This window comes from Hyperolius riggenbachi, chromosome 8 (genome assembly GCF_040937935.1).
Source record: "Hyperolius riggenbachi isolate aHypRig1 chromosome 8, aHypRig1.pri, whole genome shotgun sequence".
In the NCBI taxonomy this organism is placed as follows: Eukaryota; Metazoa; Chordata; class Amphibia; order Anura; family Hyperoliidae; genus Hyperolius; species Hyperolius riggenbachi.
Genome location: NC_090653.1, coordinates 38159927 through 38232015, shown reverse-complemented (window position 1 = coordinate 38232015; position 72089 = coordinate 38159927). Strand labels below are relative to the sequence as shown.

The window sequence follows — 72089 nt, the reverse complement described above, 5'->3', positions numbered from 1 at the left end:
TAATTAGTTAGTTCTACTTACTGTTACTACTTACTCTTACTGTACTAGGAGTCTAGGACACTCAGTCACTGTCCATAGGCTACTAGCTCCTGCGTGCGGTCACTCACTGTCTGAGTGTACACACACCACCCACACTCCATTTCCTTCTGATCGCTGATTGATTATTGTAATTAGTTAGTTCTACTTACTGTTACTACTTACTCTTACTGTACTAGGAGTCTAGGACACTCAGTCACTGTCCATAGGCTACTAGCTCCTGCGTGCGGTCACTCACTGTCTGAGTGTACACACACCACCCACACTCCATTTCCTTCTGATCGCTGATTGATTATTGTAATTAGTTAGTTCTACTTACTGTTACTACTTACTCTTACTGTACTAGGAGTCTAGGACACTCAGTCACTGTGTTCATAGGCTACTAGCTCCTGCGTGCGTGCACTCACTGTCTGAGTGTACACACACCCACACTCCATTTCCTTCTGATCGCTGATTGATTATTGTAATTAGTTAGTTCTACTTACTGTTACTACTTACTCTTACTGTACTAGGAGTCTAGGACACTCAGTCACTGTGTTCATAGGCTACTAGCTCCTGCGTGCGTGCACTCACTGTCTGAGTGTACACACACCCACACTCCATTTCCTTCTGATCGCTGATTGATTATTGTAATTAGTTAGTTCTACTTACTGTTACTACTTACTCTTACTGTACTAGGAGTCTAGGACACTCAGTCACTGTGTTCATAGGCTACTAGCTCCTGCGTGCGTGCACTCACTGTCTGAGTGTACACACACTAAATTTACTTGTGATTACTACTGATTATTGTAACTGCTAGTTGTACTTCCTGACTGTTACTACTTACTTACTGTACTAGGGGACACTCACTCAGTCACCTCACCAACCAACCCACTCCATTAAAGTACCCCACTTTTCACCCGCCCTTTTAAAAAACTTTTGTCTATACGCCCAAAACATTGAAGATGTCTGGAAGTGGCAGCCAGCGCGGTTTGGGCAAGGGGAAGGGCAGCAAGGGAATCAGGAGGAGAGGGAGCAGCATTGTGGCAAGCCGCGGCCGCGGGCGCGCCACCATGCACAGTTCCGCAGCAGCAGCAGCAGCGTCAGTGGCTAACATTCCTCCCATAGCCACTGGCCGTGGACGCCTTGGGCGCCGCCCAGCAGGAGCATCTGCAACTCACGCTGCAGAGACACAGCAGCAGCAGCGTGTAGCACCTGCTCCCATTTTCCTCCAGCCGGGTCGGAAACGTCCCATTGAGGAAAAGGATGCAGACACTGTGGTGCAACTCATGACGGAGGATGAGCAGCCCGCCATCAGCTCTGCATCCGAGGCCTCCACCCTCACCACCACCACCACCACCACCACCACCCCTGTTCGCAGCAGCCGCCCAGCAGGGCCTGGGGAGGAGGCCAGTTCACCATCAGTCGCCGACCTGTCACTCAGCAGTCTTTTTACCCCAGGCACCATCAGGGTATTGTCTGCTGTTGTTGGCGATTTTGAGGAGGAGATGCTGATGGGCACTTTGGGGGAGGAGGGATTGGACAGCAAGACTGTGGCGACAGTCAAGCGTCCCATCCATGCATCAGGAGAGGAGTTTGGGGGGTCATCATCCCAGCAGGACATGTTTCAGGAGGGGCATGATGATGATGACCCGGTGACAGACAGAGACTGGGTGCCACCACCTCCAGGGGATGTCGTCCTCAGCAGCTCTGAGGAGGAGGAGGAGGATGCGCTTGTGGGCCTTGCAAGGAAGCGCATCATTGCAAGCATTGGCAGCGTCCCACACCCTGCTGGTGTCTCAGGCTCAGCAGCAGCAGCAGCAGCATCAGCCAGTACCACCACCAGCCGCACCCAAGCCCCCCCCCCAACCACCACAGGGAGACAGGCAGCAGCGCTTCCATGCCGTAGGGGGATGTTTCTGTCACCAATCTGGCGCTTTTTCACCATGCCCACTGTGTACAGCAAGTACGCCACTTGCAACCACTGTCAGCGGAAGTTGAGCAGAGGTGCAGACCCCTTAAAGTTCAGCACCAGCTCGCTCATCAACCACCTTGCGGCTAAACATTTCCACCAGCATGAGGAGTTCCAGAGGCTGAAGGCATCTGGTGCTGGCAGTGGCACCACACCCATCACTGCACAGCCTTCAGCAGCAGCAGCAGCAACAGCAGCCACCCGCCCTCCTGCTCCTCCAGCAGCACCAGCAGGAGTGCGGAAACGCACTGCTCCTCCCCCCTCTGCAACTCCTGCCGCCGACACTGAGGCCTGTTCTGGCAGCCAGTCCTCAGTGGCCTCCTCTGCTGTGTCTGCTGATTCCCGTGTCAGCAAAAGGCCACGCCAGAGCCTTTTGAGCGAGTCCTTCCAGGGGGTGGTTAGGGCTCTGCCTCCCAGCAGCCGTCGCTGAACGGCTTGCTGGCACGGGCCATGTGCTCCCAACTCCTGCCGTACACGCTCGTGCAGGAGGGGAGCGACATTCGTGCGCTGCTTGCTTGCGCAGCCCCAGACTGGCAGCTCCCCACCAGACACTTTTTCTCCCGCAAGGCCATTCCTGCACTGCACCGCTTTGTGATGGCCAATGTGGAGCGAGGGCTGGAGCACGCGGTTGGTGAAAGGGTCCACGTCACCATGGACTCCTGGAGCAGCCGCTTCGGGACAGGCCGCTACCTGTCCTTCACTGTCCACTGGGTCAGCTTGGTGGAAGGGGGTGAGGATGGGAGAGCAGCAGCGGGCACAGCAGCAGCAGCAACACAGTGGGTGGTGCCACCCCGCAGGCTCAGGGGAACTGCAGCAGGTTCCTCCGATCCTCTGCCATCCTCCGGCACACCTGGCCAAACCCCCCGCCTCAGCAGCAGCGTGAAGGCCCGCCACTGCCAAGCGCTGCTGCACTTGGTCAGCCTTGGGAAGACCAAGCTGACGGCAACCCATGTGTTGGCCAAACTCCAGGAGCAGGAGAGGATTTGGCTGACCCCCAGAGGCCTCAGAGTCGGAGAGGTGGTGGCCGACAATGGGGCCAATCTGGTTGCCGCAATAGACAGGGGAAACCTGACCCACATCCCCTGTCTTGCCCACGTGCTGAACCTGGTGGTGCAGAAGTTCCTGCGCACCTACCAGGGGATGGGCGAACTGCTGGAAACGGCAAGGAATGTTGTGCGTCACTTCCGGCGCTCGGCTGCAGCCTGTGCGAGCCTGGAAGACGTGCAAAAGGAGCTGGATCTGCCACGCCATCGGCTGATCCTTGACGTTCCGACTCGCTGGAACTCCACCCTGGCGATGTTGGAGCGTCTGGTTGAACAGAGGCGCGCTGTCAAACAGTACCTTGCCCTGGCCACTGTTTCCGCAGCTCTGAGAAGGGACAAGACCAGCAACTTCCTGTCCATCGTCCCCGATGATGACTGGAGGCACATGCAGCAGGTGTGCTTAGTGCTGGCTCCCTTCCTGCAGGCCACAAACATGGTGAGCAGGGACCATGCTATGGTCTGCGAGTGGGTGCCCCTGGTTTCTCTGCTGAACAGGGCCCTCGATGCTTTGCTGGAACAGGGAGCGGCAGCCTTGGACCAGCAGGAGCGGCAACCAGCTGCGCAGTCCACCTCTGAGGGGGAGGAGGAGGAGGACTTGGTGGAGGTCCCTGACCTGGCTGCTGATGAGGGGGATCAGCACAGCGCAGCTGAGTTGGTGCGGGGGTGGAGAGAGGATGAGGCGGCAGAGGAGGAGGATGAGGACAGCACTGACGTCGATGTGCCAGCAGACGTGGCCCGCCTCTTCCCAATGGCAGCGCACATGCTGACGTGCCTGCGCAGGGACCCCAGGGTGATCCAGATGAAGCAGAGGGAGGACATCTGGATCAGCATGATGTTGGACCCACGCCTCAAGGGGAAGTTGAGCCAGTTCCTGCCGCCTGCAGGAGGAGACCCAGCGCAACAAATAAGGAGCTTGCAGCAGGCCCTTGTTGAGCGCTTGGAGGAAGCCTTCCCCCAGCCTTCCACCCCCACTGTCCAGCAGCCAGCACAGAGGCAGCAGCAGGTGCCTGCATCCAGCAGCAGCAAGCGCCCCACAGACCTGCTGTCTCTCAGCCACGAGCTCTACAGGACTGTAGAGGCTCCGGCAGCAGTGACTAGAGAGGAGATGCATGCAGCAGCATCCTCCTCCGGTCACAGCCAGCGCCTGACCCGCATGGTGGCTGACTACATGGGGTCGTACAGCGGGCTTGACAGCGATGCCCCTGTTGATCCCATGGAGTATTGGGTCAAGCGCATGGAGATCTGGAGCGAGCTGGCGCAGTACGCCCTGGAAGTGCTGTCCTGCCCCCCTTCCAGCGTGCTGTCCGAGCGCTGCTTCAGTGCAGCTGGTGGCGTGGTCACCGAGAAACGCTCACGTCTGTCTCACAAGTCTGTGGACAGACTGACGTTTCTCAAGATGAACCAGGCGTGGGTGGAAGGCGAGTTCCTGGCCCCTGTTGTCGGCGAGAGGGGGACATGAACTGGCTGCCGGAACCATCGTTAATGTGCCTTACCACCCTTTACCACCTCCTGGCTCCTGCTCACTAAGCCAGCCTGGTTCACTTTGACTATTACGTCGCCTGCAGCCACACATTTTACACCTACAGTGGGCTGCTGTGTACTGCCCTTCTGCTGTCTGTCTGTGTTTCCCACTGCCAGCGTACACAGAATTACCTTCTTCTGCTGCCACTCTGCCACCAGCTATTACGTCAAACAATAGCTATATATCTGTGTAATTTCTTTTACAAACAAAACCAAAATACCATTAAAAAAAAAAAGGTTTAATTTTTCTGAGGTGCCCGGGTTGAAAACTGTGTTGTCCCAGTTGTGTATTGGACACAATGTGGGCTGCACGACCGCTGTCTGGGACCTCCTGTTGTGTTTATTTACAGCCCTGGTATCACCGCTAGGTACCAGGGCTATTATGTCACGCTGCCTACCTGCTGCCACACTCACACTGCTCCTCCATACCTCCTCCTGCTGCTGCTGCTGCTGTCTGTCTGTGTTTCCCACTGCCAGGGTACACAGATGATTTACCTTCTGCTGCCACTCTGCCACCAGCTATTACGTCAAACAATAGCTGCTCGCCTACTCCTCCATTCCTCCTCCTCCTGCTGCTGTCTGTCTGTGTTTCCCACTGCCAGGGTACACAGATGATTTACCTTCTGCTGCCACTCTGCCACCAGCTATTACGTCAAACAATAGCTATATTGGTTGCAAAACCAAAAACCAAACAAACCATAAAAAAAAAAAAAAGGTTTAATTTTTCTGAGGTGCCCGGGTTGAAAACTGTGTTGTCCCAGTTGTGTATTGGACACAATGTGGGCTGCACGACCGCTGTCTGGGACCTCCTGTTGTGTTTATTTACAGCCCTGGTATCACCGCTAGGTACCAGGGCTATTATGTCACGCTGCCTACCTGCTGCCACACTCACACTGCTCCTCCATACCTCCTCCTGCTGCTGCTGCTGCTGTCGGTCTGTGTTTCCCACTGCCAGGGTACACAGATGATTTACCTTCTGCTGCCACTCTGCCACCAGCTATTACGTCAAACAATAGCTGCTCGCCTACTCCTCCATTCCTCCTCCTGCTGCTGCTGTCTGTCTGTGTTTCCCACTGCCAGGGTACACAGATGATTTACCTTCTGCTGCCACTCTGCCACCAGCTATTACGTCAAACAATAGCTATATTGGTTGCAAAACCAAAAACCAAACAAACCATTAAAAAAAAAAAAAAGGTTTAATTTTTCTGAGGTGCCCGGGTTGAAAACTGTGTTGTCCCAGTTGTGTATTGGACACAATGTGGGCTGCACGACCGCTGTCTGGGACCTCCTGTTGTGTTTATTTACAGCCCTGGTATCACCGCTAGGTACCAGGGCTATTATGTCACGCTGCCTACCTGCTGCCACACTCACACTGCTCCTCCATACCTCCTCCTGCTGCTGCTGCTGCTGTCTGTCTGTGTTTCCCACTGCCAGGGTACACAGATGATTTACCTTCTGCTGCCACTCTGCCACCAGCTATTACGTCAAACAATAGCTGCTCGCCTACTCCTCCATTCCTCCTCCTGCTGCTGCTGTCTGTCTGTGTTTCCCACTGCCAGGGTACACAGATGATTTACCTTCTGCTGCCACTCTGCCACCAGCTATTACGTCAAACAATAGCTATATTGGTTGCAAAACCAAAAACCAAACAAACCATTAAAAAAAAAAAAAAGGTTTAATTTTTCTGAGGTGCCCGGGTTGAAAACTGTGTTGTCCCAGTTGTGTATTGGACACAATGTGGGCTGCACGACCGCTGTCTGGGACCTCCTGTTGTGTTTATTTACAGCCCTGGTATCACCGCTAGGTACCAGGGCTATTATGTCACGGCGAGCTGCCTGCCTCATTGACTGCCTGCTGCCACACTCACACTCATTGACTGCCTCCTCCTGCTGCTGAATTTACCTCCTGCTGTCTTTGTGTTTCCACTGCCAGGGAGCACATACAATGGCGCTTCCAACATGCGTGCGCCCACCAGCTATTTGTTACGCTCAAAAATAGCTGCATTTCTTTAAAAAAAAAATTGAAAAGAGAAATACGTGAAGAAGAAGAAGACGATATTGAAAAGGAAGGAGAAGATGAAGATGAAGAAGAAGAAGAAGATGAAGAAGAAGATGAAGAAGATGATGAAGAAGATGAAGAAGATGAAGAAGATGATGAAGAAGATGAAGAAGATGAAGAAGAAGAAGAAGAAGATGATGATGATGATGAAGAAGAAGAAGAAGAAGAAGAAGAAGAAGAAGAAGAAGAAGAAGAAGAAGAAGAAGAAGAAGAAGAAGAAGAGGAAGAAGAAGAAGAAGAAGAAGAAGAAGAAGAAGAAGAAGAAGAAGAAGAAGAAGAAGAAGATGAAGATGAAGATGAAGACAATATAGAAGAAGAAGATCGAGAAGAAGAAGAAGAAAGATAAAGAAGAAGAAGAACAAGTATATACAGTAACACTACTGAACAAAATTAAGGACACAACTTCTCTTTCCACATTTTTTTTAAAGGAACATCCCCACATAATCACTTGCTGTTGTTACTTGGAAAAAAAGAGGTTTCTTGCATCATTCACCCTCAAAACAAGTGTTGGAAGCTATTTAAGGCCAATTCGAATAGTCAGCTCGAATAGTTAGCTCGAATACCGACTCGAATAGTGAGCTCGAAGTCCGAGGTCGAATCGAATAGTAAAAATTATTCGACTCGAATATTCGACTGACCTCGAATAATTTACTATTCGAATTCGACCAAACTCGAATTTTAAAAAGGGGTATTTGAGCATCACTATACACTATATGCTGCACTAGAGAAAGTAACTGAACGCATGTGGAATAGGATATGGCTGATCTAAAGGCTTATGAAATGCAGTCAGTGAAGGAGAGACAGAGAGAGACACACAAACTGATAAGTGAAGGCATTGAAGAGCTGCTGGATACACAGAGTACATATCTAGGGCTTGATTCACAAAGCGGTGCTAACTGTTAGCACGCTTGAGAAAAGCCCCTGTTCACGCCTAAACTCAGTTTAGGTGTGTTAAAAAGTGCTCGTGCGCAAAGTCCCGTATGCAAAACTTTGCGCGCAAAACGTCGCATCGTGGTACGATGAAAACGGCACACCCGATGCGTCTATAAGGTCCCATGCAACCTTATAGACGTATCGGATGTGCCGTTTTCATTGTACCACGATGCGACGTTTTGTGCGCACCGCGCCGTGCGTGCGCAAAGTTTTGCGCGTGGGACTTTGCGCGCGAGTTGATTTTCAAAACAGTGCTAACCTAGTTAGCACTCTACTTAACATGCCCAAAGTCTTTAGGCGTGCTAACTAGGTTAGCACCTCTTTGTGAATCAAGTCCCTAGTGTGTGTATGCATCCTGTAGTATGAATGTTTTTTATAAACAGGTAATTTTGTGTGCTTTTTACTATGGTTATTTATCCATTCATATATGCATTCCTATCTTTATTACAAACTTGTCTAAACTGGAAAGTGATAGAGAGTGACTTATTGCTGTAATAACATTCCTATGCAATGTTATCTGTCACAGATTACTTTCACTTTAAAGAATGCAAACTTTTACTATCAGATTGAGAACCATATTTTAAGCCTCATACACCCACCTGATTAACCGCTTTACTTCCTCAGGTTTTTTTCCCTTAAAGAGGAACTCCAGTGAAAATAATGTAATAAGAAAGTGCTTAATTTTTACAATAATTATGTATAAATGATGTATTCAGTGTTTACTAATTGTAATAGATTTCCTCTCCCTGATTTACATTCAGACATTAATTAATCACATTAGTGACATTTTTGCTGCTGGCAGGTGATGTCACTGGAAGGAGATGCTGCTTGCTTTTTTTTGCAGTTGGAAACAGCTGTTATTTTCCACAATGCAACAAGGCTCCCACAGTGTGATGTCAGTACCTCAGTGCTGTGAGGCGCTGACATCATTTGTGGGAGGGGTTTCACCACAAAATCAGCCATACAGAGCCTCTGATGATCCGTTTGAGAAAAGGTAAAGATTTATCATGGGAAAGGGGGTATCTGCTACTGATTGGAATGAAGTTCAATTCTTGGTTATGGTTTCTCTTTAATAAGCAGAGCAATTTTCACCTTTCAGAGCTGCGTCCATTTATAATAACTTTATCAGTACGTATCACACTGCAATGATCAATACATTGTTGTTGTTCTTTCGCCACCAATTAGGCTTTCTTTTGGTAGTACTTTTTACTAAGAATTATTTTATTCTAAATGCATTTTAATTGGAATAATAAGAAAACATATTGAAAAAATTCATTATTTCTCAGTTTTCAGCCATTATAGTTTTCAAATAATACATGCTACCGTTATTAAAACCCACATGTTTTATTTGCCCATTAATCCCGGTTATAGCAAAGTTGAAAATATTTCCTTAGTACAATGTATGGCGCCAATATTTTATTTGGAAATAAAGGTGCGTTTTTTTTTGCATCCATCACTAATTACTAGCCCATAATTTAAAAAGTAACAATAATATAGCCTCTCTACATACGTTTTAAAAAAGTTCAGCCCCTAAGGTAACTATTTATGTATTTTTTTGTGTGTTTTTGTTTCACAAAAAATTTATTTGTGTAACTTAAAAAAAAAAAAAAAATTGTAGGTGTTATTTTACTATTTGGCCACAAGATGTCCTCCCGAATAACTTTCCTGTGCGTACTATTTGTATGCAAACAGGAAGTAATGCATGAACATATAAGTTTCGTTTTTTGTGAATGACGCAGCCATCCGATTGATGCCGGTGATCGTTCACACGGGAACTTAGATCAATGAATGGGAACTGCAACTCGATCTCCCCTCTAACGATTGGCGGCAAGAACGCCAATTGCAACGGCAAGATACATAGTATCTACGTCCCTGCGAGGTGAAGAGGGATTTTGCAGGGACGTAGATACTCGATCCAGGGGAGGGCAAGTGGTTAAAGTCAGATGAGGCCGCCTATAATGACTGCCGCAGCCAATAATCAGGTGTGTGTAAAGATGCCCACGACACTGCTCAGCATGCCACCATGTGACATCATGCACGTGTCACTCTGCAGGGACGTATTTGTACGTTTTGCCGCCCAAGACCCACAGTCAACCCCACCCTGTCCACTGTGTCTCCCCAGTCATGAACACCCCACTTCCTATGCTCCCCCTGTCCTGTGCCTCCCCCATCCTGTGCTGTGCTCAACTGCTCTGCCCAGTGGAAGCATGGTGACCTCAGACCGGGACAATCACAATCAATGGCGTAGCTAAGGAGCTGTGGGCCCCGATGCAAGTTTTACAATGGGGCCCCCCAAGCACTTTATACATAACAATTGATACAGTACACCAAAACCTGCCAATGGTAACTACAGTGTCAGAGGTGCAAGAAGGGGATGGGGAGCAGTTTGATAATTATTACCACTATTCAAAGTATTTTTAGAAGTGATTATTATGAGAACAGGCCCAATAGAGAGTTAATATTGTACTTGAGGAAAGGCCCTTCGTGGCCCCTCTGGCCCAAGGGCCCTGATGCAGTCGCAACCTCTGCAACCCCTATTGCTATGCCCCTGATCACAATGGGGTTGATTCACTAAACCATGATAACTCAAATATCACACCTTATCAAAGTTAATACACCTTAACAGAGTAGCATAGCGAGCGCTACGAACCCGCAGGGGCTCATTCTGAGTGCCATTGCCAATTAGCAGGCATAAGTTCGTAGCGCTCGCTATGCTAATCTGATAAGGTGTGTTGACTCTGATAAGGTGTGCTATCTTTGATAAGGTGTGATATTTGAGTTATTATAGTTTAGTGAATAAAGCCCAATATGTGAAACTAGCCTTAGTTTTCATCTCGGATTTGCTTTAAAGGGATACTGTAGGGGGGTCAGGGGAAAATGAGTTGAACTTACCCGGGGCTTCTAACAGTCCCCCGCAGACATCCTGTGTTGGCGCAGCCACTCCCCACTGCTCCGCCCCGCCTCCCGTTCACTTCTGGAATTTCAGACTTTAAAGTCTGAAAACCACTGCGCCTGCGTTGCCGTGTCCTCGATCCCGCTGATGTCACCAAGAGCGCACAGCGCAGGCCCAGTATGGTCTATGTCTGCGCAGTACACTCCTGGTGACATCAGCGGGAGTGAGGACATGGCAACGCAGGCGCAGTGGTTTTCTGACTTTAAAGTCAGAAATTCCAGAAGTGAACTGGAGGTGGGGCCGGAGCATCGGTGAGTGGCTGCGCCAACACAGGATGTCTGCGGGGGACCATTAGAAGCCCCGGGTAAGTTCAACTCATTTTCCCCCGACCCCCTACAGTATCCCTTTAAGGGCCCGTGCTTTCTTACGCATTGCTGTGCTGATTTCAGATATGCATGTCAGAGCACTGACTAATGTTCACATTGTGCACTGAGCAGCATTGCATTCCACAAATGAACGGCTGTGCACAATTTTTGTCTGCAATTTAACACTGTCTCAATTAGAGTAATTGAATTTAATCAGCAATAATAAAATACATGGTCACCTAGATCGCAGTCCAATGTTAAAGTGTGCTCTGGTCCTACCTGTCTCTCAAAGGAGCTCATAATCTAATTGCTACTATAGTTATGGCCTAGCTTCCTTTCCACAGCCTAAGGCCAATTTATGCGGGAATCAATTAATTTACCAGTATATCTTTGGGATATGGGAGAAAGCTAAAGCTAAATGCCCCCAGGAGACCCAGGCGAACACTTAATGAGCATACAAACTCCAGGCAGATAGTGTTTTGGCAACAACACAATGGACCTGAATACAAATGTATTAGCACACATAAATCTACTTGGGGATTACTATCTAAAATGTAACTTTTAACCACTTGCCGACCGCCCACAGCCCATCGACGGTGGCTCGTTCTGCACTAGCAGGCCGGGAATCTCGCGCTAGATACGCGTGCATCCTCCGGCAATAGGCTCCGCCCACCCGCGACCTCAACCCGCTGGCCAATTAGCAGCGCCGGCGGGTTGTTAACCCACTGATCTGCCGCATTAAAAGCGTATAATACGCTTTGTAATGTATACAAAGCGTATTATATAGGCTGTCTCCTGCCCTCTGATCACCCACAGCACCCATCAGACCCCCCCCTGCCCACCCCCCAGACCCCTGTTTGCACCCAATCATCCCCCTAATCACCCATCAATCACTCCCTGTCACTATCTGTCAACGCTATTTTTTAGATTAGGTCCTAAACTGCCCCCTGAGGGCTCCTGATCATCCCCCCACACCCTCAGATCCTCCCCAGACCCCCCCAGACTCCCCCGTGTACTGTTTACATATAACCTCCCCTGTAATCACCCACTGATCACCTATCAATCACCCATCAATCACCCCCTGTCACCACCTGTCACTGCCACCCATCAGATCAGATCCTAACCTGCCTCTTGCGGGCGTCTGATCACCCACCCACACCATCAGATCACCCGCAGACCCACCATTAGATCACCTTCAAAGTGCATTGTTTACATCTGTTCTCCCCTCTAATCACCCATTGATTACCCATTAATCACCCCCGTCACTGCTACCCATCAGATCAGAGCCTAATCTGTCCCTTGGGCACCCAATCACCCGCTGTAATAGATAGAGGAGATACCGCCGCAGAGGCAAGCGTCATGGCGGCTATCTCCGCGTATCAGCCGGCGGCCTCTGCCGCGCAGTTACCTGCTGGTGCTCTGCCTGGTCCTTCTATTGCACATAGATTGAGGGCTACGTGCGCGCGCCAGGCGACAGGACCTTTATGCGAATAGAAGGGGAGTCAGCTGATCTGCCTAGTCAGCTGACTCCAACGGTACTTTGGATTGGCTGAGTGATAGGGGCGGCGCTGTGGGGCATCCCTGTATATATAGTACTAGTCTGTCAGTTGCCCCGTGTCTGCTGTTACGAATGCTACGTGTTAGCGCTCAGACCCTAGTCAGATCCCAAAGTGTGCTAGAACCGGCTGGAGCTGGGGATCCACACTTAGCCAGATTCTATTGATAGCTTAAAGTACTAATTGCATTGTATTATCTGTTATGACCTTCTGCTTCCTTGACCACTCTCCTGCTTGCTGATTCTGTGCCTCTGCCTATCTGATTACTGTTGCCGACTCTGCCTGAACTTAACACTGAAGCAGCCTTCTGTCTTTGTACTTTATCTGTCCGTACGTTGCCTACTCTTGTCTGACCTTCCTGTACTCACCGGTGGGCCTTGCCACTGGTGAGGAATCTGTAGTAGCTTTCACCTACTCCTTAGGTGAAGCTCAGCTGCAGCACTGTCTGTGACACTTGCTCCTCAGGTGTCCGCTAGCTGCAGTATAGTCTTAATCACCTGCTCCTCAGGTGATCTGCCTTTGCAGCACTGTCTGTAACATCTGCTCCTCAGGTGTTTGCGAGCTGCAGTATAGTCTTAATCACCTGCTCCTCAGGTGATCATCCTTTGCAGCACAGTCAGTGGTCCCTGCTCCTCAGGTGTCCACTGGTTGCAGTATAGTCTTAATCACCTGCTCCTCAGGTGATCATTCTTTGCAGCACAGTCAGTGGTCCCTGCTCCTCAGGTGTCCACTGGCTGCAGTACAGTCTGAATCCCCTGCTCCTCGGGAGATCTCCTCTTCTCATTACTGTTGCACCAAACACAATCTCACATTGGTTGTCCTGTGTCTGGCTATACTAGCATTATTGGTGATTCTGCAGATCACCACATAATCAGGTATAGCATCTGTTAATATTGGTGATACTGCAGATCATCAATAATCAGAAAATCTGTTTTGCTGACACCAATCGTTACACCCACCCACACCCTCAGAATGCCCGCAGACCCCAGCCCTGATCACTTCGCCAGTGCATTGCTTGCATCTATTCTCCCCTCTAATCACACCCTGATCACCTATCAATCACCCCGTCATCCCCTGTCACTGCTGCCCATCAGATCAGACCCTAAACTGCCCGCTGTGGGCACCCAAACACCCGCCCACACCCTCACATCACCCTCAGACCCCGCCTGAACACCTCTCCAGTGCATTATTTACATCGGTTCTCCCCTCTAATCACCCACTGATCACCCATCAATCACCCCCTGTCACCACCTGTCACTGCTACCCATCAGATCAGACCCTAATCTGCCCCTTGGGCACCCAATCACCCGCCCACACCCTCAGAACGCCCTCAGACCCCAGCCCTGATCACCTCGCCAGTGCATTGCTTGCATCTATTCCCCCGTCTAATCACACCTTGAGACACCCATCAATCACCACCTGTCACCCCCTGTCACCCCCTAGCACACCTATCCATCAGATCCCCCTCAGACCCCCTTCCGATCACCTCCCCAGTGCATTGATTGCATCTATTCTCCCCTCTAATCACCCCCTGAGACACCCATCAATCACCTCCTGTCACCCCCTAGCACTCCTATCCTTCAGATCAGGCCCTAATCTACCCCCTGCGGGCTTCTGATCACCCGGCCAAACCCTCATCCGCCCCACCGCAGTGACAGATTTTTTTTTTCTGATCACTGCTGGTCTCTAAGACTTAATTGTGGCTGAGACCAACCGTTATGCCACACAATACGCAACCGCCAATCCAAGAAGCTACCATGCCCAGCCTTTTCGGTGGAAACCACTTCAAGTTTCTGAACGTAACATTTTTTGGGGCCTTCTCCTTAACATGGGTCTAGTAAAAAAGAATGTATTGCGGTCTTATTGGTCAACGCACCCAATACATCACATACCCATGTTCTCTGCTGCCATGTCCAGGTCACGATTTGAGAACATCCTGCGCTTCCTGCACTTCAGTGCCAATACAACCTGCTTATGACCGGTTCCACAAAATTCGGCCCCTCATAGACCACCTGTCATCAAAATTTGCAGATGCATATACCCTGAACAGTCATTTTGAGGCATTTGGTTTCCAGACTACTTCTCACGGTTTTGGGCCCCTAAAATGCCAGGGCAGTATAGGAACCCCACCAAGTGACCCATTTTAGAAAGAAGACACCCCAAGGTATTCCGTTAGGTGCATGATGAGTTCTTAGAAGATTTCATTTTTTGTCACAAGTTAGTGGAAAATGACACTTTGTGAAAAAAAAAAACAATAAAAATCAATTAACGCTAACTTGTGACAAAAAAATAAAATCTTCTATGAACTCACCATACTTCTAACGGAATACCTTGGGGTGTCTTCTTTCTAAAATGGGGTCACTTGTGGGATTCCTATACTGCCCTGGCATTTTAGGGGCCCTAAATCGTGAGGAGTAGTCTAGAAACCGAATGCCTCAAAATGACCTGTGAATAAGACGTTGGGCCCCTTAGCGCACCTAGGCTGCAAAAAAGTGTTACACATGTGGTATCGCCATACTCAGGAGAAGTAGTATAATGTGTTTTGGGGTGTATTTTTACGCATACCCATGCTGGGTGGGAGAAATATCTCTGTAAATGGACAATTGTGTGTGAAAAAAAAATCAAAAAAATCTCATTTACAGAGATATTTCTCCCACCCAGCATGGGTATGTGTAAAAATACACCACAAAGCACATTATACTATTTCTCTAGAGTACGGTGATACCACATGTGTGACCCCTTTTAGCAGCCTAGGTGCGCTAAGGGGCCCAAAGTCCAATGAGCACCTTTAGGCTTTACAGGGGTGCTTACAATTTAGCACCGCCCAAAATGCCAGGACAGTAAACACACCCCACAAATCACCCCATTTTGGAAAGTAGACACCCCAAAGTATTCAGAGAGGGGCATGGTGAGTCTGTGGCAGATTTCATTTTATTTGGTCACAGGTTAGCAGAAATGGAAACTTTTTTTTTTGTTTCAAAGTGTCATTTTCCGCTAACTTGTGACAAAAATAAAATCTTCTAGGAACTCACCATGCCTCTTAGTGAATACTTTGGGATGTCTTCTTTTCAAAATGGGGTCATTTGGGGGGTATTTATACTATCCTGGCATTTTAGCGCCTCATGAAACATGACAGGTGCTCAGAAAAGTCAGAGATACTTCAAAATGGGAAAATTCACTATTGGCACCATAGTTTGTAAATGCTATAACTTTTACCCAAACCAATAAATATACACTGAATGGATTTTTTTTATCAAAGGCATGTAGCAGAATAAATTTGGACAAAAATGTATATAGAAATGTTTCTTTATTTGAAAAATGTCAGCACAGAAAGTTAAAAAAAAATCATTTTTTTTTTTTACAAAATTCATGTCTTTTTTGATGAATATAATAAAAACTAAAAATCACAGCAGCAATCAAATAGCACCAAAAGAAAGCTGTATTAGTGACAAGAAAAGTAGGTAAAATTCATTTACCGTATATACTCGGCTATAAGTCGAGAAATTTTGGACTGACTCAAAGTATAAAAGTGGGGGGGTCGCCTTATACTCGAGATAGTCCAAAATTTCCCCACTTATAGCCAGGAATGGGGAGGCACCTCTTTCTCTCCCCCTTCCTGTAATGTTAAGCAGACAGTTTATTGAAAATCCCCCTCCCTCCCACCACCATGCAAAGGAGCCTCTTGTCACTATTTCTCCCCCCTGTGTAATCGCTAAAGTGGAAGCTTCTCACTCACTAATCCATCGGAGCACAGCGCTCTTCTCCCTGTAGTCACGCTGGCTGGGCTGTGTGTGCATCAGCTCACAGCTACGAGCCCCGATGTCATGTGACTTCATGTATCACATTACATCGGGAGCTGTAGCTTATGCATACAGCCCAGTCAGCGTGACTACAGGCAGAAGAGAGCTGTGCTCGGATGAATTAGTGTGAGTTTGAAGCTTCCACTTTAGCAATTACACGGGGGAGAGATAGAGATAAGAGGCTCCTTTGCGTGGTTGTGGCTGGTGGGAGGGAGAGGGATTTTCAGTAAACTGTCTGCTTTGCAGCGCGGGATAGCTCAGTGAGTGATTGCTGGCTTCAGTGATCACACAGAGGGGGGAGAGGTAGAGAGAAGAGGCCTCTTTGCATGGTGGTGGGAGGGAGGGGGGCTTTTTAGCAAGCTGTCTGCTAACACTGCTGGGAAGGGGACACAGGGGAATAGCTATTGCCCACCAGTGACTGCACAGGCAGGGGGACACAGGGGCCTCACAGCAGGAGCCACACAGCCAGGCGGACACAGAGGCCACACAGCCTGGGGGACACAGAAGCCACACAGCCAGGGGAAACAGGGGCCACACAGCCAGGGGAAACAGGGGCCACACAGCAGAAGCCACACAGCCAGGGGAAACAGGGGCCACACAGCAGAAGCCACACAGCCAGGGGAAACAGGGGCCACACAGCCAGGGGAAACGGGCCACACAGCCAGTGGGACACAGATGACACACAACTAGAGGGGCCACACAGCCAGGGGGACAAAGGGGCCACACTGCTAGAAGGGCCACACAGCCCTTAACTTTGCTGCACCGACTTATATTTGAGTAATTAATAAATTCCTGTTTAAGAGGGTCAAATATTGGGGTCGACTTATACATGAGGTCGACTTGTATCCGAGTATATACGGTAGGTGGTAGGTTGTATGACCGAGCAATAAACCGTTAAAGCTGCAGTGGTCGGAATGGAAAAAAAGCCTCTGGTCCTTAAGGGGTGAAAAGTCTGCGGTCCTTAAAGAGACTCTGAAGCGAGAATAAATCTCGCTTCAGAGCTCATAGTTAGCAGGGGCACGTGTGCCTCTGCTAAATCGCCGCTATCGCGCCGCTAAACGGGGGTCCCTCACCTCACAAATCCCCTCCGAGCAGCCGGGGATCTCTTCCTGGTTGGGGCAGGGCTAACCGCCGCAGCCCTGCCCCACGCGCGTCTATCAGCGCGTATCTCCGCCTCTTCCCCGCCCCTCTCAGTCTTCCTTCACTGAGAGGGGCGGGGGAGAGGCGGGGATGCGCCGCTGATAGACGCGCTTTGAGGCAGGGCTGCAGCCGTTAGCCCTGCCTCTAGGAGCAGCAAAATCTACGACCAATTTGGTTGTTGATTTTGCGGGGGGGTTGGGGGTGAAGGGACCTCCGTTTAGCCGCGGGATGGGATAGCGGCGTTTTAGCAGGGGCACACATGCCCCTGCTAACTATGAGCTCTGAAGCAAGAATTATTCTCGCTTCAGTGCCTCTTTATGTGGTTAATATGATAATTAAAAGCCAAAGACTAGCACCAACAGGGAGCATTGATTGCTACCACTAGCATGGTGCAGAAACCATATGGGTCATAATATAACAGGATCAGCTAAATAAATGCTTCATCTTACCTAACAAAATGCTGAATAAATACACCGTGAACCTAAAAGAAACCCTACATGTTTTCCTTATTAATTGAGGCTTCGTCAAGAGATAGATTAGGTAATGCTGCTCATCCGGATATCCTAACTACCCAGATAATCCGAACTTTTTCCACTGTCCGATCCCGGATTCGGATTTCTTCGCAAATCCAAATAGCACTATCCGGGTAACGCGGTAACGCGGATATTTATACGCAATCCGGATATCTGGTCGGATATCCGAATCCAGATACTGTAACCATGGAGATGACGTCATTGAGCCAGAGGGCTCCCAACAGAAGCCCTAGCAACCAATCACAGAGGGGAACCCTGGCCAGCCCCTCCTGACCTCATTGAGCCAATCAGAGGGCTCCCAGCCTAAATCTTAGCACCCAGTCACAGAACGGAACCCTGGCCAGCCCCCCCTGTATATAAGGAGTGGTGCCATGATGAGAAATCTCGTCCTTGCTTGTGTGGCTGCTCACTGAGAGACATGCTCCAGTGCTGCTGCCTGGCCTAGCAAGTGCTGTATACAGTGATACACCTAAAGCTTTTCAGTGATTAACACCTTCACTACACTACTGTTCTATTGTTTATTAGGTAGCTTGCTGGATTTCATTCAGTGACAGTCAGAGTTTGTGCTGCAGCAGCTGCTATTAGGTCCTGTGTCTGTGCCTGCTATTGGCCACAGTATAGGTTGGGGAATAGGATTACTGTGTTATTGTGTAGTAAGACAGTTAGGCCCATATGCAATTAACTTTTTCTCCTGAGTTTTCTCCTAGGTGATATTTTTAAACATGTAAATAAAATGCCTTTTAAGCCAACAATAAAGCAAGACAATATTTAAAATTATTTTGATAGTCCTATTTCATTTATTTTTTGATACTTTTTTAGTTAAAAAGGGCTGGAAAGTTATTTTAAAATCGAAGATGAAAAATATTCTCCTAGGAGAAAACTCAGGTGAAAAAGTGAATTGCATATGGCCCTTAGTGTGCACTGTCTTCTCCTCTGCTGTCTGTCACTCCATGCTAATTTGCTTTAAAGTTCAACCCCGATTTTAATAAAGTACAAGTACCCCACATCATCTGGCTGAAGCAAGCTGGCACTGGCAGTGGTCAGACTCAGAGCAGCACCAGAACCCCCTCTGCCACTCCTGCCGACACTGAGGCCTGTTCAAGCAGCCAGTCCTCAGTGGCCTCCTCTGCTCCCTACACCGCTTCCCATGCAAGGAAAAACCGCCGCCAGACCCTGTTGGGTGAGTCTTTCCCTGTTGTTGGCAAGAGGGGGACATGAAATGGCTGGGGATCACTAGGTCTGCCTTACTACCCTTTACCACCACCATAGCTCCCAACTGTCCCACTTTTGGAGGGACAGTCCCTCTCTGGGAGCCCTGCCCCGCTGTCCCTCTTTCCTCCTCATTTGTCCCTCTTTCAGAACTTTGTCCCTCTTTCTCTTGTGTTTGATTGACTCTAAACTTTACTCCCATCTTTTAAATTGATATATTACTAATTTTAAAATGTTAATATGAAGGAAAATTAATCAGGATGGAAAGGACCAGTGTGGTTTGAATTATAAAACAACATATTTTTCTTATGAAATCTTTATTGTATGCGTGACTAGGGGTGTGACGGGGGCATGATCAGGGGTGTGGCATGAGTGTGGCTTAAGTGTCCCTCTTTCTCATCTGAAAAAGTTGGGAGGTATGCCACCACCACCACAACCTCCTGCTCCTCCTGATTGTTAACTATGACTAACTAAGCCGCCTGGTTCACAATTTTTTTACAGCCATGGTACCAACGCTATGTGTCACGTACGCGTGCCACGCACACTTGCCCCGTCCAGCATGCTCCTGGCACACCTTACACCTGCTGCTGCATTGCCCTGCTCCTGCTGCCTGTGCTGCTCCCACTGCCAGGCCGCCACCTATACTTAACCCAAAACACAATTGCTGCGTAATTTTTTGGAGGTGTCTGGGCTGAAAACTACCATGTCCCAGGTGTGCGGTTGGACTTTGGACACAATGTGGGCTGCACGACCGCTGTCTGGAACCTAGTCCTGATGTTAATTTACAGCCAATTTTTTTTTTCTTTTGCATTTTAAGTCCCCACATAATAAATTAGTGTTTCCCTTTAAAAAAACATGATGCTACATGCCTTGTTTACCCTAAAAAAACGTTTTGGAAGCAACTTAAAGGCCACTTAAAAGTTCGGATTCGGATATCCAATTTGGATCCGGATATCTGGGTATCCGGTATATAAACAAGGAGCTCAGCGCTACACCTAAAAGTTGCCTGTGGATCCCCAAGATCCACTTAAGGTTGGAGCTGCCCCTTCTAATCCAGTTCAAAGTCACAATACCTAGAAGGTGGCGCTTCTTACAACTTATATTAAAAGCATACTAAAACATTAATAGTCCAAATGGGAAAAAATCCACTTCTGCCAAGGAATCTTGTAGTTCACAGCCTATGATCTTGCTATCACCTTCACCAGCACCCAGGTGAACAGACACTCACCAGACATAAAGACCTCCAATTAGGTCTATCAGCGCCTTGGGACGCTTCGGCCGTCCCCCACCGCACCGATCAATTCGGATTTTGAAAAGGGGGATCCGAGCACCACTGAGATCAGGTGCAAGGTGCAAACGTGTGAGTGCAATTATACAGCACAATGAACATATACAGTTTACAACAATTCACAATGGTGGAGTCTTCAGCCAGAGCTACAGCCCTTCCATATGGAACTATGTTTCAGACTCTTTTCCTGAGCACCATGCCACATCACATCACATGGACTCAATTACGAGAAATCTAAATTTTCATTGTTATGTGTGTTGTGCTGTGATATAGTAATGTGCATCTCCAATTGTGCATCCCTGCCTCCCACTGCTTTAAATAATAATACACATGGCCGGATTTCAGACAAGGCAACAAAGGCCATGGTCTAGGGCAGCAGGAAAGCAAGGGACGGGCTGTGGGCAGCAGTAGCAGTTAGCCTGCAGAACATTCATCCTGCTACATAAAGTTTGCACATAGTGGTGGGCGGCTACCATCAGCTGGAACTGGCACTCGGGGGATGAAGGGGCAGCTAACAGGCACTTACAGTGATCTCTGAGCTGCCAGTCACTCACCAAATGTGTCGCCAAGGAGCTTACAATCTACTCCCGGCCATCACTTTACCAACTGTCTTCAGAGGAGCCTACAATCTAATCCCTGCTATGTTGGGTTGAAGTTTAGGATGCTGTCGGTCCGGGGGCAGCTGGTGATAGTGGGCCTTGGGGGGTAAGGAGTACAAATCTGGCCCTGATAATACCACAGTGTTTCTCCACTCTGTGATTAGTTATTTCACATTTTTATTTACCATATATATCATCAACATTTTCTCTGACACCGAGAAAGACAGAGTAAACAACAGCCCGTAGTATAATACATACATAAATAGTTTTTGCAAAAACACAACTTAACCAAAACATTTGGCAACACACAGGTACAAAATACATATACAGTTCATGCCTGGAATAAAAACATACAAAAATACAGGTACAAGAGCATGTGATTCAATAAATACAACAGAAATGAGATACACCAGGTGAAGGACCCCACCCTTGCTGTCTTATCATTTAGAGCATACATTTTGAACTCTGGCCGGCGGGCCAAATCTGGCCCACAGTGCCATAAAATCTGGCATGCATGCGGTTTCCCCACTTTGCATTATGTTTGGCCAGTGAGCACCTGAGTGTTAAGCCAAAGGCTAAATGCTAAAACTATTAATAGAGAGGGAAGGGCGGCGCAAGAGGGGCGACATGGGCCAATAGGAGATGCCAAGGGAGGGGCAGACCTTAGGTGGGTGGCATAGCTGGCCACATACCAATGTTATAAGCTTTGTTAGTTTATGAATCAAAGCGCAAAACTTAAAGGCATACTGTAGGGGGTTTAGGGGAAAATGAGCTGAACTTACCCGGGGCTTCTAATGGTCCCCCGCAGACATCCTGTGTTGGCGCAGCCACTCCCCGATGCTCCGGCCCCGCCTCCGGTTCACTTCTGGAATTTCTGACTTTAAAGTCAGAAAACCACTCCGCCTGCGTTGCCGTGTCCTCGATCCCGCTGATGGCACCAGGAACGTACTGCGCAGGCCCAGTATGGTCTGTGTCTGCGCAGTACACTCCTGGTGACATCAGCGGGAGCCAGGACATGGCAACGCAGGCGCAGTGGTTTTCTGACTTAAAAGTTAAAAATTACAGAAGTGAACTGGAGGCGGGGCCGGAGCATTGGTGAGTGGCTGCGCCAACACAGGATGTCTGCGGGGGACCATTAGAAGCCCCGGGTAAGTTCAGCTCATTTTCCCCCGACCCCCCTACAGTATCCCTTTAGAATAAAAAAATCTAACATTTTAATAATTTTTTCAATAAATATCAATGCTGGCCCTGGACTTGGTATAAGTTTTTATTTTCGGCCTGCTGTCTACTTGAGTTTGGCACCCCTGATCTAGAAGGTAGTGGGGTTGGGGTTATTCAGTAAGGAGACTATGGGGCTAACAGGTAAGGCAGTCAATCTCAGTCAACATCTGAATGTGAATATACAGTATTTCTGAAAGGGTACTATGACAGGTTATACCAGCCTTTCTCAACCTTTTTACCCGGGAGGAACCCTGAAAATAACTTTTCGATCTCAAGGAACCCTGCAAACAATTTTGTAATCTCGAGGAACCCCTACATTTATTTTTCTTGAGGCATGGTCTTTAAAAGTAGGCGAGGCTGTTAATTTCACTACCCCCTATTACACTACCACTCATAGTGTGCTCATTATTCTGACCCCCAATTTAGTGCTTCTTTTTACAGTACCATCTATTATAATGTTCTCTATTATACTTCCCCCACGATGGGGTAAAATGCCAAGGAACCCCTCCAGAGTCCTCAAGGAACCCTGGTTGAGAAAGCCTGGGTTATACACTTGCTTGAAGAAGTGTATTTGGAAGAGGAACTGTAGTGAAAAAAATGTAATAAAAAACATGTTTAATTTTTACAATAATAATCTATACATGATTTGGTCAGTGTTTGACCATTATAAAATCTTCCCTCTCCCTGATTTACATTCTGAAATGTATCACATGGCGACATCTTTACTGCTGTCAGGTAATGTCTGTGGAAAGAGATGATGCATTTTTTGGTGTGTTGGAAACAGCTGTTATTTCCCACAAAGCAAAAAAGGTGCCCACAGTGTGATGTCAGTACCTAGGTGCTGACATCACACTGTGGGAGGGGTTTCACCACAATATCAGCCATACAGAGCCCCCTGATGATCTGTCTGAAAAAAGGTAAACATTTCTTGTGGGCAGGGGTGTAGCAATAGGGGGTGCAGAGGTAGCGACCGCATCGGGGCCCTTGGGCCAGAGGGGCCCCGAAGGGTCCACCCTCTATCACAGTATTAGCTCTCTATTGGTCCTGTGCTGGTAATAATCACTTCTATAGATGCTTTGAATAGTAGTAATCCTTAACCCACTGTTCCCCAACCCCTTCTTGCACCTCTGACACTGGGGTTGTCCTTGGCAGGTTTTGGTGCGCCGTATCAATTGTTATGTATAGAGTGCTTGGGGGGGCCCCATGTAAAACTTGCACCAGGGCCCACAGCTTTTTAGCTACGCCACTGCTTGTGGGAAAGGGGATATCAGCTACTGACTGGGATGAAGTTCAATTCTTGGCTACAGTTCCTCTTTAAGGCTTCCAGGCTCACAGCATGGAGAACAAGTTCTGAAAGAAGGGTGAAATTTGTGGGAAGTATTGGATATGAAAGTAAGTGGAGGTGACCAACTAGAGAACAGCATAGCTCCCAACTGTCCCTCTTTCGGAGGGACAGTCCCTCTTTGGGAGCCCTGTCCCTCTTTCTTCCTCATTTGTCCCTCTTTTAGGACTTTGTCCCTCTTACTATGTAAATATATATATTTCTCTACTAAAAAATGTGTTTGAGTGACTCTAAACTTTATTCCCATCCTTTAAATTGATATATTACTAGTTTTCAAATGTTAATATGAAGGAAAATGAACCAGGATAAATAGGACCAGTGTGGTTTGAATTATAAAACAACATATTTTTCTTATGAAATCTTTATCGAATGCGTGACTAGGGGTGTGTCGGGGGAGTGATCAGGGGTGTGGCAGGGGTGTGGCTTAAATGTCCCTCTTTCTCATCTCAAAAATTTAATAGGTATGGAACAGGAGGGTTTCACTGGTAGAGAGAAGGCTGTAAGTTGGATGGTAACTGGATATTAGAGAGAAAATGTATGGAGGAGACAACCTATGGAGAGTTTTGCATGAAAAGCTTAGGAGTTTGAAAATGATCCTCAGTGTTATCGGCAGCCAGTGGAGGAATTGGAAAAGGGCAGCATCAGAGGATCAGGAGGAGAGGTGGACAAGAGTTCAGCAGGGAATGGAGAAGTGTAAGCCTGTTTTTAGGAGGCCACAAAGTGGATGTTGCAGTAGTCAAGACAGGATTGTGATGATTTGCTCAGCTGCCTGTGCAGACAGGCAGCCCTTTGACCATTGTGTAAGTTTGCATGCTGCAGGACTCTGGAAAGAAGAGTTTCTGTCAGTTTTGCAGCTTGTGCTTGCAGAGGAATTTGCATACGTTGTTATGCAAATTGCCTGGCCACATTCATTGGAGGCGTGTACTATAAGTACTATGTCTTTCCCACAATGCTTGGCTGGTCATTTCCCTTCCATGCTCAGTTCCTGATGGACACTGCTGGAGTGTCAGCCATTGCTATCTAGTATAGTTAATTCCTGGGGGTTGCTTTAGGCTCCCCTTCTAGCCCAGTCAGGTTGTATTATCTGTATTGCCTGTTCTGTCTTGTCTTGCCTGTTTGCCATTGTCCTGTCCCTATGGTGGTTGACAGGAAATGGTTCTGATCTATGTTCTTGGAGTATAGCTGGTGCAGCGGTTGCTGCCAGCTATCTCTTCTGTTCTGTTTCCTGGGATCGCGCTAGCTACTTTGTGCTAGCGCTGGGGATCCTTCTGTTCTGTTTCCTGGGATCGCGCTAGCTACTTTGTGCTAGCGCTGGGGATCCTTCTGTTCTGTTTCCTGGGATCGCGCTAGCTACTTTGTGCGAGCGCTGGGGATCCTTCTGTTCTGTCTTGTCGGTCGCGATTGCGCTGTCACCAACGGCGGTTGATAGCGAATCGTTCTGTCTTGCTGAGATCGCACTAGCCGCTAGCGTTAGCGGCTGTGGATCTTTCTGATCTGTGTTTCTGCTTGGATCACACTTGCTCTGGCGGAAGAGCGGTGGATCCTTCCTGCCTAGTTCTTGTTTTTCGTGTGTCTGTCTTGTCCGCTGCGCTTGCTACAGGCTCGGTGAGGTAACCGTTAAGCAAGCGCTCGCGTCCCCTGTTTCATGTTTGTCTGTTTATGGTTAGTTAGGCGTGCTTGTCTCTATTGTGCTTATCACGTGGAGATCGCGCATAACCGCGTGCACTGTTGCGAATGAGTGCGGTGTTCGCGGTTAGCTAGCGGTTGTTATTTTCCGTATCTCCTTATTGTATTTGCTGTGCCTTTGCTACCCTCGTATTCTATTCTGTTCTGCCTTGTGTCACGTCTCGCGATCGCACCTCTCGCGATCGCGTTCCTATTTCGTATCTGCTGTTGTGTGTGCGCGGTCGCGGAGTGGCGACTGGATTGGCGCACACACATACAACCTATCCCTTTTGCTCAATCTCATTCGCAATCGCCTCTCTTGCGATTGCGTTCTGCGCTTCGTACAATTCCTGTCTGGCACTTGTGGAGGTACAGAGGATTGGTTCCTCTGCACTCCCCAGCGCCATCTGCCGACAGGAATTTCCCTCTACAGGTGCATAGCACCTTTTGCTGGGTTCCTGCAAATTATACGCTTGTGGAGGATCTCCGCCGTGTCAGCGCACGCGTTGTGCGCTGATCACGGGGAAAGTTCCACAATCGTGACAGAATGACCAGCCCAACCCAAAACCCCAGTGTAGACGGAATTTCCGATTTGTACGATTTTGTCGAATATGGCTCTTGTACCTTTAAGAGATTTAAAAAACTTGAACCTGAATCAGCAGACGAATTTTTGTCTGAGTGTACGAAACTGTTAGCGAACCCTGAATTCCAATGCACCCCAGTGTCTACCTGGGCCCCCCAAATGGTCTACATTCTGTTGGGGGGCGAAATGTCAATGTGGGGTTATGATGTGTTAGATCATACCACCCTGAGTCAGACCCCTGGAATTCTTGGCCTTTTTAATTCACAATTGGCTGAGATTACCTCAATTACCATACCCCCTTAATGAGTTGTTGTCAGCAGCTCAATCAGCTGTTCCATCTACTCTTTCATCCATAAAGCAGCCATCCAAAGCCTCTAAGTCTAAACGTAAAAGATCTAGGAAGGCTTCCCAGCGGAAAGATCCGTTGCCCATGGCAACCACAGATAGAGAGGTTATTTCTGTCAAGTCTGAAATGGGCAAAACCATGCAGTATGATAATGATGTTTATAATGCATCTGCTGATCAGTTCCCAGGTTTTCTGCCCCAATCCAAAGCTTATGTGGATCCTGCTATAGGTAGGATCGCACACTACATTAAAGCAGTTAAAAAATCTGTTCTTGTTCCTGAACTCCACCCCTATGGAGATTATTTGGATACTGGCCTGTTTGAACCCCCATTTGCTTCCTGGGATGTTGGGGCCTTGCTGGAGGAATTCGATTTTGATTGGAAAGCCTTTTGCGATTTTTACATAGCAAAAAGCGAAGATGTCTTGAATGCTTGTCTTGACTCTATGTACCTTCTGATTGATTCCGATGAATGTGACAAGGATGATGTGGATCTGGTGATCTATGTATGGCAAACGATTTTGGATGAGTTGCACACACACCAACCAATTGATTCCAATAAAGAGACATCGTTGTCGGATGATTGTTCCTGCCTTTCTGGGGTAAAGCATGTGAGTCTTGACTTTGTGCAATCTGAAATGAATGAGTGTGCCGCTGTGGTTGATTCCTGTGCGAATCGTGAAGGATTCGCTCCTGACAGTGTGCAGTTTGAATCTGTGCGATCTGATGCCTGTTTCTCGGATGTTCCTGCAGATTGTGATCGGCATGAGTCTGCCGGTTTCCTCAAGGATGTGTGGGATCCTTTGTCATTTAGAAACAGATCTTTGAGATCTTCCGTCTGTGACCCTGCTATGGGGAAAGTTTCTCGACTGTGCAGTGTCAAAAGTAAAATTAATATGCCTAATAAAGCTTGTCCTGTTGATGTCACTATTTCTTCTGCAGATGAGTCTCTGTCTCACCCTGTTCACACCTGTAAGGGCCCGTTGCCTGGGGACAGTTGCTCCAGCGTTTCGGTCCTAGATGCCTTGCAGTCTGCTCCGCAGATCGCGGAGGTTTGCGCTATAGAAGCGTCAGTTTCACAACCTAAAGTGAATTTTGATTCGCAGGTTTTGCGTTCTGATTCCTCGGATTCGACATTGTTAGCCGAATCTAAGAGTGAGACAGCGCTTCGGTTTTGCGAATCTGATGCTGAACCCTCTTTGCCTTATTCAGAGACGCTTTCTCTGAACCTGCCCTGTACCATGAATAACAATATGATGTCCAATCACACTGACATTTGTGAGTCCCTTTCTTGCTCTGAGGGAAGTTTTGACTCTCCACCCTGTACTCTGGATGAGTCAACATTGCCTTGTACAATATCTCCTGCCCTGCCCCTAGAGGCTCGTCTAGGTATTGCTGCTATTTTTACTTGTTTTTCTGCAGTTTTGGAGTTACAAGCTAGTTTGACTGCCACACAGAATTCTGGGTACAGTGAGAATGAAGTTAGGGAGTCAGTGTGTGTTCCAGTAAATATACCTGTACATTCCCCTCATGATGATGAGATCCAGTCTCAGGTTATGGTGGAACCATTCCTGGGACATCTGCCCTGTCCACAAAATAAAGTTCCAGTTTTGCCCTGTAACATGGATAGTTCAGAATCCTTTTTAGAAAACTTGAAAAATGATGCTCCTGAGGTTGGATGTTCTGGAGGTCTCCGAGTTCCTCCCAAAGGGTGCAGAACTTGTAGGAGATGTCTCCTGCCCCCCAAGTTCTTCTGAGGGGTTACCCTCTTCCGTAGGCATTGCTGCCTTGCTGACTACCTTTGCAGCTCTGGTGGAGCTTCACTCATATGTAGTCAATGATGATATTGCAGTCACAGAAATTTCTGAATTTGAGTCCGAGTCTTCTTTTGAAAGTCCAGTGCTTGAGACCATTGCTCGTGATGATTCTCTGCCCGGTCCTGGTTTTGGTTTCCTCGTGTCGGACTCTGAGGTTGGCAGTTCCCCGACATGTCCTGAGGTTTCTCCTGTGCTGGTGTACCCCAGTGTGCTCTGTGACCCAGAAAGCCCAAGTGTGCCTCGGTTACCAGCGTACTCAGATGCTTCCTCGGTGGAGACATGCTCTGATATGGCCTGCCTGCTTGCATGCCCAGAAGTGGTCCCTGAAAGTCTTGATCTTGATGGGGGTCCTCGTAATTCTGAATCCGGAATTGTCATTGGTTCCATGGGGGTTCTTGGTAATTCTCCATGTGAGCCTGGTGATTGTTCTGCCCTCTTGGGATCTCTGTGGAGCTTCAAAAGGTTCTGGGAGATTCCAGGGGAAATTTTGCTTGGTACCCTGGATAAGATCAACGGTGGCTTTTGTGTTGTAAGGGACACTTCGAACAGGTATTGTGGCAGGTTTGGTATTTTCAGACGCTCCTTGGAAGGTGGTGGGTATTGTCTGGAGGGTGTCGATGGCTTCTTCTCTGGCTTTCACAGTCCTGATGGGTGTTATACTGAGACTGGTAGTACTGATGGGCATGTTTCGGTGGCTTCTGTTTCCGATGAGGTCGGTTTCGGGTGGACTGACTCTGGAATTGGACCTTATCGGGCTGCCCCGACCTTCATGAGTCTTCAGTTTGAGTCTGTTGCTAATAGCAGTTTTGGGGGTCGTCTGGAATTCGACCCTGGAGGGGGGGGTACTGTGATGATTTGCTCAGCTGCCTGTGCAGACAGGCAGCCCTTTGACCATTGTGTAAGTTTGCATGCTGCAGGACTCTGGAAAGAAGAGTTTCTGTCAGTTTTGCAGCTTGTGCTTGCAGAGGAATTTGCATACGTTGTTATGCAAATTGCCTGGCCACATTCATTGGAGGCGTGTACTATAAGTACTATGTCTTTCCCACAATGCTTGGCTGGTCATTTCCCTTCCATGCTCAGTTCCTGATGGACACTGCTGGAGTGTCAGCCATTGCTATCTAGTATAGTTAATTCCTGGGGGTTGCTTTAGGCTCCCCTTCTAGCCCAGTCAGGTTGTATTATCTGTATTGCCTGTTCTGTCTTGTCTTGCCTGTTTGCCATTGTCCTGTCCCTATGGTGGTTGACAGGAAATGGTTCTGATCTATGTTCTTGGAGTATAGCTGGTGCAGCGGTTGCTGCCAGCTATCTCTTCTGTTCTGTTTCCTGGGATCGCGCTAGCTACTTTGTGCTAGCGCTGGGGATCCTTCTGTTCTGTTTCCTGGAATCGCGCTAGCTACTTTGTGCTAGCGCTGGGGATCCTTCTGTTCTGTTTCCTGGGATCGCGCTAGCTACTTTGTGCGAGCGCTGGGGATCCTTCTGTTCTGTCTTGTCGGTCGCGATTGCGCTGTCACCAACGGCGGTTGATAGCGAATCGTTCTGTCTTGCTGAGATCGCACTAGCCGCTAGCGTTAGCGGCTGTGGATCTTTCTGATCTGTGTTTCTGCTTGGATCACACTTGCTCTGGCGGAAGAGCGGTGGATCCTTCCTGCCTAGTTCTTGTTTTTCGTGTGTCTGTCTTGTCCGCTGCGCTTGCTACAGGCTCGGTGAGGTAACCGTTAAGCAAGCGCTCGCGTCCCCTGTTTCATGTTTGTCTGTTTATGGTTAGTTAGGCGTGCTTGTCTCTATTGTGCTTATCACGTGGAAATCGCGCATAACCGCGTGCACTGTTGCGAATGAGTGCGGTGTTCGCGGTTAGCTAGCGGTTGTTATTTTCCGTATCTCCTTATTGTATTTGCTGTGCCTTTGCTACCCTCGTATTCTATTCTGTTCTGCCTTGTGTCACGTCTCGCGATCGCACCTCTCGCGATCGCGTTCCTATTTCGTATCTGCTGTTGTGTGTGCGCGGTCGCGGAGTGGCGACTGGATTGGCGCACACACATACAACCTATCCCTTTTGCTCAATCTCATTCGCAATCGCCTCTCTTGCGATTGCGTTCTGCGCTTCGTACAATTCCTGTCTGGCACTTGTGGAGGTACAGGGGATTGGTTCCTCTGCACTCCCCAGCGCCATCTGCCGACAGGAATTTCCCTCTACAGGTGCATAGCACCTTTTGCTGGGTTCCTGCAAATTATACGCTTGTGGAGGATCTCCGCCGTGTCAGCGCACGCGTTGTGCGCTGATCACGGGGAAAGTTCCACAATCGTGACAAGGATATGTTCAGGGCATGCACAAACATTTTAGTAGTTTCTTATGTGGGTAAGAGATTAATTCAGGATAAATGTTTGATATGGAAATAGCAGGAGGTAAATAGTAAATAATGAGTTAATACATGTCTTAAATTATATCTCAGAGTAAAATATTATCTCTAGACTGCAAGCAGTAGGAGGTAAGGATCTTTGGGCATTTTCTACATTTATGGTAACTACTACTAATTAGTTTGACAGACCCAGATGGCATGACAGTGAAAACAGCAGACAGACAAATGGGGAATCAAGATAATAGTATTGAGAGGTCATGAGCTGAGAGATAGATTTGTGTGTCATCAGGATAGAGGTGATACTGAAACGTGAAAGAGCATATCAACAGTCTCAGGCCATAAGTGCAGATGAGAAGAGAATGGTCCTAAGAACAGAACCTTGTGGTACACCAACAGGGTGTGGGGAGGAGTCAGTATTGGAAGAGGAGAAAGGGAAAGAACATTGAGACGGATAAGAGTAAATTTAAGAATTTGCTACAAAGTGGTTGGGTGTTTTCATTGCAAAGAGTTCTCCACCTGTGTGGAATGCAGTCTTGCGGAAAGTGAAGTTACGGTAACTTTTCACCAGTGCTGTGAAGGAAACTCATATTTTGATAAGAGAAATGACAACCATCCATTAGGTGTACCTGCATAGAAATTTGGCATGACCCACCTCAACCAAATGCTATACTCAAGAGTCTAAATTTATAGAAACCACATATTCTGTTAAAACGATTTCATTTGCATATAAGCAATACAGCACAATGTAGAGCAAAAAAATAATAATAAATAGAGCAATAAAATAATAAATCAACAGTATATTTTAGGCACACAAGGCTTTCTAAATATTCTAAACTGTACTTAGAGTTTTCTGATATAAGTACAGGTGCAATAAAATTTGCCCTAGGTAGTTTGATTCTGGTACTAGCTAGTAAGGATATGTATTATTAAAACGTTTCATTCTTACTTGTAAATGTATTCATATTATATAATCTCACCTGTAGCCAGTCTAATTTTTGGCTGCTATGAAAGCTAAAAGGTAGGCACCTATAGGTGGCCACAGGTACTTAAAGATGGCTTCCAAACAGTCCCCAAAACCAAAGCACTCAATCATGCGAATAGCAACTTTAGTTCCTGAGGTTGAGCTCTGGCCCGCCCCCTCCTACTTCCAGAACCCATTATTGGTCAGTGAGGCCATGCATCACTTTAATAAACCAGTAGCGAGAATCTGAAGGCAGAAGGGGGCAGGCCAAAGCCCAACTTCGGGAACTGAAGTTGCCATTTGCGTAATTGAGCACCACAGATTTTGGGGCAGTCTGGAAGATCTTGAAAGGTGCATGCAGCCATCTTTGGATACCTGTTTTTCAGTCTCCATAGCAACTTAAGAACTTTGCACTGGCCACTGGGGCACTTAAAATATGATAAACAGTATATAGTGCCCAGTAAAAAACAGACATAGGAAAAATGACACAAAAATAGAACAGGCAGGTGATAAGAAATCAAAAGGAAATGGAACTTGACTAGTCAGCAAAGACAGATGCTTTGTCCTGTGTCCTGTGCCTTTAGTCTGTAGGCTAAAAAACAAAGGAGAAACAAGAGTTAGAGGAAGGGCATATGTATAATGTATACTGTAGGATTTATTTTACCCTTCACAAGCACTCTTTAAAGAGAATCTATTTTTCGGCGTTTTAACGCCACGGCCGAAGTTGGCGTTTTGCTAGGTAAAAGAAAGTCCATAGACTTTCATTTTACCTTTCACATCTAACTCGGCGTTTTGGAGCGTTGCGTTTCAACGCTCCCAGGAGCTTTTTCAGGGCTGTTTACAGCCGAAGTTGGCTGTTGGCGTTTCAATGATAGTCAATGGAAAACGCCAACTTCAGCGTTTTCAAAGCGTTTTCAAAGCGTTTTACAGCTATCTTGTTCACTTATTTTTATAGAAGAAAAAAAAAAGGACGTTTTCATATGGGCTGTAAAACTCTTTCAAAACGCTTTGAAAACGCTTTGAAAACGCTATGTATTGGCGTTAAGCAAAAGGCTGACTTTCAGCCTTTTCTACCGCAGCCTCTAGTGTGAAAGAGCCCTTAAGCCTTTTAAGTCTAATTGTTGGGCTCAGCAAAAGTAGTGACAAATCCGCCCACCAATTGTTGCATTGTTGGCATTAAAAACAAACAGGTTATACCAAGTGACATAACACGAGATAAACATGTGTTTGCACTAATCCTACATAGAACTAGGCTGTGTTCATTTTTTCTCACTGTAAGGATTAAGAATTCAGGGCTTTGCAGTAAGCTACGTTTCACTGAAACATTGATTAGAAGCTGCCACTGTGCCAGCAGCTGTAACAGCCACCAATTAGCAGCTGCCACTGTGCCAACAGCAGTAACAGCCACTGATTAGCAGCTGCCAATGTGCCAGCAGCTGTAACAGCCACTAATTAGCAGCTGCCACTATGCCAGCAGCAGTAACAGCCACTAATTAGCAGCTGCCACTGTGCCAGGCCCAGCAGCAGTAACAGCCACTGATTAGCAGCTGCCACTGTGCCAGCAGCCGTAACAGCCACTGATTAGCAGCTGCCACTGTGCCAGCAGCCGTAACAGCCACTGATTAGCAGCTGCCACTGTGCCAGCAGCCGTAACAGCCACTGATTAGCAGCTGCCAATGTGCCAGCAGCAGCAACAGCCACTAATTAGCAGCTGCCACTGTGCCAGCAGCATTAACAGCCACTGATTAGCAGCTGCCACTGTGCCAGCAGAAGTAACAGCCACTGATTAGCAGCAGCCACTGTGCCAGCAGCAGTAACATCCACTGATTAGCAGCTGCCATTATGCCAGCAGCAGTAACATCCACTGATAAGCAGCCGCCACTATGTCAGCAGCAGTAACAGCCACTGATTAGCAGCTGCCGCTGTGCCAGCAGCAGTAACAGCCACTGATTAGTAGCTGCCAATGTAACAGCAGCAGTGACAGCCAGTAATTAGTAGCTGCCACTGTGCCAGCAGCAGTAACAGCCACTGATTAGCAGCTGCCACTGTGCCAGCAGCAGTAACAGTCACTGATTAGCAGCTGCCAGCAGCACTAACAGCCACTGATTAGCAGATGCCACTGTGCTAGCAGCAGTAACAGCCACTGATGAATGAATAGCAGCTGCCACTGTGCCAGCACACAGTATATGGGTTATTTCCCATGGAAATGTATTGACAAAATGTTACAGGCATAGTATACCTAACGACAATCAGCAAAACGTGTGTTTCAAAATGCTAGTTTTGCCCCCTAGCACTCTCAAGAATGGTGATATGGCCCTTGGCCTTAAAAGTTTGGACACCCTTGCCATAGAGCATGCATTCATATTGCCAAGAGACACTTGAAAGGCAAAAGTAAGCAAAATGACTGGAATATTTACTTTCTTCACAAAGTTTAGTCCTATTCTTTAAAGATTAGATACAGTTTTTTTCATCCTCTTTCCCCTTTGCCAGCTTCCCCGCTCCCAAACCATCGCTGGTAACCTGCTGGCTGATCAGGCTGTGGTCTCTCTACTCACCTTTTATGATGACCATGATGACCACAACAGCTACAATGGAAACTGCAATGAGTTTTGGCAACAAAGGTCTTTTTCTTTTTTCAATATATGTTTTTTCAGACCCTGTTTAAATAAAAGAAAAATTTAATTGTAACTACATAACTTTGTTTTATTTAGTGGTGTCTAACATTTTCCATAGATGCTTTAATTCACTAAACATTACCATATTTGGTAAAGCAGAAAGCAACTGATTTTACCAGACGTTTTGTAAAATGTCAATTCACTGCGGCTGTTACCACATGAAATACTGAAATAACCAACTAGTGAGGTAAAATACCAACTTGTGAGGTAAATACCTCATACACCTCAATTCACAAAGGTTAGAGCGTGCGGTAACACAAGTCAGATGTCGGGTGTTTATCTCCAGCCTGGTGCTGTTGGTAACTAAAAAACTATTCTTTTTATCTTTTACTTTTTATTTATTGTGCAGCAGTGATGGGTATTAAATGTCATAGTTCTGTTTAATGTTTGTGCTGGTAAGATGGGTTTTAAATTCCACAATTCTTTTTAGCCTATAACAAACATTGTAAGTAGCCCAACCAAGTTACGTTTGAACGATTTACAATGTTTCCTCATCACACTGAGTCTGTGGTATGCGGTGTTTAAAGGGGAACTTAAATAGAAACCAAAGATGAAGTGAAATAAAGATTTTATACATACGTGGGGCTTCCTCCAGCCCCATACGCACGGATTGCTCCCACGCCGCCGTCCTCCGCTGACATGAATGTCAGTTAAATCATGTGTGTATGATGATCTGCAGATCTCATAGACTATCATTGCAATTTGCAGGAACGGATTTTTGGCAGGAACAGATCTTTTGCAGATACTGTTCTTTTGTGTCTGTACAGCATCTGTGTGTGCAGCATCTTGCAAAGATTTTTTTCTGAGGTGGAGTTCAGCTCCATAGAATAGACTGTGTAGAGTATGGCTCTCATACTACATGAAGGGTGGTAAGATTGGTCTGTGATCTTTCATTTTCCAAAGACTATAGTCTGATGTGTGTATGAGCCTTAAGCATTACCTTGTACTCATACTGTGCTGTGTGATCTGCTTTGCATGTATTCCTGTATTGTCTTATTGCTGTATGTCACCCCTAAATATTGTCTGTAACCTAAATTAATGTCCAGCGCTGCGTAATATGTTGGCGCTTTATAAATACAATAACTAAGTAAATAAATAAAAAAATCTTCAAATATGTTTTGTGGATATATCATAAGTGAACCAGCACAACTCAAATTCATTCAAAATGATCTTGTATTATACTATTAGGTAGTTAAGATTTGATACCCTTTTCTGGGTCATAGCAGCAAGGACTCATAAGAGGTATATGAGTTAGTGAGTGTAAGGGCTCGTTTCAACTATTGCGGTGCGGAATCGCCTGGATTCCACCGCTGATAAAATAGCATGCGGATGTGATTCCCCATGCGTTTTTTGCCGCAAATTCGCATAGGAGAGGGTACATGCGATTTTAACCATGTCACTGCCTGTGTGAATTTACATCGGTACCTATTTGAATTCGCATGCAAATTCGCGGCAAAAAATGCATGGGGAAAACGCATGCGATTTCCCTATTAAATACATTGCATGCGATTCGCATGCATTCCACTCTCAGGCGAATTAGTTGGCTCTTTTGTGCGTTTTTTCACCGCTCAAAAAAATGCACATCACCAACGCAACAGTGGAAACAGGCCCATTCACTTGCATACCATGTGCGAATCCGCATGCGTTGGACGCATGCGGATTCATGATAGTGGAAGCGAGCCCTAAGTGAAATCACTACTGCCAATTTAATGGTGCCCATACATGGTACAATTTTTTCATCCAATCTTACCAATTCTATGTAATATAAGGGAACTGCCTAAATTATCCTTTCAGTATATTCACTTAATTTACCCTTATACTACATAGAAATGGTATGATTGGATGAAAAAAATTGTACCATGTATGGCCACCATTAAAGTGTACCTGAGATGAATGACATCTCAGGATCTATACTTACCTGGGACTTCCATAAACCCCCTTGAGGCCACTAAGTTCCTCGCCACCGCTCCTGTCCCCTGCAATACGACTCGAAAGCCTTGCCGAGTTGTGCTTTGTCACACATGCGTGGCCCGGCGACACTCTCCCCCGTTGCGTTTTTGTGGCTGGGAGCGTTCTGCGTTTACGCAGTACTACTGTGCAGACGCAGAACGCTCCTGAGGACGAAAGCGCAACAGGAGAGTGTGCCTGGCCAGGCCACTCCTGCACGACGAAGCGAGACTCGGCCAAGCTACCGGGCCGTACTGCGGGGGACAGGAGCCACCTGGGAAAACAACAAGGGACTGACTGACTTCAAGGGGGCATAAGGAAGCCCCAGGCAAGTATAGAACCTGAGTTGTCTTTTATCTCAGGTTCACGTTAAGCAAATGCCACTATGTTCCAATGTGACATAAACAACCTCAGCACTTTTTTACCTCCTTTACTACTTTTAAAATCCATTGATGTCAAATTCTTGATGAGGTTCTCCTCCAGGCTGCTGTGCTCCACATGGCAGGAGTAAGTGTCGCCCTCCCTTGTTGGCACCTCCACGCTGACTCTGGTCTGATATGTGCCGTCAGGATGGGGGAGGATGGGACTGGCTTTATCTGAAGGAATATGGTCCTCTCCATTCCTCACCCACCTCACATCCACAGCTCGGGGGTGAAACCCGTACGCCAGACACTGAAGTCTTGTCACCCCGTCTGGCTGCTGACGGCCCCACACCTTCACCTTAGGCCGTGCTGCGGGGGGAGGGAAGAAACAGTTATTTAATGATATAGTTTGCTTCTTCTCTTACATAAATCCGCAGTATTTAAAAGCTGAGATTCCATTTTTGTAGTGCTTAGCGCTGTTCAGGCCTATTAACATTTCTACAGTAGAAATTGGTGGTCATAACCTCCTTGGTGGTATTCCTGAGTGTAGGTCAGGGTTATTTTTAAATCACTTAGCGGTAATCCCAGGCTACACTCGTGGATACCTCTAGGAGGGCCAGTTGCTGGGATCACAGTGGATCTCTAGCATCACTCACCTCTCCGGGATCCAGCTGCAGCAGCCCACCATCTCCCGTCCTTTCGGGGCTTCAACATTATGCCGAGATCACATGATGACAGAAGGTGATCTCAGCAGAGATGCAGCGACAGGACAGGAGGAAGACTAACAGGAAGTGGCCGGATGCTGAGGAGGTGAGCAATGGTTGCGTTTTGCAGAAAAATGGCATCACAGCGCACATATTCTGAACATCAGACAGTGCAATTCTGATGTTCCAGCATGTTGCACATTATACGCGTTGTTGAAATTCTACCAGTTGAAATGCGCACAGAAATGTGTATAGTGTGAACGAGGCCTTACGGTTATTTTAAATTGCAAAAGGCAAGCACAATATGATTTTACAATGTGATTTTTCTGCAATTGCATTTTGCAATTTTCCATGAATGCTAAAGAGATTGAGCATGGAGGATGTTTGCGATCAGGCAAAATCAAATTGCAATCGGATAGCAATAGAATGAAACAAATACCGAGAAGTCTGGAGATGACCTTGCATTTTACGATTTGTAAATGATAAAAGGTAGATCAGAGAACACAGCAAATTGTGTCTAGTATACAACAGCCCTTATCGTTGGGGGAAGGTTAGAAAAGGGCATTGTTTAGGAATAGGGATGGTCAATGAGATATATTTATTTTTAAGTTGATTCAGCATTATGCAAATTTTGTATGTAGCTTTATCATGAACCAATCAAATCCTGCTGAGGTAAAATTCAATTGGTCCATTTTCAAGCTGCGTACAAAATTTGCATAATCCTGCATCAACTCAAGATTATTTGCATCTCATAGACTATCCCTAATTAGGAATAGCTGATCTATGGGGAACAGGCCCACAAACCCTGACATTTTTTATTTTTTTTAGAAAAATCACAATTTCCAAGCCAAAAGCAGAATAGTAATAGCAGCACATTACCAATATATTAACTATTGCCTGGGGCTTAAATTCGCAGGTGATTGTTCATAATGTGTGTGTGAATGGACCCTTCCTCAGTTCTTTCTTATTCACTCTCTTCATAGTTATTATTGCTTTTATTATTATTGATAATATAAAGCACTAACATATACCGTGACGCTGTACAAAGTAAAAAACAAATGAGGGGTACATAATAATACAGACAAATGGTGTACACCAATATACAAAATACAGAATCGATACAAAATTAGAGTTGGGCCGAACCTCCGATTTTAGGTTCGCGAACCGGGTTCGCGAACTTTCGCGGAACGTTCGGTTCGCGTTAAAGTTCGCGAACCGCAATAGACTTCAATGGGGATGCGAACTTTGAAAAAAAAAAATAATTATGCTGGCCACAAAAGTGATGGAAAAGATGTTTCAAGGGGTCTAACACCTGGAGGGGGGCATGGCGGAGTGGGATACACGCCAAAAGTCCCCGGGAAAAATCTGGATTTGACGCAAAGCAGCGTTTTAAGGGCAGAAATCACATTGAATGCTAAATGACAGGCCTAAAGTGCTTTAAAACATCTTGCATGTGTATACATCAATCAGGTAGTGTAATTAAGGTACTGCTTCACACTGACACACCAAACTCACCGTGTAACGCACCGCAAACAGCTGTTTGTACTAGTGACGGCCGTGCTGGACTGGTGCGCACCATGGCGAGAGTGCAGGTTTTGGTGGCTTTACAGCCCATATGGTCGGCCTGGCTGATGTAGCTGAATGACAGACCAGTGACTGTCCAGCTGATCAAATTTGGTCTGACCACAATGAAGCAACGACCTTATTATCTTTTGTGTGCCCCCCGAGACACTCATCTAGGCGCCGGTCATTGCTTCATTGTGATACGCAAGCCCCTTCACCACGGCAAGGTAATGATCACGAAGGGGAATGGGCGCATGTACATGCCTTTTCTTTTGTTGTTGCAGCTGCCCTCAGTGCAGCCAGAAAAATTAGGCAGTCATGTACACGCACCATAAAAATTATTACAGCGGCTGCTGCTAGCAGCGGCCTAAAAAAATCAGCAATCCGCCTGGAGTCCCGGACCCTGTTGGTGGTGGCGGAGAAGGTAGTCAAGCGGCCTGCAGGCAGACATGCTGTGTGGAGGGACTGGGAGCGACTTAGTCTTTTTGGGGCAGGCCAGGCAGCCAGTCACACGGCGTGCAGGCAGAGATGCTGTGTGTGCGGGGACTGACTTAGTCTTGGGGCGGGCAGCAGCCCTCCGGGATCCATGCCTCATTCATTTTGATAAAGGTGAGGTACTTAACACTTTTGTGACTTAGGCGACTTCTCTTCTCTGTGACAATGCCTCCAGCTGCACTGAAGGTCCTTTCTGAGAGGACGCTTGCGGCAGGGCAGGAGAGAAGTTGGATGGCAAATTGGGACAGCTCTGGCCACAGGTCAAGCCTGCGCACCCAGTAGTTCAAGGGTTCCTCATCGCTGTTCACAGCAGTGTCTACATCCACACTTAAGGCCAGGTAGTCGGCTACCTGCCGGTCGAGGCGTTGGTGGAGGGTGGATCCGGAAGGGCTACGGCGAGGCGTTGGACTAAAGAACGTCCGCATGTCCGACATCACCATGAGATCGCTGGAGCGTCCTGTCTTTGACTGCGTGGACACGGGAGGAGGATTAGTGGCAGTGGTACCTTGCTGGCGTTGTGCCGTCACATCACCCTTAAAGGCATTGTAAAGCATAGTTGACAGCTGGTTCTGCATGTGCTGCATCCTTTCCACCTTCCGGTGAGTTGGTAACAGGTCCGCCACTTTGTGCCTGTACCGAGGGTCTAGTAGTGTGGCCACCCAGTACAGCTCATTCCCCTTGAGGTTTTTTATACGGGGGTCCCTCAACAGGCAGGACAGCATAAAAGACGACATCTGCACAAAGTCGGATCCAGTACCCTCCATCTCCTCTTGCTCTTCCTCAGTGACGTCAGGTAAGTCAACCTCCTCCCCCCAGCCGCGAACAATACCACGGGAAGGTTGAGCAGCACAAGCCCCCTGCGACGCCTGCTGCGGTTGTTCTCCTGCCGCTGTCCCCTCCTCCTCCTCCTCCCCCAAAGAAACACCTCGTCTTCTGCACACGACCTCTCTTCTTCCTCCTCCTCCCCCCTCTGTGCTGCCGCAGGTGTTGAGGAAACAGCTGGGTCTGATGAAAATTGGTCCCATGCCTGTTCCTGCCGTAACGGTTCCTGGTCACGCTCATTTGCAGCTTCATCCGCCACTCTACGCACAGCACGCTCCAAGAAGTACGCGTAGGGAATTAAGTCGCTGATGGTGCCCTCGCTGCGGCTCACCAGGTTGGTCACCTCCTCAAACGGCCGCATGAGCCTGCATGCATTTTTCATCAGTGTCCAGTTGTCGGGCCAGAACATCCCCATCTTCCCAGACTGTTTCGTTCTACTCCAGTTGTAGAGGTACTGGGTGACGGCTTTCTTCTGTTCTAGCAGGCGGGAGAACATGAGCAGGGTCGAGTTCCAGCGAGTGGGGCTATCGCAAATGAGGCGTCTCACCGGCATGTTGTTTTTACGCTGAATTTCTGCAAATCGTGCCATGGCTGTGTAAGAGCGCCTCAAATGCCCACAGAACTTCCTGGCCTGCTTCAGGACATCCGCTAAGCCAGGGTACTTTGCCACAAATCTTTGAACCACTAGATTCATGACATGTGCCATGCAGGGTATGTGTGTCAGCTTCCCCATATGCAAAGCGGCAAGCAGATTGCTGCCGTTGTCGCACACCACGTTGCCTATCTCCAGGTGGTGCGGGGTCAGCCACTCATCCACCTGTTTCTTAAGAGCAGCCAGGAGAGCTGCTCCAGTGTGACTCTCCGCTTTGAGACAAGCCATGTCTAAGATGGCGTGACACCGTCGTACCTGGCATGCAGCATAGGCCCTGCGGAGCTGGGGCTGTGTAGCTGGAGAGGAGAACTGCCACTCAGCCAAGGAGGAGGAGGAGGACAGCGAAGAGCATGTAGCAGGAGGAGAGGAGGTGGCAGGAGGCCTGCCTGCAAGCCGTGGAGGTGTCACAATTTGGTCCGCCGCTTTCTGCTTGCCATCGTTCACCACCAGGTTCACCCAATGGGCTGTGTAGGTAATGTAGCGGCCCTGCCCGTGCTTGGCAGACCAGCCATCCGTGGTCAGGTGTACCCTTGACCCAACGCTCTTCGCAAGAGATGACACCACTTGCCTCTCAACTTCACGGTGCAGTTGGGGTATGGCCTTTCTCGAAAAATAAGTGCGGCCTGGCATCTTCCACTGCGGTGTTCCGATGGCCACAAATTTACGGAAGGCCTCAGAGTCCACCAGCCGGTATGGTAACAGCTGGCGAGCTAACAGTTCCGCCACGCCAGCTGTCAGACGCCGGGCAAGGGGGTGACTGGCCAAAAGTGGCTTCTTCCGCTCAAACATTTCCTTCACGGACACCTGACTGCTGCTGTGGGCAGAGGAGCAGGAACCGCTCAAGGGCAGAGGCGGAGTGGAGGAGGGTGCCTGTGAAGGTGGAAGGGAGAAAGCGGCAGAAGCAGATGATGCACCTGAAGGAGGAAGAGGAGGAGGAGGGTGACTTTTCTTTTGTGTGCTGCTGCTGCTTTTGCTCAGGTGGCCATCCCATTGCTGTTTGTGCCTTTTCTCCAGGTGCCTTCGTAAGGCACTTGTCCCTACGTGAGTGTTGGCCTTTCCACGGCTCAATTTTTGTTGGCAGAGCGAACAGATGGCTTTGGTCCGATCTGAGGCACACACATTAAAAAATTTCCACACCGCTGAGCCACCCTGGGATGTGGGCACTATGGGGACCTCAGCAGCTGATGCTGAAGGGCAAGTTGGCTGGCTGTACATAGGTGGCGATACATGGTGCCGGACTCTGCCACCAGCTGTTTCTGACGAAGAGCTGCCCCAGCTTCTTTCAGCAACTTCTCTCCTCCTACTACTCTCTGACTCCCCCTCTGAACTGTCCCCCTCTTCATCTCCTCTATTGGGAACATACAGAGGATCCCTATTACCGTCATCATCGTAGTCATCCTGCCCAGCTTCGCTTGCCTCAGACAAATCCAAACTTGCACCATCAGTAGGTCCTTCATCCTCCTGACACGTTACATCCATAGTGTTGCCGCGTAACTCAGACATATTAGCTGGTGAAAATTCATCTGGCTGTAACAACAATGGCTGTGCATCAGTGATTTCAACACTAAATAATTCTTGCGAAGTGTCAAATGCAGCGGAAGTGGTGCTAGTAGTAGCGCTGGTGGCTGAGCAAGATGAGGTGTTCTGTGTCGCTAAATACTCAACCACGTCCTGACAATCTTGGGAGGTGATGGGACGTGCCTTCTTCCGAGCACTGTACTGTGGGCCAGGTCCACACGAAATTACATTTACACGACCTCGCGCAGACCTGCCGGGTGGCCTTCCTCTGCCTCTGCCACTACCTCTTCCTCTTCCTCTACCTGTTTTGTCCAGATTGGGTATGCACGGAGTGGTATATCACACTGCGTGCACTCACGTAGGTAGGTGGGTTCACTTAACTGCACAGGTATGCGCACTGATGCGGTGGGTTCACTGAACAGAACAGGTATACAGTGGCGGGTTCACAGAACAGGTATGCAGTGGCAGTATCACTGAACACAATAGGTATGCAGTGGCGTGTTCACTAAACAGGTATACAGTGGCGGGTCCACTGAACAGAACAGGTATACAGTGGCGGGTTCACAGAACAGGTATACAGTGGCGGGTCCACTGAACAGAACAGGTATACAGTGGCGGGTCCACTGAACAGAACAGGTATACAGTGGCGGGTCCACTGAACAGAACAGGTATACAGTGGCGGGTCCACTGAACAGAACAGGTATACAGTGGCGGGTTCACAGAACAGGTATACAGTGGCGGGTCCACTGAACAGAACAGGTATACAGTGGCGGGTTCACAGAACAGGTATGCAGTGGCAGGATCACTGAACAGAACAGGTATGCAGCGGCGTGTTCACTAAACAGGTATACAGTGGCGGGTCCACTGAACAGAACAGGTATACAGTGGCGGGTCCACTGAACAGAACAGGTATACAGTGGCGGGTCCACTGAACAGAACAGGTATACAGTGGCGGGTCCACTGAACAGAACAGGTATACAGTGGCGGGTCCACTGAACAGAACAGGTATACAGTGGCGGGTCCACTGAACAGAACAGGTATACAGTGGCGGGTTCACAGAACAGGTATACAGTGGCGGGTCCACTGAACAGAACAGGTATACAGTGGCGGGTTCACAGAACAGGTATGCAGTGGCAGGATCACTGAACACAATAGGTATGCAGTGGCGTGTTCACTAAACAGGTATACAGTGGTGGGTCCACTGAACAGAACAGGTATACAGTGGCGGGTTCACTGAACAGGTATACAGTGGCGGGTCCACTGAACAGAACAGGTATACAGTGGCGGGTTCACAGAACAGGTATGCAGTGGCAGGTTCACTGAACACAACAGGTATGCAGTGGCAGGTTCACTGAACACAACAGGTATGCAGTGGCGGGTTCACTGAACAGGTATACAGTGGCGGGTCCACTGAACAGAACAGGTATGCAGTGGCGGGTTCACTGAACAGGTATACAGTGGCGGGTCCACTGAACAGAACAGGTATACAGTGGCGGGTTCACAGAACAGGTATGCAGTGGCAGGTTCACTGAACACAACAGGTATGCAGTGGCAGGTTCACTGAACACAACAGGTATGCAGTGGCGGGTCCACTGAACAGAACAGGTATACAGTGGCGGGTCCACTGAACAGAACAGGTATACAGTGGCGGGTCCACTGAACAGAACAGGTATACAGTGGCGGGTTCACAGAACAGGTATACAGTGGCGGGTCCACTGAACAGAACAGGTATACAGTGGCGGGTTCACAGAACAGGTATGCAGTGGCAGGATCACTGAACAGGTATGCAGTGGCAGGATCACTGAACAGGTATGGAGTGGCAGGATCACAGTACAGGTATGCAGTGGGCTGAGGGCTCACTGAACAGAACAGGTATGCAGTGGCAGGATCACTGAACAGGTATGGAGTGGCAGGATCACAGTACAGGTATGCAGTGGGCTGAGGGCTCACTGAACAGAACAGGTATGCAGTGGCAGGATCACTGAACAGGTATGCAGTGGCAGGATCACTGAACAGGTATGCAGTGGCAGGATCACAGTACAGGTATGCAGTGGGCTGAGGGCTCACTGAACAGAACAGGTATGCAGTGGCAGGATCACTGAACAGGTATGGAGTGGCAGGATCACAGTACAGGTATGCAGTGGGCTGAGGGCTCACTGAACAGAACAGGTATGCAGTGGCAGGATCACTGAACAGGTATGCAGTGGCAGGATCACTGAACAGGTATGCAGTGGCAGGATCACAGTACAGGTATGCAGTGGGCTGAGGGCTCACTGAACAGAACAGGTATGCAGCCAGGAAGAAGTTAAGCCTAACTAATCTTTCCCTATATGAGAGACTGCAGCAGCTCGCCCTACTCTCACTAATGCAGGCACACGAGTGGCCGTAATGGCCGCCGCTGCCTGCCTTATATAAGGGGGGGTGGGGCTCCAGGGGCTAGTGTAGCCTAATTGGCTACACTGGGCCTGCTGACTGTGATGTAGAGGGTCAAAGTTGACCCTCAGTGCATTATGGGGCGAACCGAACTTCTTCCGCAAAAGGTTCGCGTGCGGTACCCGCACGCGAACCACCTACGTTCGCGCGAACCACGTTCGCGCGAACCACGTTCGCCGGCGAACCGTTCGGCCCAACTCTATACAAAATACAAAAATGGTAATTCCAGTGACAAAAGTAACATGGTGAATAAAATGTATAAAGGATTCCAAGACACAAAAGGGGGAGTGAGCCAGGGGTCGAGTGGTGCGTGGACGTGGGTGGACGACGTCCACGTGCTTTTTCCAGAGGGTGGACGCTGGCATGTGTGGAGGGGAGCAGCGCAGTGGAAGGAGAGCTATGCGGACAGCGGGAAAGGGCGGACATCTCCCCCCCCCTTCCCTCACTGTCCCCTCCAGAACGAGTGTGCGGCGGCTGGCAGTGGGCGGGACTTACCTCTCCTCATTCTGGGTAAGATCTGCATGCCGCTGCTCTGGTCTAGACCAGACCACACTACTGGGACATAAACCCCTGCCTACATATACTAGGCACATATACCCCTGGCTACATATACTGGGCACATATACCCCTGGCTACATATACTGGGCACATATACCCCTGGCTACATATACCCCTGACTACATTTACTGGGCACATATACCCCTGGCTACATTTACTGGGCACATATACCCCTGGCTACATATACTGGGCACATATACCCCTGGCTACATATACCCCTGGCTACATATACTGGGCACATATACCCCTGGCTACATATACTGGGCACATATACCCCTGGCTACATATACTGGGCACATATACCCCTGGCTACATATACCCCTGACTACATTTACTGGGCACATATACCCCTGGCTACATATACCCCTGGCTACATATACTGGGCACATATACCCCTGGTTACATATACCCCTGGCTACATATACTGGGCACATATACCCCTGGCTAAATATACTGGGCACATATACCCCTGGCTACATATACTGGGCACATATACCCCTGGTTACATATACTGGGCACATATACCCCTGGCTACATATACTGGGCACATATACCCCTGGCTACATATACCCCTGGCTACATATACTGGGCACATATACCCCTGGCTACATATACTGGGCACATATACCCCTGGCTACATATACTAACTGGGCACATATACCCCTGGCTACATATACTAACTGGGCACATATACCCCTGGCTACATATACTGGGCACATATACCCCTGGCTACATATACTGGGCACATATACCCCTGGCTACATATACTGGGCACGTATATCCCTGGCTACATATACTGGGCACATATACCCCTGGCTACATATACTGGGCACATATACCCCTGGCTACATATACTGGGCACATATACCCCTGGCTACATATACTGGGCACATATACCCCTGGCTACATATACTGGGCACATATACCCCTGGCTACATATATCCCTGGCTACATATACTGGGCACATATACCCCTGGCTACATATACTGGGCACATATACCCCTGGCTACATATACTGGGCACGTATACCCCTGGCTACATATACTGGGCACATATACCCCTGGCTACATATACTGGGCACATATACCCCTGGCTACATATACTGGGGGATATATAGCCCTGCCTACAATACTGGGGACATATACACCTGCCTACATATACTGGGGCATATACCCCTGACTACATATACTGGGCACATATACCCCTAGCTACATATACTAGGCACATATACCCCTGGCTACATATACTGGGGATATATAGCCCTGCCTACATCTACTGGGGACATATACACCTGCCTACATATACTGGGGCATATACACCTGTCTACAAATACTGGGCACATATACCCCTAGCTACATATACTAGGCACATATACCCCTACCTACATATACTGGAGATATATAGCCCTGCCTACATCTACTGGGGACATATACACCTGCCTACATATACTGGGGCATATACCCCTGGCTACATATACTGGGACATATACCCCTGCCTACATATACTGGGCACATATACCCCTGCCTACATATACTGGGCACATATACCCCTGCCTACATATACTGGGCACATATACCCCTGCCTACATATTGTTATGATCATGTCTGCAGCGTTTACTGCTGGCTGCAGTGGTATTGTAACCCAAGCAGTTCTGATGTCATTACATGCATTTTCTTGCATAGTTTGGTTTGCACTTAAACTAGTTGCTGATTCCATCTGCAGTCACTCTGAAATTAATGACAGTTTAACATGCTCTTGTGTAAACAAACATTGTCTGCTGCAGTGGAGGGGCAGTCCCTTTCCTGCAGGCTGCATATCATTGTCTGCCTTTTCCTGCTATCAGCCTGTGATTAATTACCATTCACTTGTGTGGGAATCTGCAGGTCTGCTCCCATTGGATGACCTCAGTATAAAGAACTGCTTCCTGCAATGTCTCATGGGCTACCATAGTCTCAGATCCTGTCTGTTACTCTGCCCGTGCCCCACCTCGTTCCTAGTCCGTGTGGACTGCGCTGACTCCTGCGAAGGGGTCAGCGAGTCCTCCTAGTTCTGCTCTTGTTTCTAGAAGTTGTTACTTTGCTTGTCTTGTGTCATATATTGGTTCATCGCCAATATATACGCATACTTGCACGTTTATTATTTTCCTTGTATTCGTGTTACGTTGATACATCAGTGTCGCTGATATATACGTACACGAACTGTTTATATCCTGTGTTCCGTTAGTCAGTGTTCCAGCACGCTGAGCTAGTTATCCTGTTCCTGGTCCTGTTTGTGGATTGCGTTCATCTCTGCGAAGAGATAGCGAATCCTTCTGAGTCCTGTTCCCTGTATTACTCCAGTCTTAGTCAGAGTTCCTGCTTATGTCATATATCGGTTCATTGCCGATATATACATATGTTAGTCAGACGTTACAAATAGTTTCATTGATAGCTGTAATTGTAATACGCTAGGAAATCATACTTATTGTATATTTATCTGTGTTACGTTTATCTATCTTGATCCTGCTATTTTCTGACCATCCTGTCCTGTCTTTGTGAGGCACGCCATCGCCGCAACGCATTGGCTGCCTCATTCCAGTCTGTGTTATTGTGGACGCTTGCTGTCACTAAGTAGTGGCTAGTTTAGCAAGCGTTCATTCTGTTTACCGGTCCTGATCTCCTCAGTTCTGGTTTGTGCGCTCAGCGCTACTTTGCGCTGAGACGTTATAGCGAAAGCATTGTTTGTGGCTGTCAGATCTGCACCGGCTCTGTGCGCCACAATCTCCTGTTGGAGTCAGTCCTCCCCTCCACTAAACTGGGGATATCCTGATTCCTTGTGCTGGTGTGTGTACCTCCTTCACGTCAGCTTATGCATCACGAGCTGACCGTGGAGAATACACCTCCAAGCGTGACACATATACTGGGCACATATACCCCTGACTTCATATACTAGGCACATATACCCCTGACTACATATACTGGGCACATATACCTCTGGCTACATATACTGGGACATATACCCCTATCTACATATACCGGGCACATATACCCCTGGCTACATATACTGGGGACTACTATGCTCCTGACTACATATACTGGACTCATATACCCCTGCCTACATATACTGGGCAACTATACCTTTGGCTACATATACTGGGCAACTATACCTCTGGCTACATATACTGGGGACTACTATACTCATGACTACTTATACTGGGGACACCTATAGACCTGGCTACCTATGCTGGGGGTACCTATTTTGGGGGAACTGCTGTCAGATTATCTGCATTTTTGTGGAACCGCTGTTATGTATTTTGGGGAACAGCTGCCAGATTATGTGTATGTTAGGGGAACGTCTGCTGCCAGATTATGTGTATTTTGGGGAACTGCTGCCAGATTATATGTATTTTGGGTGTTCCGCTGCCAAGTTTTGCGTATTTTGGAGAACTGCTTCCAAATTATGTGTATGTTGGGGGAACTGCTGCTGCCACATTGTCTATTTTGGGGGAACCACTGCCATATTATCTGTATTTTGGAGGAACTTCTACCAGATTATGTGTCTTTTTGGTGAAATGCTGTCAGATTACATCTATTTTTGGGGGATACACTACGGCAGAGCTCAAACTTACCCGGCGGACCTTTTATATCACTGCTAAGGTCATGTATATTTTGGCCCCACTCATGACCACGCCCACGTTATGCTTGACCACGCCCATTTTTTTGCGGCGCAGGGGTTTTTAGAGTCCATTCACCTCTTTTTCCAGGACTAGACCCCTGGAGTGAGCCCTGCCCTTGCGAGCTTACAATCTAAAGGAATAGAGGTGGGGTAGTGTACAATAAACATTCCTACAGCCAGTGCGTTTCAGTAGGAGTGCAACTTGACTTTAGGATAAAGGGGAAGTGGCCTAAGGTAGAGTGTACGCTTGTTAGAACAAGTAAGTTTTGAGAGAGTGTTTAACCACTTGTGGACCAGAGGTTTATACCCCCTAGTGACCAGGGTTTTTTTTTTACAATTCAGCACTTCGCAACTTTAACAGTTTATTGCTTCGCCATAAAACTTAGCACCATAAAAAATTATCTTAAAAAAAAAAAAAATTCTTTGAGATCTCATTCACACCGAAAAAATGAAAACGCAAGCATTTTGCGTTTTTGTGCGCTGTTTTTCCCCCCTCCCGGCGCTCCACTGCGCACTGCACACACTTTTCTAAGCGCTTTTTCAGAGTGGTTTTGTAACTTCATTCCTCACGGAAGTCAGGAAGTGAACTCTTTGACCTGGAAAAGAATAAATACAATGTATTTATTCTTAAAAACACAAATGCAATCGCTGCACAAAGCGATTTGGTGAGCGTTTTGCGTTTTTGCTATACCTTCCATTATAGCAAAAATACCTCAAAAATAATATAGGCACCGCATTGCTGAGTGGATCGGATCGGAAACAAACCGCTCAGCTGTGAATTCTCTCATAGGGAACGCACAAGCATTTTGTGGGCAATTTTGAAAAAAATCGCCTGCGCTTGAAAAAAGGTAGAAAACGCCCCTAGTGTGAATGGGCCCTTATTCCCCTCAACACCCTCCCCCCCCCCCCCCCCCAAATTAGCCCTAGACTGCAATACATACACTACACTACACATACATAGGCATCAGCCTATGATAGGGATTAGATTGTTAGTCCCTCCATGGGACAGTTAAGTGACAAGGACATCTTCAGTACAGCTGGATCACAGCGCTGTATTCATATATTATCTTTTTTTTTTCTTAAAATCACCCTGCCAGCTCCGATCGCTGGCTGGCAGGCTGATTGTGGCAGCCCTTGTGTTTACTGCAGGAATGCGTGCTCGAGCAAGCGCTCGTTCCCTGCAAATCTTGCCTCTCACGAGATGACGCCTCTTGGCATCCAGGAGGAACAAGGAAGCCACTCTGTGGCCGCCGATCGTCGTTAGGCGGTCGCAGAGTGGTTAAAGGTAAAAAAGGTAACAAAGAGTGCTGGAGGTTGGAGAGTGACGGATGTGCTGTGGAAGGGCATTCCAGAGAAGGGGTGAAGCAGGGGCACCTCTAGCCATTTTGTCACTCTAGGCGAGAAAAACCTGTGGTGCTTCTAAACCCGTGGTGCCCTCCCCCTTACCAGAAAATAATTGTAATGTGGCAGTGTTTCCTCAGAAAAATACACATAAATGCGGCAGCGTTTTACCAGAAAACACAATGTGGGCAGCGTTTCACCAGAAAATACACATAGGCAAGGCTCCACTTTTATGAGGCACAAAGGGGGACAGAAGGAGGCACAGGAGGACATAGGGAGGCACAGGGGGACAGAAGAAGACTCAGGGGGACAGAAGGAGGCACAATGGGTGACAAAAGGAGGCACAATGGGTGACAAAAGGAGGCACAATGGGTGACAAAAGGAGGTACACAGAGGGGCAGTGGGAGGTACAGGGGGACAGAAGAAGGCATGAGGGCCAGAAGGAGGCACAGAAGAGGATAGAAGGAGGCATAGGGGAACTGAAGGAGGCACAAAGTGGGGCAGAAGGAGGCAGGGGTGGCACAGGGGGACTGAAGGAGGCACATGGAGACAGAAGGAGGCACAAAATGGAGGCAAGAGGCATAAAGGGAGACAGAAGGAAAAACAGGGGGTCAGACATGGCACAAGCGACTGTAAGAGGCACAAAGGGGGAAAAAAAGGATGCACAAGGCACAGAGGGACACAGTGGCAGCTGCCTGCAACTTACGCTAAGCAGATGCAGCAGAAGCAAGTAAAAGAAAACCCGTGGGGGTGGGGCTTAGTTAGGGCATGGCTTAATTTAGGGGTGGAGATTAATCCAGCAACATTGCACCCCCAGGACCAATGGCACTCCAGGCAATGGCCTGTACTGCCTATGCCTAAAGGCTCCCCTGGGGTGACGCACTTGCAAAATTTTGTATACGTGAATGTGAGGAGGTAATTCTAGAGGAGGACAAAAGAAGGTTATGTTCAGATCAGAGATTGTGATTGGGTTGGTATCTGGAAAATAGTGAAGAGTTGTAGAGATGAGAGAGGTAGGGGAGAGAGATTCTTCATTCTCCCGGGCTTCAGGTAGAAGCTTTGAGAAACTTATAGTGGGGGGTGGAAGGGGGGGGGGTTGTGTGTCTCGTCTTGATTGCTGCATACAAGCAGTGTGTTCTTACCTGGCTGTAAAAGCTCCTTCATATGGCGCAGGTAGACTTTGAACCAGTGGTTGCACTCTTGCTCCATGTATAGCTTCTGCCTCTTTGCGCTGGACTCTCGGCTGTTCCAGGACTCGGCCATCTCCTCTGCATTATCATTCAGAGCGATGAACATGGAGTGATATTTATCCAGTGCTATGATATTTTTCCCATTGGCTGCAAAAACCTCATAACTGCTAATACTGTTATCTCTGGATATCAGGCAGGAGAAGAGAACTTGCAGCGTGTACCCGTTTTGGCCATCTGGTGGAGGAAGCAGAGGTTAAAGCCAATGTAAATTTAAAAAACAAAACAGATACTTGCCTAATGCTGGGCATACACGGGTCGATCGACCCCCGCCGTGTCCCCGCAGATCGATTACCGCTCGTCCCCGCCGGCGCTCCTTATCAGCCGCTCGATTCCCCGCTATTGTCCGCCGGCGGGGATCGAGCAGGAAATCTATCCGGCAGGTCATCGGACCTGTCGGATATTATCAGCGGCTCGATTGATAAGGACTTCTAGTGCCGTGTATGCCCAGCATAAGGAGAGGGAAGGCTCTGGGTGCAATAGAGCCTTCCACTTTCTTTTATGGTCCCCTCATTCCAGCACCATCACCACCTTTTCACCACCACCAAGTCTTTTGTAGCCTGAGTGCTTCCGAAAATGGGTGGCTCCATAATGCGCATGCGTGAGCACGTGGGAGAGCGCACTAACGCAGGCGCAGAACGGAGCCACTCGTTTTTGGGAGCACTCCCGAAGACTTCCAAAGCCACCATGGTGGCACAGAGCAGTATTTGACCGATGGGTCGGAAACTGCTACCGGCAGTAATGGTGCTGGATCGAGGGGACCATGAGAGGAGCGGGAAGGCTCTATAGGACTCAGAGCCTTCCCACTCCATAGGTAAGTATGTTTTTTTTTCTGATTTACATTCACTTTTATGCTTGTAAGTAAGTAGCCTAAGGCTAAGTGTAACTTGAAGAAGAACTCTGCACACATTCTTAAAAATACATATTGTACTCTTGTATGTACCTGTAGTCCCCCCCTCCACCCCTAAAAAAAGTCACATACTTGCCTATGTTGTGGGAAGCCTCTAGATGGTCCAATAGCATCCCTGATGAGAAAAATAATTGTATCTATCCTCAGTCTCCTAAAAAATACTTTCTTATATATCCCAAAGTTTTTACTGTTTCATTGTCTCTGCTCAATGACATCTTCATTGAAGTATGTCAGAGTTCATATCTATGAAGTATTCACCCTTTTATCTCTTTCCAGCTCTCAGAAGCCATTTACTGACAGGAAGGTATATGAAGTTCTCCATGTATGTGGTCACTGTGCACCCTCTCCCTCTCTTTGATCGCCTCTGATCTGAGGTCTGAGTAATGGGGAAACACTGGGAGAGGCATGGTGGTGCAGCACGGGGGCAGGTGTGGTGGTGCAGCATAAAGGCAGCATGGGGGAGCAGCACAGCACTGTGGCGCCCATGGCAAGAGCCCTGCCTTTACCCCTCTAGATATGACACTGAGTTCCTACCATCTATATTGGCAACTCTTTATATCATTAATGGGGTCCAGAAAACCATGGGGGATTTTTTTTTATTTTTTTTTTACTGAGATTACTATCATTGTAACAACTGCAAAAATCTTGGGCCATAATTGTCCTCCAAGAGGTGCTGGTTAACAGAAACAGTACCTTAATTTACAAATGTAGTGTGAGATGAAATTTTTGTTATTTTTTTACCTTTGGTGTGGCTGAACGGTGCCATGGCCTCACGTAAGATCTCCTCCTGCCTTCTCTCATAATACTGAGCAACCTTAGTCTGGTTCTCCCAGTGCTGAGGATCGATGTGCTCCTCCATCCAGGCCAGGAGAGGTTCCACCCTCTGCCTGTCCTTATTGTACCTTACAATCGGTATGTCATCCACATGTCCTACAACCCTATAGGAAGTATCTCCATCTCCTGGAGAGGAATCTGTGGTGAAAGAATACCGAAGGGTGTGTACATCTATGGGAGGGACAAAAAAGAAAGAAGTAATGCTTACTAATGTTTCTCTCAATTCATTAAGCAGACAGACTAGGAATATGCAGTGAAAATCCACTCGCCGTGCCTTTCCTCCATTCCTTCTGACTCCTGCTTTATCCAGGCCAAACAATGAAAACATAAATTACCTTTGTGCTGGCATTTAGGAGAACGGGAGATATTTGGGCATATTTTCCTTTCATCTTCCAAGCAACAACAAACAAATGACTTATCTATTTGAGGCCTTGAGTTGCACCTACATGTGGTGACACCATAGCTTCAGTTCTCAAAAAGTCTATATAAAAAGGTATATCTTTGTTATACACACACTGGCAATGAAGAGCATATTGGTTGTATGCATCATATGTCAAATATGTTTCTGAAATGGGGGGCCTTCTTCGGTAATCCATAATCCATTCTTAGCCTTCTCAAATAAAAAATAGCATAGTTTTAACTGGACACCTGTTTGTGCTAGACGATATTTAGTATTGCCCAATAAGAGGAATAATGAAGAATTTTAGGACACAAAAATATGTCTTTTTGAAGATAATTATTTTTAGTAGGATATACCACGTTCCACAACTGAGAACCTTGACATAAAAATTCTGGCCTTGTAGACCGCCCGGTGTATCTAATGCCCCTGCAGAGTTGCCATTGGTATTTATCCAGTCACAGTTACACTTTGAAAACATGTACGGTATTTACATAAATAAGATGCCTTTGGTCATATTATCTCATTATTGTTTGCATGCATGATCATTTAGGCTATTCTCAACAACCACAGCTACAGGCAGTGAAATGGGACTTTCCAGCATTTAAATACTTTATTTCCTTGTATGGCTCCATAGCAGATGCTGATCACGCATACTGTTAAAAATGGCGCAGAGTGAAAAATGGTGCACCATTCTGCCGATCATAAAAACGCTATTTACCTTTTTAATGTAAATACATTGAAACGTTAAATAGCGTTTTATAAAACATCTATTAGCAGAACGGTGCACCATAATTACTATCGCCATATCTTGTCAAAACTGTAACAGATAAGACATGGATGGGTATTATTGTAGTGTACGTTAGGGGAGAGGTCTATTTAGGGCATGCAGATGGAATTCACCAATAGGGAGATTCCTAGAACTTGGAAGATTAGTATGTTATCCTAGGCAGGATTTATAATGGGGTGGGGGATAGATGGATTGCTAAAACATGGAGCAGGAATGTGCTACACTGGGGGGGTGGTACATTGAGTGGGATTGCTAAATTATGGAGGGGGAAGTAGTATTTTGCACTGTAGAGATTATAGCTGGGGTTGGAGTGAGACAAAATAACTTGCCTATTCTACAAGCCAAGCCAAACACTGACCGCTCCGGTGCTGAAAGTCACTGTAAAAGACAGAATATTGTACATGTGCTGGACTATACTGTTTACCTCCACCAATACCACTCTGTGTTTACCTCCGATAACATCAATAATGAAGGAACCACCAAACCTCCAGCACCATTTTCCTCTCTGTGTCACGTTGCTCCTCACATTCTCCTCATGCAGACATTGCCATATGGGGAAAATGTGGCTTACATTGCAAATATGCTGTTGAAATGGAGAAATATAATAAATATCGGACCATGATAAAACATAACCAATAAAAGATAACAATATTAAAGTGCAACTCTGGGTGTTTTTATCTTTCTATGAACTCATTGATTGGCTCATGTAGAGGTTGATTCTTGATTCTCTTTATACATCTTAAAATAATCCAGAAGTCAGTAAATAGAAAAAGTACTTACCTCCTTAGTAGGAAGCCTCTGGGTAACCAGAGGCCTCCTGTATCTTTGTACACTATACGTTCCAGCAACAGGTCCCTCTAAATATATTCAACCCAGCAGGTCCAAACAGGAGTACATGCTTGAACGAGCATGTTGGTCTGTATGGTCCATGTAGGCTCAGCAGAATGAAGGTGCTCCTGCAATGGGTTTTGCCACCCATGCACCTTCATTCTACTGGGTCTAGGTGGCCACATTTGTGCCTGCAAAGTATGGCCACACTTGTCATTGGTCGCGCTCGCTCTCTGAAGACACTAAGGGACCCAGCATGGAAACATTACAGTGTACCAAGAGATAGGTAGCCTCTGGTGTATCAAGGCGATTCGCCCCTAATGAGTTATCTTTTTTCTTTTTTAGCTTCAGGATTGTTCTGACTCCCTCTATCCGCTGTGCGTAACTGTCAGAAACAGTCTTATCAGTCTGCCGACAGCGCGTACACACGTGCTACTGTCGGCAGAACGTCTGCCCAGCGGGAGAGTCTGACGGACCTGTCGTTTGCGGAAGCATGGCGTGTGTACGTGCCTTATTTCTCCTTATCTATTTAGATCATGTTTAAAGAGTAACTGTTAGCCCCCAAATTGAATTTTAAAACACTATTGCAATGTTTTATTTATTATATAAGTGAGCCAAAACGCCAATGCACAAGTTAAAAATCAATCTAATTTTGTTACTATCTAACCTTTTCCCCCAGCTCCGGACGCAAGCCGCATATCAGATACTATAGCATGCAGAGCATGCCTATGTCTGGCCGACCCCCCTCTCCCCCCCAGGACCAGGTGCCAATATATTCTCCCCACCGCAGCTGACCGCTCTGACACGGAGACAGAGCAGCAGCACTTCCAGAGCAGCACCGCAGAGCAGCCGGCGCCGTGCATCTCTCTCACATGTGATTCTCTCACATGTGACTCGGCGGCGGCTGCTCTGCGGTGACGGTGCTGGAAGTGCTGCTGCTCTGTCTCCGTGTCAGAGCGGTCAGCTGCGGTGGGGAGAATATATTGGCACCTGGTCCTGGGGGGGAGAGGGGGTCGGCCAGACATAGGCATGCTCTGCATGCTATAGTATCTGATATGCGGCTTGCGTCCGGAGCTGGGGGAAAAGGTTAGATAGTAACAAAATTAGATTGATTTTTAACTTGTGCATTGGCGTTTTGGCTCACTTATATAATAAATAAAACATTGCAATAGTGTTTTAAAATTCAATTTGGGGGCTAACAGTTACTCTTTAAGATCATGAATATCTTTCCTTGTAGTTGAGGTAAAAATAAGTTTAGATAAAATAAGAGATAAGATTTGTGTAATATAAATTACTTTTAGGCTACTTTCACAGTGGGACGTTACAGGCGCACGTTAGAGCAGCCTGTAACGCAGACCAACTCACAGTAATGCAAAATCAATGGGCTGTTCACAGTGCCTACGTTGCGTTCAAGTGTAACGCTGCACGTTCAAACAAGGTGCAGCATGCTGTGCGTTATAAGCGGCTTTAGCCGCGTTAGACTGTTTGCACATGCTCAGTGCAGGAGAGGAGGAGGGGAGAGTCCGCTAATGTCCATAGCCACATGGCTAATTAATATTCACTGCACTGTGCTGACGTGCAGTGTTTACTTCCTGGAGCGGCCACTTTGTGCGGTGATTAGCTGGCGGGACTACGTGATACGGAGTGTTCCGATCACGTGGTCTCCACCGGTGCATGCGTCAAAAAGTACGCATCACGGACGCATCAAGAGCCGCATAACGCAGCTCTATGTAGCGTCCTCCTTTAAAAACCACCATGCGTTGCGTTAGGGGCACGTTATGCGACCTTAATGTCCCCTCTAACGCAACGTCCAAGTGTGAAAGAGCCCTTAAACTACCTTATATAGAGCCCTTGGCTCCCTGTGCCATGACCCCTTGTAATCTGAATAAACTTCCTTCCTGCACCAGACTTCTTAGGTAGTCCTATCTGTGCCACGCCCCCTTGCAGTCTGAATAAATTCCTTCCTACACCACAGACTTCACAGGTGGCTCTATCTGTGCCACGCCCCCACGTAGTCTGAATAAACTTCCTTCCTGCACCACAGACTCCTCAGGTGGCTCTATCTGTGCTACGCTCCCTTGCCGTCTGAATGAACTTCCTTCCTGCACCACTGAATTGTCCGGTGGTTCTTTTTTTGCCACACCCCCATCCCATGCAGTCTGGTCAAACTGATGGGGCCAAGCCAATCATCAGCAGTTCCATCTATGAAACACTTTCATCTGGCTGCTTCATACCACTGAACACTCCATTTCACACAAGGAGCTTGATTCACTAAACCGGGATAACTCATATCATGGCCGTTTTCCCGCGAGTTTTCCAGTTTTCGTGCGATCGTGAATTTGCGTGCGAAAATGAAACCATTTTCGTGCGAAAATTCACGATTGCAAACGTAAATTTGCGATCACGCAAAAACGGGAAAACGCACATGAAAACGGCCGTGATATGAGTTATCACAGTTTAGTGAATCAAGTCCAAAAAGTATTATTTGGCCACACTGCTTACTAAGTTACCAGATGCTTTTATAAATCTCTGCTTGAGGATGGACTTTAACCTCCCTGGCGGCATCATTCTTTCCAGATTCTATGAGCTTTTAGACCCTAAAAGCAGGGGGGGGGGGGGGAAGTACCTCAGAGAGACCTGCAGCAGCCCCTGCACTGCACTCACCTTCCAGGATGTTGCACTGCAATGCTAACTTCTGTCCTCCAGGTGGTGCTCTACCCCTATGGTGAGATCACCATCTACAGTCATGTGACAAATGGCAAGCTCACCCGCGGAATCAAAAGCCTCCGAGGATTGGAAGAAGACAGTCTGTGATTGTCCGGATATTTATTTACTTTTAAATTATACCTATTGCCTGGCTGTCCTGCTGATCCTCTGCCTATCAGGCTACGTTTCCATTAGTGCGGTGCAATTCAGTTATGGAAAACGCGTAAACAAATTCGCATATGGATGCAAATTTGTTCGTGTTTGTATGCAAATTTTAATGCGAAAATGCATGTTTTTTGGTGTATTTTTGTAAGTATGCGAATTTAACCATGTCAATGCCTGTGTGCTTTTACATTAATTTTATTTGAAAATGTACGCAAATTTGCATGTAAAATCCGCATAGCGAAAACGCATGCGATTTTCCTAGCCTTGCGGTGTGCGAATTCTGATGGCTCTGCTGTGCAGATTTTTTCTGCACAGTCCACCGCACAGATTTCCTGACAATGGAAACAGGCCCATTGACTATTATTGGCTATGCAAATCTGCATGCAGAAAACGCATGCAGATCCGCTCTAGTGGAAACGGGCCCTAGCCATAGACTCTGACAAGCATGCAGATTAACCTCCCTGGCGGTTAATTTTTTTTGCCAAATAGGCAAAAATCCTTTTTTTTTAATTTATTTTTTTTTTTCTTTGTGTTTCATGTAAAGCTACCAGAGTGGTAGCTACATGAAACACCACTAGAGGGCGCATGTGTCCCTCTAGTGAGATCGTCGCCGGCATCAATAGCAAACAGGGGAACGCGTATATAACGCGCTCCCCTGTTTGGCTTCTCCCGTCGCCATGGCGACGATCGGAATGACGTCATGGACGTCAGCCAACGTCCTGACGTCAGACGCCTCCAATCCAGCCCATAGCGCTGCCCGGAACTCATTGGTCCGGGCAGCACAGGGCTCTGGCGGGGGGGGGGGCTCTTCTGCCGCTGCGTGCGGCGATCAAGCTGTGCGTGCGGCTAGCAAAGTGCTAGCTGCGCGCACAGCACTTTAAATGGCACAAATCGCCCCACCAGGGGCTGAGATATCTTCCTGCGCGGCATAGCTCGAGCTCAGCTCGGGCTTACCGCCAGGAAGGTTAAATGCTTCTCTCTGAGGGCTGGTTCACACTGGGGCAATTCTTCAGCGCTTTGCTGATTGCCGGCGATCAGCAAGGCACTGCCACTAATGTATCCCTATGGATTCATTCACACTGCAGCGTTTGTGATTTCAATTAATCGCAAAAGCAGTGCATGCAGTGTTGCGGGAGCAATTGCTCTGTGATTCTCGTCATATTGAATGGGAATCACAAGTGCCAATAGTGCAGAATCACGATCGCGGAGCCGTACGCGAACTTGGACTAGTGGCACTCCAAGCACCGAGTGTGAACCAGCTCTGACTGGATTAGTTCTTTCAGGTGTTTGATCCAGATACTACTGCAGCCAAATAAATCAGCAGGAACTGGTATGGTTTAAAAGGAAATACATATGGCAGCGTCCATATTCCTCTCAGTTCAGGTGTCCTTTAAAGCCTAGGTTCTCAACATGCGGTACGCGTACCCCAAGGGGTACTTCTGATGGTTCCAGGGGGTACTCATGCTTGATATACTTAACCAAGTATAACAAATTTAGAGTTTTAGAAAATGATAAATCCTACATAAACAACACCAAATTAGTATTTTAGCTAATTAAAAGCGATAGTAAATGCTTGGGAATTGTTTAGAACCAATTATTATGTACTACGATTAAATATTTATTTGTCAAGGGGTACCTGTGATAAGGTTTACTATGCTAGGGGGTACTTGGCGAGTACAAGCTTTTATAAGGGGTACATACCAATAAAATTTTGAGAAACACTGCTTTAAAGGATACCACAACTGAAATGTGACATAATGAGATAGACATGTGTATGTACAGTGCCTAGCACACAGATAACTATGCTGTGTTCCTTTTTTTCTTTCTCTGCCTGAAAGAGTTAAATATCAGGTATGTAAGTGGCTGACTCAGTCCTGACTCAGACAGGAAGTGACTACAGTGTGACCCTCACTGATAAGAAATTCACCTTTTTTACCTCTTTCTTGCTCTCAGAAGCCATTTTCTGCTAGGAAAGTGTTTTATAGTTGGAATTTCTTATCAGTGAGGGTCACACTGTAGTCACTTCCTGTCTGAGTCAGGACTGAGTCAGCCACTTACATACCTGATATTTAACTCTTTCAGGCAGAGAAAGAAAAAAAGGAACACAGCATAGTTATCTGTGTGCTAGGCACTGTACATACACATGTCTATCTCATTATGTCACATTTCAGTTGTGGTATCCTTTAACTTTAAACATAGTGGGTGGCTGTGTAGTAAGATCAAAGTCAAACACTTCTATTCCAAAAACATACATTTCTCTCCATTTATAAGGCCTCTTTTCGATGGGCAGTTAAACTATGTGCTCAGCAAGCAGTTACCAGGTAGCAGTGGGCAGTTGTGAGAGTTTGAGAGGCCTGACAACTGCCCGTGGAAAAGAGGCCTAAAAAGAGAAAAAACCCTCGCACTTGACTTCAGGGATAGTCAATGAGGTGCAAATAACTTCAAGCTGGTGCATTATTATGCAAATTTTGTATGCAAATGTATCAGCTTGAAAATGGACCAGTCGAATTTTACTTCAGCAAGGTTTGATTGGTTCATTTTCAAGCTACATATATTTGCATACAAAATGTGCATAATTCCGCACCAACTTGAAATTATTTGCAACTCATTGACCACTCCTACCTGACTACCTTGTTCAGCCAATGGCTTTATACACCAAGCCTTAGGCCTCTTTTCCACGGACTGTTGAGCTGTGTGCTCAGCAAGCAGTTGCCAGGCAGCAGTGAGCAGTTACTAGGCAGCAACGAGCAGTTGAGAGAGTTTGAGAGGCATTTCACTGCCTATTAACAGTCCATGGAAAAGAGGCCTAAGCCAAACTTCAGTTGAGCTACAGTCACCAAGGAGAAGATCCACATTCACCAGGTTCCAGTCACTAAAGTCTTCATTGTAAAGATCTGTGCACATGCTATATGAACTACTTGACAGGCTTACATCCCCCCCCCCCCCCCCCCCCAAGGTGACCAGGCCATTTTTTCCAATTCAGCATACTGCAGCTTTAACAGTGTGCTGCACAGCCACACAACTTAGCACCCAAATGAGTCTGCCCCTCTTTTCTGCCCACCAAAAGAGCTTTCTGTTTGTGGGCTCTGATTACTGCTGCAGGCTTTGGGTTTTTTTTTATTAATTTGTTCTTTCATTTTTTATAAAAAGGTCTATTTTTTTTTCTTTTTTCTCTCCCCCCCCGAGGTCCAATCAGGGCGATCCTCTTGCACAAGCATCAGCCTATGAGAGGGGATCGCGTAGTGACTGAGCCTCTCCAGGGGACAGACAAATGACAGGGCTGTGCGCAGTACAGAGCTGCAGTAGAAAGCAGCGCTGCACGATCAAAACAAACAGCAGTTTCTTTACAGTCTGTCAGCAACGATCGCTGCTGGCAGACTGTTTACGGAGCTCTGCTCTGTCACTCATGTGGGGAAGCACGCGCATTCGCATGCGCGATCCCCGCTAATCTCCTCCCCCAGGACTTGATGCCAATCTGTCCTGGGGAAGCCACCTTGCGACCGCCAATTAGTGTTAAGCGGTTGTAAGGTGGTTAAAGTTGGCACACACAGAGAAGCAATGACGCCCAAACGACATTACCCAGCACAAATAAATGACAAGTACTTTAAATGTTCTCACACACCAATATTTCTAACAATTATGTCATTTGAATACCACGCGCACACGTGAAAGTGACATCACACATGACATCTGGAACAACGGAGTTTGAAGTCATTTTACACACTTTTCGACTGTCGCGTTGTGGTCAGAACAGATCTGCCAGTTGCATTGGACAGAATACACAATATTGGTCATTTGTCATTGTTGTTTAACATTGTTTGGCTACATTTTTAATTGTCGGCCGATACAGCAATATATATGGCAGTGATCTCACTGCCGCAATTGCAGCCGATCGTGACTGTCTCAGCGATTAGCAGCAATCACAAACGTGTTCCATGCAGCATTTTGCTCAGTGTCAGACTGGGAAGTGGAAAACCTGGGAAAATCCACTTGCTGGCCAAGCAGCAGTAATCAGGTGTTGCTGCTCACAGTGAAGACTTGCTGCAGGTTTCTATTGGGCGTGATAACACAGGGTTTCTGCTGCTTGGCCAGCAGGTGGATTTCCTCAGCTTTTACACTTCGCAGTCCGACACTGATTGTGCTGAAATTGCGTACAGTGCTAAATAAAGCGCTGATCGCGATCGTTGGGAATCGCGAGGGTGTCCAGTGATTTTACCGCGCTATTCATGGTAAAATCATCTGCGCAAAGCGGTAGTGCTAAGTAGTGCTGCTCAAATCCGGAACGTTACTATCCGGATATCTCCCAGTAAACCTGTGCGCGGTCAGTCTTACGTCTTCTTCGGTCGTCCCTCGGCGCCTCCCACGATGCTCTCCACGCACGTCATGTGATTACAAACACTTCCTCCTTCAACCCGGAAGGAGGAAGTGTTTGTAATCACGTGACCGCCACTTGGACCGCATCATGGGAGGCGCCAAGGGACGACCGAAGAAGACGTCAGACAGTTAAGACTGACACCCCCCCCCCCCCCCCCCCCCGGCCAGGTTTACTGGGAGATATCCGGATAGTAACTATCCGGGTATCTCCCGGTTCCGGATTTGAGCAGCCCTGGTGCTAAGCGCTAGCATTTTGCACTTTCAAGTGTGAATGGGCCCTTATTGTCCCCAGTTGGAATCCCAGCCAGGTCAACTTCTGCAAGGAGTTTGTATGTTCTCCCCGTGTCTGGCCCAGTGCACACCAAAAACCTCTAGCAGATCTGCAAAACGCTAGAGGTTTTTGGGTACTTTTCCGTTAGCCGGGCACATCCACTAGGTGGTGTTAATTACTATTCCCCCTCCAGGCCGCCATGGATAGTAGGGAAAGATGTAACTCTGGTGGAGTTTTATCGCCACCTAGAGGATGTGCCCGGCTAACGGAAAGGTACAGATTTTTGAAGCATATTTCAGAGCGATTCTAGGCATGTTTAGAGCGGTTTTCTAAACATGCCTAGCGGTTTTGTGAGCGCTTTTGTGTAGCAGATTACAAATATTGTTACAGTAAAGCGGTTACTGAATAGCTTCTGGGTACACAGGCTTCAGATGCACGAGTTGGGCTGTACTGTGCATGTGCAACTTGGCCAGGAGCATTTTACGCCTGCACACTTATATTTGCACAGGCACAGCGATGGGGGAGCATGCGCTCCCAAGATGCGCAGATGCAGAGCAGCCTTCACATTTGTGTTTAAGTGAAAATAAAGTTGTGATCTAATGATTTGTATGTGTAGTACAGCTTAGAAATAGAACAGCACAGATATTGTTTTCCAGTGCAGGAAAAGATAAGAAACTTCAGTTGTTATCAATGCAAAAGAGCTTGCACCAATTTGGTTGTGCTTTCTGGAGCACTTATATATCAAAGAAACAGTCAGAGACAAATTTAGATAAGATTTTTTACTCCTCTGAAGTTGAAAGGGCTATTAGCTCTGCTTGTGTTATAGTTTAACCACTTCACAACTGAGGGGTTTTACCCCTTGAGCACCAGAGCAATTTTCACCTTTCGGCGCTCCTTCCATTCATTCGTCTATAACTTTAACATTACTTATGACAATGAAATGAACTATATCTTGGGTTTTTTGCCACCAATTAGGCTTTCTTTAGGTAGGACATTATGCCAAGAATTATTTTATTCTAAATGTGTTTTAATGGGAAAATAGGAAAAAAAATGTGGGAAAAATTTATGATTTTTCAGTTGTCGGCCTTTATAGTTTTTAAATAATGCATGCTACTGTAATTAAAACCCATGAAATTTATTTGCCCATTTGTCCCGGTTATAAAACCGTTTAAATGATGTCCCTATCACAATGTTTGGCGCCAATATTTTATTTGGAAATAAAGGTGCATTTTTTTCAGTTTTGCGTCCATCCCTAATTACAAGCCCATAGTTTATAAAGTAACAGTGTTCTACCCTCTTGACATAAATATTTAAAAAGTTCAGTCCCTAAGGTAACTATGTATTTTTTTTATTGTAATTTTTTTTTTAATTACAAAAAAAATAATAATTTGGGAGTGTGGGAGGTAATGAGTTAATTTTAAGGGTATAACTAATGTATTTGTATATGAAAAATGCTTTAGGGTGTAGTTTTACTATTTGGCCACAAGATGGCCACAGTAACTTTTTGTGTCCGGAAGGACGCTTGCAGGAAGTGTTATGAGGCTGGGAAACGTTTTTTTTTTTTCACAATGATCGCGCTGCTGTAGAAGCAGCTGATCATTGTGGGGGCAACGAACGGGAACGGTTTTTCTCGTTCATTGATCTCCGAGCGGGCGGCGGCGTGCACGAGAGCAGGAGCGCGGACAGCGGCGGGAGCGGCATCAGGTGCGGATTTTTCCATCCCTTGGTGTTAACGGTAGAAAAAGGGACAGAGAAATCCACACCACTGGGGGTAAAGTGGTTAAAATATAGAGTGTGCCTTGTAATTGCAAATATTAGAGAATGATGCAATGTTATAAAAAAGCTATAAAGCTAAACATTTAAATATGATACTATTTTCTTTGCTACAAAAATTCTATTAATTATCAGTACTACACATAGAATTCATTATATCATAAGTTTTTTTTTCACTTTGTTGTCACTTTAAAAAGTGAACTGTAGTGATATATGAATAGAACGCAATACATTATTCAGGATGTTTCCACTTTTACATTAACCTAGTTTCAGCATCAGAAACACTTCCTACAGTATGTTCTATATGGAGACCAGGTATCATTTCTGCTGGCTTTGGAATTCTTAGTAAACAAACATGCAGCAGAGATGCACTTGACAGCACTAAAGATGTAGTCACTTGTGATACATTTTCAGAATCATGGCGAGGAAAGATTTTATAATGGACAAACACTGACTAAGTAATCACTGCTTCTTACATCAGAATAATTGCACAGCGTTTGTATTTGAATAGAAAGTACACACAACAGGTGGCATTTCTTTTACCTTTGTTTATATCAAAATGGCATTTCATAGTTTTAGCAGTAAAAGAAACTTCTGTTTACTGTTACAAATAAATGAAAAAGCTCAGAATGAAATAATTGGCATAGAGAATTGATATGTTATAAAAGTTGAGCAGACACAGAGGCTGAGTGCTGGGATGTAATAACTTTGCTCTGCTGGTGAAGGCAAACGCTGGCTGATGCAATAAACATGCAGCTTACAACTCCTATTATCTCAGGTTTTAGATTAGCACTTTACAGATAAAACCACAGCTCAGACACTAGACAAGCTCTATGACATTAGCAATCAGATTAGATTACTAACCTGCATGAGGAGCAGAGAAGAGCAGAGAGGCAGCCAGGAGAAGCAGGATCAGGCTCTCCATGGTGCTAGCGTCTACGTTCTGTTACCAGTAAGTGCTGTATAGCAATAGACGTGGTGTTGCACCCCCCCATTCAGGTAAATACTTAATAACTAAACATGAATAACACACAACACAATTGGCGAAAGGCCGCGGCCGTTTATTGGGGTACACAAATCTGGAAACTCTCCAGATACCATTACTGAGATATCAAATTCTTTATTCACAATAAATTGAAATCAATAAACGCCAATAAAAGATTAAATCAAATGTAATAATATAAATCAAATGTCCACCCACAGGGTGACATTACCCGTGACTGTACCCCGTACGCAGTCGCGACGACAAAAAAGGGAGGGGGGGGGGGGAAGTGAGTGAGAGTCCTGCTGTTGAATCCTTTCTTTTTCAGCCGGCTGCACTTGCTACGCAGCCTGCCTCTTTATATACAGCCTCCTCCTTTCCTATTGGCCTGTTCGCGTAGAGCGCGAATCCAGGCCCCAATCAGCTCTGCCTGAGCTTGTCTTCCTCCGTGCTGCCAGGGGAGCCACCTGCAAATAATCAAAGAAGAGCCAGTACCTGCACTTAACCCCTTCAGGGGGGGGCTCCACCACGCAGGTGCTGGCTCTAATTGCCTGCCCCTTTCATTACACGCGTAGCGTTTCCTGCTGCCTTACAAGTGGCTGGAACTACTCACCCCACGAGCAGCACACCATATGACGGAGGTATACCAAGCCTGATATACACCTTGTGACTTAACATGCCAGAAAAACAGCTGCTCCATATCCTGTATGTCATAAATAGCAGCTTATAGAAAAACTGCTCAGGGCTGTTAATAACTATGTAGGCAGAAAAAATAAATATTCTAGAGAAATTCTTGGAAGTCAACAATGCAACAGGCTCTCTCTTTCCTGTCTAGCAGGCTGTACTCTACTAAAACTGTGTTTATGTGACTGTAAACTTAACTCCTATGCACTAAAGTGATTTATAGTAGAACTTATTTTGAAATGCCAAAACAAAAGAAAAAGAACATGAAAGATGTGATGGCCACCATGGTGGCATAGTGGTTAGAGCTCTTACTTAGCAGTGCTGGGTCCTCGGTTTGAATCCCAGCCAGGGCGTGATCTGTACAGAGTTTGCATGTTCTCCCTGTGTCTGACTGGGTTTCCTCTGGGCATTCTAGCTTCCTCCCGCAATCCACAAAACATACAAATAAGTTAATTGGCTTACTCCAAAAATGGGCTTTTTTTCACAAAACCATGTGCGTTAACTCTTTTTTGGGTGAAAAATTACCTCCAGTGATAATTCACTAAAATGTACCAAGTGTGATAAAACTGTCAGTAATATGTACGGAAATAAAGCTTTTTTGACCACTGTAGGGCAGCCCATATACTTGTCACCCATTACACACAGAGATGACCCAGGAAAGCCTGTCACATTTAAAGTGGGACCTCAACTCTTGCGTAGGACAGAATGAAAACATATATAAATGCACCCTGTATGTATATAATTTAGCCTGTCTAATTCCCCCTCATCTGTGAATAATCACAACTGTAATTTGAACTCTCCGCTGTGCCAGCTGGCTGCCTCAGCAGAGCAGCTAATGTGTAAACACAGGATGTTAACCCTACGTCTGCTTCCATGAAAGCAGGAAGTACATACACTGGAGATTTTTTGTTAGATTTGTGTCAGCTGTAACAAAAAATGTTTTTTTTAAGGCTGCTTTCACAGTAAGACGTTACAGGTGCACAGCAATGTAACACAAGTGGGCTGTTCACACTGCCCATGTTGCGTTACATGTAGTTGTACGTTGTAGTGAAAGTGCAGCATGCTACGGCGTTGGAGCGGCTATAGCCGCGTTAGACTGTTTGCACATGCTCAGTGGGGGGGCGGAGAGGAGGCGGGGAGATGCCGCTACAGTAGCCGCGCACATGGCTACTTAATATGCACTGCACTGGCGGCCGCTGATTGGCCGGCGGGACCACGTGATGCGGAGTGTCTCGCTCCGCATCACGTGGTCCCGCCGGCCAATCAGCGCCACCCTGGGAGACCTTATGCGGATAGAGCCGCCTAACGCGGCTCACTCTCACGTCCTCTCCCGCACCACTATGCGTTGCGTTAGGGGCACTTTATGCGACCATAACATCCCCTAAAACGCAACGTCTTGGTGTGTAAGTAGCCTAAAGGTAATTATGATGTTGCTTATCTTTTAGAGCAGAGATGAATTTCCTCCTCGGCATCTATGAAATAATCTAAAAGACTGTACGAGGTCTGAAAGTGCGCCTTGAGATTAGACACACTCGTCTTTTCTGCCTTCTATGTAAGGGCTGGTTCAGACGGGTGTTTTTGTGGCGTTTAACGCAGCGTTTCTGACGCAGAGTTTTTTGGGATCTACCTCCATCCCATGCAAGGGAATGGGAGCGTTTAGAGCTGGCTTTTGCAGGTGTCAGGAACCGGCCCGCGGCACGCCTGCGTATACGGTTCCTGACTGCGGGTTTGACCAGATTAAGCGAGGAACAGCCTTATTTAAGCTACAAACAAGGCTGGAACCCCTCAAACACTTCCCACTGCCACCACTAGCGTTGCTAGACACGTCCCCTCAGCTGTCGAGGGCTAAACACGCAATCTGCGTTTTCGTATTTGGGTCAGCTTTGCGCTTAGGCTGAATACGAGAACGCCACGCACCCACACACACAGTACAGTTGTACAGTAACACAGCACAATCAGACAATGATTTGTAATGCAAGTTACACTGTCGTGCAGCAAAACCACTAACAGTCGTTCCGAACGATACTGTTAGACTTCCCACTCGGCTGTCGAGCGCAGAAGTGCCCCATACACACAATGCAATTACAATTTCATATGGTAGTGTTGCTCAAACATACAATTAGGCACGGACTTATACACAGCTACACTGCAGTCTCCTTTAGGCTATGAGTGTTAGTTTAGTACCGCAGAAGTCAAGCTTATTAAATAACGATTTAATATTCCATTAAAACATAGAACAATGCAGAAAATAATATACAGTGGTTTGAAAAACTATTTGCCCCCTTCCTGATTTCTTATTCTTTTGCATGTTTGTCACACTTAAATGTTTCTGCTCATCAAAAACCGTTAACTATTAGTCAAAGATAACATAATTGAACACAAAATGCAGTTTTAAATGATGGTTTTTATTATTTAGTGAGAAAAAAAACTCAAAACCTACATGGCCCTGTGTGAAAAAGTGATTTCCCCCCTTGTTAAAAAATAACTTAACTGTGGTTTATCACACCTGAGTTCAATTTCTGTAGTCACCCCCAGGCCTGATTACTGCCACACCTGTTTCAATCAAGAAATCACTTAAATAGGAGCTATCTGACACAGAGAAGTAGACCAAAAGCATCTCAAAAGCTAGACATCATGCCAAGATCCAAAGAAATTCAGGAACAAATGAGAACAAAAGTACTGTAATTGAGATCTATCAGTCTGGTAAAGGTTATAAAGCCATTTCTAAAGCTTTGGGACTCCAGCGAACCACAGTGAGAGCCATTATCCACAAATGGCAAAAACATGGAACAGTGATGAACCTTCCCAGGAGTGGATGACCGACCAAAATTACCCCAAGAGCGCAGAGAAAACTCATCCGAGAGGCCACAAAAGACCCCAGGACAACATCTAAAGAACTGCAGGCCTCACTTGCCTCAATTAAGGTCAGTGTTCACAACTCCACCATAAGAAAGAGACTGGGCAAACAGGGCCGGCCTTTGACCTGAGCGACCGGAGCGATCGCTCAGGGCGCCGGCATCCAGGGGGGCGCTCCTGTCTCCCTGGCCGCCCGCATACATTAACAAGCAGGCGGAAGAGTAGGTAACACTGTTTGCGAGCAGGCTGTTCTCTGGTGCAGCGGCGGGCACTAGGACCTGGCTGGAGGCATACCTCTCTTCAACCTCCGGCTCTCAGATGCTTCCTTATCAGCCCCCTCCCTGCCCCGTCAAGCTTGCAGGATGTATACAGTAGTCCGAGGTGGCAAGGTAATCCCCATGAGGGCTGCTAGGAACTTCTGTGTCTCTTTCAAATGTCCTGTCTGCCGCTGCTAAAATGTATTAATTCTTCTGTCTTTGGCCAGAGAGGATGTTAGGATAAGTGTGTGTGTGTGTGTGTGTGTATAGATCGTGTATGTGTGTAGTGTGTGTGTATAGTGTGTGTGTGTAGTGTGTGTGTGTGTGTATAGATTGTGTGTGTGTGTGTGTAGTGTGTGTGTAGTGTGTGTATATAGTGTGTGTATAGTGTGTAGTGTGTGTGTGTATAGTGTGTAGTATGTGTGCATATAGTGTGTGTGTGTGTGTATTGTGTAGTGTGTGTATATAGATTGTGTAGTGTGTGTATATAGTGTGTGTAGTGTGTGTATATAGTGTGTGTATAGTGTGTAGTGTGTGTGTATAGTGTGTAGTATGTGTGCGTATAGTGTGTGTGTGTGTATTGTGTAGTGTGTGTATATAGATTGTGTGTGTGTGTGTGTGTAATGTGTAGTGTGTGTATATAGTGTGTGTATAGTGTGTGTAGTATGTGTGCGTATAGTGTGTGTGTGTGTATTGTGTGTGTGTGGGTGTGTAAAGTGTGTGTATAGTGTGTATGTATAGTGTGTGTAGTGTGTAGTATGTGTGTGTGCGTGCATGCATTTGACAATTGTGATGCGGGCCAGGGGGAAACAGTCATGGGCCCATATAAATAGCATCTATATGGGTGGAAATGTAGTGCCTACTGTTTGCAGCCGTATTTTGCATTGTGGGTGGCCAGATTTCAACCTGTAGCCTCTATTTATATGGGCACCTATGGTGGTGTCTAAAAAAAAAAGTAATTTTGTTGGTGGATTGTCCAGGGGAGGGGATGGGGGTCAGATAGGTTGGGGGGGCCAAAGTGTGTGTGTGTGCACGTGCAAAGAGGCTGAAGGGAGGGGGGGCTCCAAAAATCAGGTATCGCTCAGGGCGCTGTGAAACCCTGTGGGCAAAAACGGCCTGCATGGCAGATATCCACGGCTCAAACCACTTTTAAGCAAAAAGAACATTAAGGCTCGTCTCATTTTTGCTAAAAAAAACATCTCAATGATTGCCAAGACTTGTGGGAAAATACCTTGTGGGCCGCCGAGACAAAAGTTGAACTTTTTGGAAGGTGCGTGTCCTGTTAAATCTGTCGTAGAAGTAACACAGCATTTCAGCAAAAGAACATCATACCAACAGTAAAATGGTCTGGTGGTAGTGTGATGGTCTGGGGTTGTTTTGCTGCTTCAGGACCTGGAAGGCTTGCTGTGATAGATGGAACCATGAATTCTACTGTCTACCAAAGAATCCTGAAGGAGAATGTCCGGCCATCTGTTCGTCAACTCAAGCTGAAGGATCTTGGGTGCTGCAGCAGGACAATGACCCAAAAGACACCAGCAAATCCTGTTAGAGAGAAGGAGAGAGAGGAGAAGAGGCCGGCACTGCAGTCAAAAATTTATTCCATGGTGTCAAAAAAAAATTCATGCAGAGGTAATACATGTAATCATTACAATCGTGTGTCATACCAATCTGAAGGCTGTGTGGGTAGCGGTGGGTGCTGGGCACTAGTTGCCTGACGGCCGTTTCGCGCTGAAATGCGCTTCCACGGAGGCTATAATGCGGGCTGGCTGCTGGCTGGGGTATAAATGTGCTCCATAGCCAGCGTTCGGCGTGTCCGCGCCGGTAAAACCCGCCCACTTCCTGTAAACAATGCCCCATAGCGTGCTGGAACGCGTATGCGTTCCAGCTGGGGCTTCCTGGCCATCCGCATTTCCTGGTTACGGATCCCTGTACAGCCCACACTTATTAGGTGGCTGCTTGATACTATTGTATCCAAAGGAGAGCGTAAGACAGGATTTGCACCATCTAGTGGTCGGAAAGCTAATTACAGTGTAGAAATAGATAAAATACACAGTGCAGTTGAATGTGATTATATTCATGATTTAGGGGCAATATTGTGCCTAATTAATAGTGGTGTGTATTCTTATCATTGAATTTTGTTTCTCACGTTTGTGTTACTTTAAAGTGCTTAGTGCATAAATACATATATTATTATCAGTATTTATATATGTAAAAACAGTGAGCAAACAGGGGTAGTGGGCTAAAAAGGTGTTTGCTGAGCTGTTTGCTCACTGTTTTTACATATATAAATACTGATAATAATATATGTATTTATGCACTAAGCACTTTAAAGTAACACAAACGTGAGAAACAAAATTCAATGATAAGAATACACACCACTATTAATTAGGCACAATATTGCCCCTAAATCATGAATATAATCACATTCAACTGCACTGTGTATTTTATCTATTTCTACACTGTAATTAGCTTTCCGACCACTAGATGGTGCAAATCCTGTCTTACGCTCTCCTTTGGATACAATAGTATCAAGCAGCCACCTAATAAGTGTGGGCTGTACGGGGATCCGTAACCAGGAAATGCGGATGGCCAGGAAGCCCCAGCTGGAACGCATACGCGTTCCAGCACGCTATGGGGCATTGTTTACAGGAAGTGGGCGGGTTTTACCGGCGCGGACACGCCGAACGCTGGCTATGGAGCACATTTATACCCCAGCCAGCAGCCAGCCCGCATTATAGCCTCCGTGGAAGCGCATTTCAGCGCGAAACGGCCGTCAGGCAACTAGTGCCCAGCACCCACCGCTACCCACACAGCCTTCAGATTGGTATGACACACGATTGTAATGATTACATGTATTACCTCTGCATGAATTTTTTTTGACACCATGGAATAAATTTTTGACTGCAGTGCCGGCCTCTTCTCCTCTCTCTCCTTCTCTCTAACAGTATGTGGCTTATCTTTTGACCAGAGCACGCAGCCATAGCCAGTGGTGTGACAGGCAACGTGGGGTCTACCAGCTCCTTGCTTAGGAACCAAATTCTGCTGCAGTGCCAACCTAAACAACCTCTCCACCTAG

The 72089-nt window shown here is 46.9% G+C and overlaps 1 protein-coding gene across 1 annotated transcript; it reads right to left on the bottom strand.

Moving 5' to 3' along the window:
* Nucleotides 1-31757: 31757 nt before the first annotated feature.
* Nucleotides 31758-65159, bottom strand: LOC137527283 (major histocompatibility complex class I-related gene protein-like). The gene is made up of 6 exons (XM_068247791.1): nt 65099-65159; nt 52838-53101; nt 51082-51363; nt 36263-36568; nt 33771-33872; nt 31758-31807 (listed from the first exon to the last, which is right to left on the bottom strand). The coding sequence occupies exons 1-6, from the start codon at nt 65157-65159 to the stop codon at nt 31758-31760; spliced, it is 1065 nt and encodes a 354-aa protein (XP_068103892.1).
* Between the last annotated feature and the right edge of the window lie 6930 nt (nt 65160-72089).

Coding starts and splice junctions, on each gene's coding strand:
- LOC137527283 (XM_068247791.1), bottom strand. CDS start 65,159: ATGGAGAGCCTGATCCTGCTTCTCCTGGCTGCCTCTCTGCTCTTCTCT. Junction 53,102..65,098: donor CTTCTCTGCTCCTCATGCAG/GTTAGTAATCTA, acceptor TCCCTCCCATAG/ATGTACACACCCTTCGGTAT. Junction 33,873..36,262: donor TTTTAAAAGTAGTAAAGGAG/GTAAAAAAGTGC, acceptor TTATTTAAACAG/GGTCTGAAAAAACATATATT.